Source organism: Apostichopus japonicus, chromosome 4 (genome assembly GCF_037975245.1).
Source record: "Apostichopus japonicus isolate 1M-3 chromosome 4, ASM3797524v1, whole genome shotgun sequence".
NCBI classification, from domain to species: Eukaryota; Metazoa; Echinodermata; class Holothuroidea; order Aspidochirotida; family Stichopodidae; genus Apostichopus; species Apostichopus japonicus.
Window position 1 is genome coordinate 24,132,295 of NC_092564.1, and position 72,089 is coordinate 24,204,383.

Genomic DNA, 72,089 nt, shown 5'->3' on the forward strand with positions numbered 1-72,089 from the left:
CTCATTGTCTATAATTTTAAGTTAGGAACTGCTTCTGAATTTGAATTTAACTTAATTTTACATGCTGTTTCCTCACCAATTTTGAAGTAAATATGTCTGCCAAATAGAAAAATGTACTTCCAAGCACGGAATATTCCAATTAGACCAACTGAAGGCTGATGTTCTTTACTGACATTCATCTAGGCTAACAATCTTCTATGATAATATATCGATCGCGAGGGGCACGGATTACTCATCACCATGGTGACCTATACACAATGTCGCTTATTGCTACGATACTGTGTAGACATACGGAACAATAAAAATAGTCACTACAACTAGACATGCGTCAAGCTTTTAGACAAAATGTGTACATGGGCTGCCATCGATAAATTCCCTCGTAGATGACAATGGTAAAAAGTAAAAAAAAAAACGTCATAGGTTCTTTCTTTGTCGAAACGAGGCCCAAGGTCGGAAAACGCAAATCCCGAATACTGCATAGGCCCACCAAAGGATCAAACAAGAGACGCTATACTAGTTCCATTATCTTTCTAGTTCTACTGTACCGACACAACGTTGGATGTAAACATACAAAGTCATTGATTTCCCAAATAATAGGAGGGTTTACAAGAGCAATTGGGCAAATCAAAATTTTGACAAATGGCTGACAATAGAAAAAAAAGAGCTGTATAGGCAACAAGAAACTTTGCGAAAACTAGAGGAGAGTAATGTTTTAATATTCGAACTGTCATTTTCGATGGCTTTAAGCAGAAAATGAAGCTTGATATCTTGTAGACATTAAAAACACACTACATGATAGATGTCCAGATTGTAACTCTATAACACGTTTATTTTTACCCTTATAACAAATGAGGTTCATGATTTAAAGCGACTGGAATATGTAGTCTAGTACACAATTTTCAGATGCATCATAAAACTCACAGGGAAATATTAGAGCTTACTTCGATAGCCTCAAATGGCATAGGCCTATTTACAACACTAAACGATTTTTCAAGGCCAAATGGTGTTCAATGTTACATAAGGATGCCCCACTGTTTCTATGAAGATAAAATAATATTGTTTGGGTTATTTAATTTATGAAATACCGTATTAACATCAGGTACAAAGGCCTGCACTAAAGAGTTGACGTCATCATCTCTTTAACCTTAAAGCAGCATTCCAGAGATTTAGCATACTTATCAAGTTGGATATATTGTAAAATTGAATAGCTATAGAAGCATTACTAGCATAATTCCAATTGTTCTATCTAATCTTGGACAATAAATATACCACAATAAGACTAAAATTTTGCCATAAGTCATTCCTTAATAATTGTCAGAGAGTTTTTTAAGTTACAGGCTGAATAGTTTGATTCTGACCTTCTTCGCAAACCTCTTTAAGAGATTTTATATAAATGAAAATCATTTTTCATTTTCATATCTCTATATCTCTATGTGTATATATATATATATATATATATATATATATATATATATATATAAAAGAGTTAAATCTTCTTATACTCCCTACAGTTTTTGTCCATCAAGTTTCGAAATATTTGCTGGCATATACTGATTGAAACATGTTTTTGATGATCAAAACAACTAGACTCTTGAAGGAATAATTTACAGATTTATGATCATCTGCTCTTGAGGTTCTGTTCTTCAAGAGAATCTCTACCATATACATGTCAGTAATGATGGTTCAGGTTGTTTTCTTTAAATGAGTGCCTGGTGACATAAATTGAAAAGAAACATATTTCACATTACTGGTTGAAAACTCCATCTCAATATCTTGTTCCCCCCCCCCCCCCCCCCGCAGACTCGAGATATGGTTGACTGAATGGTACCTATCTTGATTGCCCTTAATCTTCAACTTACAGTACTTCTACAAGTTGAATCACAGTAGGGGGTCTGTGATTTGAGGGGTGTTAGGGGAGGGGGGTGGAAATCTGGATAAACAATACTTCAAAAGCTTTATTAAGGCTATTACAATCTTGTCTTGATTTATCTTGAAAACCTGATACATGATTTGGAATGTTTACTTAGCTTTTAAAGTTCTCTGTAGTAGGAATTTCATCAAAATGTTTTTTGGTTTTGGTTTTTTTGTGTATAGAAATATTCTTTTCCTCTGGAGATAAATAATTGACAAATTATAAAGGAATAATACAAACAATTATTGCAATTATTGTTTCTGTAACTGTCCTGCCTTCAGATATTTTGAAACCCTCGAGGAAGTAACTTTTAGAAAAGAGGATAAAAGAATGATTGACGAGACAAAAATGAAAACAAAACCAACTTATATGAATTTAAAATATGTATTCCTTGGCAATTGACTTAGAAGGCACTTTGACAATATCGACGGACAACAGTATACAGCAATTTCAATGATTGTGCATAAAAATTACAAACACTTAACTTCACCAAAACTTTACACTTAATTTGCGATGCATGTAAGCTAAAAGCAGTAATTTTTTTGATGAATGAATAACATAATATACACATATGGTTTCATAAAAGTTACAACACACCGATATATAGTAACACGCTGGAAACGGGCTGAAATTTTGCCCTTATGTTTGGAGTTTTTGCTCCAAAGATTTCAGATCACATCTTGCATTATGTACAATTAAAATGCTTATATGAGACAGAACATTCTACTTTTATGAAAGTTATGATTTGCAATGTCAATAAAAACATAACTTGATTTACGCAGCTTCACCAATGTTACAATGCCGGTAGCACAATATAAATAAACATCAACTATACAAGGAATGATGACCTACAATATATCAACCAGAATGTTTACAATGACTTGTAATCCTTATTTTACACTCCTACAAAATATGCTGGACATTCTGCAAATGGTCACATGCTTCAAACACCTCTGATCAGTGGCGTAGGAAGGTACTTTTGAGTGGGGGGGCTGAAGACTGATGGCCGGCCTGGGGGAGGGGGTGTCCCCCTCCCCTTTGGAATTTTTTGCATTTCCAGGTGGCCTCAGATTCAATTTGGTGCAATATAGCACACTTCTACACCCACTCCATTTTGTAAACTTAATTTTGTATTTTCACCTGGCCTTAGATGCAATTTGGTGCTCCAAATGAGATTTTTTTTTCTCATTTGGAAATGAAAAAGGGGTTTTCTGACTTGCGAAGCGGGGGGGGGGCAGAATGATAGCCCCCCCCAGTTCCTACGCCCTTGCCTCTGATATATTTGCCCGGTGACTGTGTCCATTTGTGAGTATTTAACAAAAAATGGGCCTCAGTATTCATGTAGCTTATATTGATTGTGTAATGTACAAACTAGCATAGGCTGCCTACAGCGTAGGTACATAAATGGGTCAATCACGTACGCAATAAGACTCACTAAACATAATAAGGTTAGAGGAGTTTGACTATACAACAGCAATTGCCAAATTTGTACCATTTGTAATATACTAACTGTTAACCAAAGGGGAAGGGGGGAGAGAGGGAGTAATTTTTAATTTTGTCCAATTGCACAACTGCCCAAGTACTTACATCATTTGCCCAACCCCCCGCCCCCCCCAACACTACTCTACCCACCTTCTACACCTTCCGAAAAGACTACACTTACACTAATTTATTTGCATATTGTTATGTTCGAGTAAAGACCTGTCCTACTAAACAGTTGTTCGTCATACTTTGAAACAATTTTTTTAACTTAGTTTTTGCCTAAGTTGATGTATCATATCAGGAACTGAAATGTCTGCATAGCTAATTAAATTGTCGGAAACACTTTCATAAAAAAAATATAAAACTGAGTTGGTGGTATAGCAATGTCATAACAAAATGTTTGACTTGTGTCGTGAATATTTTACCATACTGATAAAAACCACAAAAGGATTATTAAAAAATTTACTGTTATAATTACACAAAACACTTAGTCACTATCACCAGGACATAACCACAAGATATTAGGCCTTTCACGTTTCCCCAAAAATTACAAATTTTTATATAGGTAAACCAATAAAAAGTGTACATGAACTTCCTTTTGTACCAGACAACATAATTATATGTAAGTATTGAATTGCATTGAAAAAGTGCAAGTTCAGATCACATGATCAAAGATGAGCAGATACTTCCTAATTAGTAAGATTTAGCCAAACTTTCATAGTGACGTTTTCTGCTAACTGAAAACTTTTTCTGGTCACCATAATTTGCCTTGAACTTTTCTTACATTTGTCACTAAAATTGCAACTGTGACAGCCTATCTCATCTCTTCTTGTTTAATGAATGAATTAATATCTCATAACTAATATCCGAGACTTATTTAAAAGGCAAGAAGCTACACAAGAGTACTTTAACAAACTTTTAACAATTAAAAATGAAAATGTTTTAAGTCAACAAAGATTATTTTAATCCAATTATGCATTATATGTATGCTGATGAATGCTAATGTTCACATATTATTAAAATATTACAAAATAAATTACATAACAGTCTCAAATTGCCCTCAATTGAATCTGTACCATATTTGGGGGTCAAACTTAACAAGTTCCATTCTGTCTTTCCTTTACCTTTACCTGAATCGTAATAAAATTGTGCCTCCTCCATTACTTTTTATCCCAAAAAACTTAACCCCAGATGCTGTTAAATCTGGCAACGTACAAGCATAGCCAATAAGGAGAGCAAATGCTGAAACCAACAGCCTCAGTATCACCCCCATGAGGAGAGCAACCCTTCCATCCTCTTTTCCTCTCTATTTTTTTATTTTTCATTCATCTGGAGAATCACATCCCTCACGAAACACTAAATATTCAAGAATACATCAGTACTTTGTGTCAGAAGAAAACACACACACAAAAAAAAACAAGGTTACCAAGAAATATTTCAAAATCTAGCTGACGATGACTTACTGTACCTTAACCATACTAAATCGTTATTGTTAACATCATTGATAACATTCATAAAAGTATCACGAAATGTTCACTGTGGTGCAGTGTAACTGAGATATTGTTAAAGGCACTTTCACAAAATGTTAAACCAATTTTTTCAAAATTTTCAACATGCAAAAATGTGTATGTAAAGCTTCAGAGAAACAGACCTTCCAGTGACTTAATGAAGATATATTTTGATAACATTGTATGTATTCCTTTAATGTGAAATTTTGTCATAAAAAAATTTCCAAGTAGATGGTTGAATTTTCCATCGATGTAAACTATTTTATGATCACACTAGTTCTCATGTTTGAACAAATTGAGGAACCCGACACACGTTTAATCTCTTGTATTTTTTGAAATTTTTGAGAGTTCTATTTATGGAATGTAGATACCGTCTTTAATAGAAAATATTTAGCCGGAAAGAAGAAGACACTATAAAGCAGCACTAAGTGTATTTGGCAGATCTAGATCTGAATGGCTTACTACTTACACGTCATAACGGGTGGCTATTCAATTAACAGTTGTAACTCATTTTGAATTTTGAAGACCATGTCAGATGGGGAAATTGTAGATTTCTCCTAGATGAAAATCCCACCTGACTTTGGCCAGCCAGGCATTGAATCGACAACCTCCCACCTTAACCCCACTTGCCCATAGCACTGTATGTTGCAGTAAATTCTACACATGCCTTTCTTCATCATTCTTAACCCCACTCACCCTTCACTGTATCATGCAAATAATGGTAAGTGCCCGTCAAGCCATTGATATTATTACAAACATAATAGATATAGGCCTTGCTGAACCTGACCACCAATAGTGTGTACAGTATATTGCAACAAAAACATCAATGATGTTGAACCAGTGACTCACCCACACACAAAATGTTATTGCATGCCAACTGTCACTACTGAGGACAACTTAGTACTTTTTGACTGTCTTTCAGCATTATACTCAACTGGGACAACATACAAGTTGTGGGAAAAAAGAAAAATTGTTTTAGCTCACCAAGATCAATTGTGGTATGAATCAACTGAACAAGCAAAAAATTCAAAATAACTATCTGACTAATGTAGAGCAAGCGAGTTAAACTTTGTCCAAGAATTAAGTGAGGATCAGAAAAGATTTGTAGCAATCTCTTATGGGCATCAACCATGTCATTTACTCATAAGGATTTTATAGAATTTTAAATGAAACCAGTCCACTGTTTGCTTTGGCTCTAAATAACGATACTCTGGAATGACAAGAAAGAATTATGAAAGAGCTGTTCTAGATTCATTAATCACTTCTTCTCTGAAACTATGATCATAAGTTTAAAAACATTACGTAAGAAAAAGCGATTGTGATGGGGAATGTTTGCAATTAAAATTAATCTATCATAAAATAATCTGTTTAACGTTCGATTTATGCTATCCATTACAAACATCAGTTTGCTTTCTTTCACCAAATTTAATATAAGTTTTCCTCAATGTTTATTTTGCAATGGTTTGGTTCATCTAGTGGCTATTCATTTCGGCATCCATGTTCTTCTGGTCTGCTAGCTTCCGTTCATGTGTCTACTATACCATTTGACCCTTCTCTCTTTATGTTTGTATAACTTACTGTATGTCTTTGTAACTTTGACAGTCTGTCCCCTAAAAATATCCTGTCAGGGTAACAATGTCAAACCCAGGCTTTAACTTAAAATAAGTTTGACCTATTTTGAGTAGATGAGCAAAAGGTTTTATAGCTTAAAAATCTTTCCCTTATATTAAAAATGACAGAGGAAATCATTACACCTAGAATAACATTAGGCTGATTCACCCAATTTTTCTTTCACCCAATTTTTTTTCTGCCCAATTTTACATATATTTCTTACAAATGTATAAACCAAGTCCAAAATAGTTGTTATAGCATTATTCTGAAGTTGTCATGGTTGGCTGTATGAAAACTAAGCCTATGCAGTCCTACCTAGCACATATAAGTTCTTTGCAAAAAGAATCATATTTCATAAAAAAAATCGCTCTTTCTGACAACGTCATCAGAGGATATAGGGAACAGGACTGAGAAAGATGATTTTGGTTGCTAGGATGAATTTTGTTCATTCTTCGTTAATAAATGAAATACGTAATTAGACTTGAAATGATTAATTGCTGAGTGAATAATTTGATATTCTCCAAAGGGAAACAAAAAGTCTATATCATAACCAAACTTCCGATTTAGTAGGATAAGTAAACTCACTTTTACTGTCGTTTCCTTCAAGCCTCCCCCTGGGCAAAAATTATGTTACCTATAAACTTATTAATGATAGTAGGAAGAGATAAGTATTTATATTGTTGGATATTAATGACTCTCTTGTCAATCAAAAGAAAACATTTCAACCGTGTGAGCCAAATAGAACCTGGAAATATTATGTGTAACTAAGGTTTCAAATACAAATGATCAAAAAAAAATTGTTTTTAATTATGTGTGGAATGAATTCTCTACATCTGATGTTGCAGGATCTGGATTTCAGGGCAGAGTTACTGTAGCTCAGTAAGGGGAAAATTTGACATCACTTAGCAGCAAATTTAAGACATTGTTTAATCAATGATATCTTTGAATAAAATGCCATGATGTAAACCAAAATATACACACCAAATAGAAACTTCCTCCATGGAAGTGTCTTATTAACCAAAAAAGAAAAGAAAAGAAAAAAATACTGACAAATATAATTTCTTGCATGTTGATGTCAATAAATAATCAAATAATCTTACAAATGAATACTATATAAACCAATCACATTTTAAGAGAATATTACTTCGAGTTGTTTCAGTTTAGTTCTCAAAATAATTAAAATAGTTGATAGCATGATAAATCATTATTTACATGTATTGATATAAAAACAAACTTATGCCTAGGTCATGTGAGATGGTGGGGGGGGGTGGGTGCACACCTAATGTGGGCCACACAGGGCAAGCAAACACATCCTCTCTGACTCGCATGAACTGAAGCTTATGAAGTCGGAAATTGATGGAAAATGTCTTTTTTTCTGAATTCTATAATTATGTGTTATTTCAAATGATCACTCCGACAGACCCAATGGTTTCACTTCAATTCCGATAGTTCTGAGTGTACAAAAGTACCATATTTGTTCTTTCAACACCGAATAGCTACACTACGTACCTATCCACTGCTACATGGTGAATGTCAGGTACGTTGGTTATGGATGCATTCCGCTAAACAGTTTGACTATAAAGTATGAACCTTGGGTCCAGAAGTGTTTGTTCCCCGGTGGTCTAGGATTTCATTATGGGCTACATCAGTTCTAGGCGACATCGGACGGCCCAGTATTCATCTCTGTTGGTGAATAGGATTGACCGGCTGACAAATAACCTGTTGGATGAATCAGCATACTTCCACAGCATGATGGCGAAACCTGTCAAATGTCCAAAAATTTCATAAATTAGGTAGCTCATATTAAGGGTACTACATTTGTTCATGAACTGTCATCCTCCTCCTCCCAACCAAACCATGTAGATCAGTTACTCATACTTTTACGGCAGCACAATGGTAAAAGCTGTCAAAAAAGAATGAGGTAACAAGCAGTTTGGCTATGTTTTAAACTAATGTAAGAAATTAACCTACTTGTCACAGCTATGTGAATCAATTATCTTACTTCCACGAGCATGATAGTGAAATCTGTCAATAATGATATGGTCATCTAGGGTGTTATGATACATTCTCATGTGACGTGAGATATAGCAGCCATCTTGCCTATTTATAGGCTAAACCACCATACTTCCATAGCCAGATAGTGTAGGCTGTCAAAGATGATGTGGTCAAACACAGGGCGTGTTCTCATATCCAGGAAGGAAGCTCTACCATCCCCGCCATCTCCCCACCCCCCAACCCCACTTTATTGTTACAACCTACTGGCTGAAGAACTGCACTGTAGTCTGTAGTCTAAGGGTCTTATCTGTCAAAGTGGAGAAGACCAAAATACATCATTTTCCATTTTGCAGAATCTTACAGATCGGAGATCGGAATTTGTACCATTTTGTTTTTGTTAAATACTTGAAAGAGTTTAACCAGATGGCTCTAACAGTAGTTGTATGGCTAGAGTTCTGTTGTTATGAGGAGATAGGTATATGGATAGCAAAGTGAATCCTATATCCTCTGAAAGACTGGATTTTATGAAACAATTTCTGTTTAAAGTCTGTACCTTCACAATTTCTTTCAAAAGCTCCGTTTCTGTTACCAATGTGAAACATCCCCGAGGCAAACGTTATCTGTTCCACGTTACGGACATTGAGTAAGGTATCGTCGGTTAGAGGTTTGTATAGAGTGTGGCCCTCCACCTTCACGTCCTCAGAATGAAATGTGTTTGAAGATGTCAAAATGGGAATGAATGAGCGGCCTGAAGGGCAGAGAAAAAGGAATCAGTTTAAGAATTAGCTTAATGATTTGTAGAAAGGAAGATGCCAAAGGGAGGGTACGAGAAAAAAATTAATTTTCATTTGTCAACTATTTTTTTTAAACTCTGTTTATTATCATCGACGTCGTCATGGCTGACATCACCATCATCATCATCCTCATCAAACAATTCAATCTTTTTTTTTCTACTTTTAGGCAGGTGAAGGGTTTTCAAAGCCTCTGGATGTTTCTAGCTGACAGGCGCGTAGCCAGGAATTTGCCAAGGGAGGGGCGAAACTGTAGATTCGGCATTGCAAACTATCTAAGTGTAGTGCCACCATGGTTGGCGCGAAGCGTACAAGAAAATTTTTGCTGAAAATGCCTCCCAGATCGCTGGAAATGGCACTTCCCAGGCCTTGTAAGTTGCATCTTAGCATTTTCTCTTTTGAAAATACTAGCAATATCATAAAAACATTAAAAAAAAAAAAAAATGCTCAAGGGGGGGAGGGCGGCTGCGCCCTTCGCCCCCCCCTCCTTGGCTATGGGCCTGCTAGCTGATACAAAAACAATTATATGTGTATGAGATAATGCCCAAAAAATGCCAGTTCTTGTCCCTCAAATAATCATTCCAGTTGTAAATATTCACAACATGTCCTAAAGCTGCAGACAATTGAGATCAGTTTTAACAGCCAAACTGGTTTATACCCACATAAACATTGACAAGAGACAGGCTATGGATCAGAATGTGTAATTGTGTGGAGAAGGGGGGGGGGTGGGGTGGTTCCCATAAATGTACTCAATGATAAATGGACAATTATCTGTTTTCTCACAATTTCTTTCCACAGTGTTGTACTCATAAATATACTCAGTATAAATCACACTGTTAAAATCTTTGATACAAAGGCTACTTTGACACATACCTGAATACTGGGCTGTCCCACTGTAGGTGGGACCATTCATCTGTAACATTCCATCGTCGCCTATTCGCTGTCTCTTTGAAGAATCAGAGAATTGTTTCTGGTCTGTATTTCTGTTGATACTTTCACACTCCATCTGCAGCTGACTAAAAGAAAGAAGGGAGTTTATTAGTTGCCAAGTTTTACCCAAAAACTTGTTACAAGATTACCAAGAAAGGGAAGAACCATTTTTGGTTTTGCTACACTACACAAATGAAAAGATGTATATACCAGATGTAGTAAAATGAACAGCATGATAAATCAACTTCTTTAAAGGAATATTCAAATGGCTGAAGTTGTTTGCTAAATAAGACCACATTGTGATAGCATTCGGTATAAGGTGGAGATACAGGCAAATTTTGGAGGCACTTTGTGATTGTATCTGGCAACAGCAAAGTGAACAATGACATCATGGGAGAGTCACTTAAATTCACGGGAAGAAAAATACTACGAAAAAAGTTGCATTAGGATGAAATTGTAAATGCAGATACTTTGACAGCTTAATAAACAAACATTCCAAATGTATCGCATAATTTGCATAATTAGCGTTCAACAAGAAGGTTATAATAAGAAAGTACAAAGCTATTGACATCACATTATTTTAGAGGCTCCCTACTGTGATTCACTCCCTGAAAGAATAGAGGGTCTAGCTAGTCAAAATCATCATATTCAATCAACCATGTTTGGAATAAGAAACGATATATTGAGATCAGGTTTTCAACTAACATTGTGGGAATGTTTTTCTCTCCATGTAAATGGTACATTGGTTGGCAGCTCGAACAACTTCCACACAAAATGTTAACACTATTACTAATAACTTTTGTAATACTGGTAAATCCAACATGTACTCATGGTCATTGGCACATTAAACAACTTCTACACAAAATGTAAACACTATTACAGTACCTTACCTATTATCACACTGGTAAATCCAACATGTACTCACGGTCATTGGCACTTTAAACAACTTCTACACAAAATGTAAACACTATTACCTTACCTATTATAACACTGGTAAATCCAACATGTACTCACTGTGATTGTTCACTAACATAAAAACTATTCCATTACACTTATCTCAACAAATATATAGCACCATATCTGTAGTTTCTCTACTTCTTTATGATAATCCATAACACATCTGGTTGTGCTTAGAATGTCTTGCTCATATTTTCTTCCTCTTTTGCCAAGTGCACTTGAGCAGAAAACATATGGTAAGCCAATATGTTAGTGTGTTATGTCAGACGTTTAATGCCTCAAGGGAAGTCTGGGACATTTTGATACACAACATTAATTCCGAGCAAATGCTTACGAGATATTTATATAGATATTTTTAAGGGTAATCATGATAATGTACGATACAGAACAATAGCCTGGCAATAAAAATTAAATAAATAAAGCCTGGCAAGCATATTTGAATAATTCTGAACCCTGTAATTCAACATTACCATTAGTCATCACAAGATTATATGCTTCAGTAGCTAACAGATGATGGCACCATCTTACATAAGAAAGAATACTTCAAAGTGACCGAAGGTAGCAACATGATTGTTACATGAATGACAGGGGTGGCAAGGCTAGGTGGCATGTGACCCCCTTCCCAGTTGTGTGAAAAACATAAAAAAAGTACATCTTTTGGAAATAAGAAGCATTCCTTTTTGTTAATTAAGATATTTTCCTCCATTTTTGTCATTAAAAAGTGCCCTATTTGCTGACAAATTAAAACAATATAGTAATTACAATGTGCTGTATTGTTTTAAAGCATTCCGCTACTGTAACTAATATTGTAAAAGTCACATCCGGCTGCCCTTAGAACCCTGTCCCCCCCCCCTTCCAAACTGAACCCTCTTTAACCACCTCTGGTGAATGAGGACTGAAATCTGATGGGAAGTTCACTATAGAGTTGTTACACTTAGAAAACATTAGACACTACACTAATTTGCATATTGTAAAATTTGGTAATAAAGATATGTAAATCATCCTTCAAATTTAGTAAATATACTCCCAAATTGTGAATTTATTATCAACCTTAGCCACATTTAATAATATCACACTCTGTAAGCCTACAGTGAAGGGTACCCCAGCAGTGGTTGGCATATTACTGTGCATGCATGCCTGTAGAAAAGGAAGCATTAATGTGAATCTTCAACATTCTCTGCATGATTAAGGAACCTGTGAACAAGAAATATGCAAATTTGATGATGAGGTTTCCAGTGAATGATTTATCCAGTATCATTGAATGCCTTGCAAACTGGTCAAATTGCTGTACAATAATGTAATGTACATGCAAGTATCATAATTAACACAGAAACCATAGTATTTAATAAGAGGCAACATTCATAGCATGAATTACTCCCTGAAGGAAACTTTCCTACCTATGCACACAGTCTAACTTCCTTGAAAGTCAATCTGTCTCAACACATTCACAACTAACTTGAATAGGAATGTACTTTCACTTGCACACAACATGCTATATTTCTTAATAATACTGTAAATCTTAATAATAATCACTTTGAATTAACTGTAGAACAGACAGAAATGTTATACACCCCACAGTGCACGTATTAACCATCTGACACAACAAAATTACATATACATATATATATATATATATATATATATATATATATATATACATAAAGTCTGTTCAAAGTATCTCTTTCGAGATCCGGCTTTAGGAATCACAAATGATTTTCGAGTTGGTTAGCATCATGTTTGATCTCTAGAGTAAGGCAAAATATGTCACCAAAAACAGAACTAGTATTGTTCGATACAGGTGACAAACGCCTACAGTGGAATTACGATCTCCCTTACCGGTTTCGAACCTCTGGACATACAATCAGCGTCCATAGCCTAGTGGTTGGGGTGTCCACGTACAGAGCGGGAGGCCCGTGGTTCGAATCCCGGTGGAGGCTGAAAGTTTTTTCACTGTTCTTGATTTTCCAACTCATTACGATTTTCATTTATATATATATATATATATATATATATATATAAATTGTGGGGGTTTACGTATTATTTTGCAAAAAATTATATATGTGGGGGATACAGTCAGATGAACAATAAATTAAAGTGACTCCTACAGATATTAATAGAAAACAAAAATTAATAACTGTAATAAGAAATACTTGAACTGAAAACAGCTACTCTATCGTTAAGTAAAATGCCTCGTTAATTAACTCTTCCTATATATTTAACGTAATTAAGCTCTGTGGCGAGATAAAAAACACAGTAATATATGATGCAAGGAGTTCTCTTAAGAGACTGTCCATCACACACAGACTATCTCAAGGCGATTACTTATCACGTCTGGGAATTGAATACTTAATTGACCTTGAAAAAGAAAAGCTCAACGGGTAGAATCTTCTGACATCAAACTTAAAGTAGCTACAGTTCTTAGTATTTAACTATTTGTTAAATATAGAGTATACATCTCTACTACACTGCCCAGATGCATCAGTTTCTGGTTTCAAGTCCTAAAGTAATAAGAACTGGCCACTTGCCAAGAAGATGCCTGAGTGGGGGGGGGGGGTTGGGAGGTGGGTTATTGTCAGCCATCCACGTCATGTGCAGCATGAAATGTAGCTTCAGTTAAAAGTTCTGGTCTGTTTGTATGTAAGTCTGTGCACAAGCAGATCTTGCATACTGCCATGGTCAGATTGTTAAAAACTATGTCTCTCGACCTGGGGTGAGCTGTGGGTGTGTGAAAACATTGGGATGTCCATGGGCGGTATAGCTTTTATTACGCAGGCGTAGGGAGGGCATGAATATTTCAAAAGTTTTCTGATCATTATTTATTTATTTATGTAACCACTTTATCTACAGTATGAATCTTGCAAATTATGTTCTCACGGACAAGAAGCAGTAGTAATTAAATCAGGGTTACCATTTACTGCTTTTAATTACCTATTAAGCAGGCTTCTAATACACCCACATGTTCAATGTAGAAAATAAAAAGGTATATCTGATGTGTATTTTGTGATAATATTTGGAGAGAAATATAACCACAACAAGAAAAAAACACTGTTGAACTGAATACAAAAGCAGAATGCTGTTGCCTCTTTAAAAATAAATGTAAAAAGAAAAGAAAAAAAGCTGATGCTTTGACCTGTATTCTCTAGGCCTATGATATGATACCACAGGAATAGCTTGTGTGGTCACTGAAGAGCATCTGAGTGTAACAAGGTATATGTCAGAGTGCATTAGAATTGCTAGACTGATGTGCTGTGAAGTATAGCTCTGCAAAAGTACATAATTTTTGAAAATAAGAATAAAACTGATCAAAGTCAGACACCTTACTAGTTTTTTTGGTTGTTGCTAGTATCAATTTTTACTTTTAATTTTGCACAAAGAAGAGTTGTCCCTTCTGCTTACTTGAGACCCTTGCTTTGACTTGAGTCCTTAACTTGAGTAAGTGACTTTCAGGTCCAAGTCAAGTCAGTTCTGTGGTGACTCATATAATTTGTTTTGGTCAAGTTATTTGGCTTGCTTATTTGAGTCAAGTCGAGTCACCAGAATACGTGACTCAAATTGACTTAAGTCCAAGTCAGTGACTTGACTGACTTGTTACTGGACTGTGTAGCAGGGCAGTACTGTATTGTAAACTAGGAGCTACTGGTAACAAGACTGAGTAAATGTGATAGCAGAAAAAGTATTTACCTCTTTGAAAGTACAACAAAGGAAGGCTTGATTGAACAAGAGGTCCTGTTACAGATTTTGTGCGGACAAAACGATGAGGTTCTTAGGGAAACCATAAGTCATGTTTCATAGGGCTGTGTAGTTGGGAATTCTACGTCACTGAGAGGGAACTTTTTAATTAAAATTGACATCGCTAAGTGAAAACTAACCCTGCAGAACCCTGCATGGCAACTATTTTACCCCTTGAAACACTTTTTACTATCATATTAGTTTGCTTACTTCCAAGTGATTGTATTCCATCTTTACATGAATATGGAAATCGAATGTTGAAACATGATATTTATTTCGTCATTTCTCCTTAATACAGATTATACTCATGTCTACTGTAAGGAAGTGTGCTAGTATAATTTGCAGAATTTTGCTTCAGAATTGCTAATGGCAAAAACTATTATGAAATTACATTGTCTGTGAGACTAAGGACACATATAAAGAGGCAAATAGACAATCAGCTTAAGTGGACAGATAGCTACATTGGACAAAACAATGAGCAAAATTAGTGAGCTTAAAGGGATGGGTGAAAAGACATGGGTCCTTAGTCTTTGTTTCAATTATCCTCTTAGGCCCAGGCAGGATCATAATATATCCGATCCTCTCACTAAGAATTATTAACTACTTTAGACATTGCAGACATTGGTTGAACATTAATTCATAACTTTTCTTGCTTTTAAGATTCCCTTCCCAAATTATTGAATAGTGAACCAAACTAGAATTCTAAGAGATGATTTGATCAGCTCACATACACCTGCAACTGAGAATTAGATGCTTCAACATATTCCAGCCAGGGCTATAGTTAAACCTTTCACATTGGAGCTAACTCTATCCTCACACTGCTTAGTAACACTTGGATAGTTTATGTTCAATTTCTTACTTAGCCCTTGGTGTGCAGGAAACCTGCATATGACTGGGGCATTGTAGGTCTATGGTGTTATTGTTAACTGTAAACACAGAAGGCGACAACCCTGCGCAATACAAAACTTAGGCTAACTTAGGCCTAACTAGCAATATTCGTTACACCGCTAATCATTACATTCGGGGCTGTTTACTACGTGTACTTTGATGTGTATAGCGCGAAGACTATTCCAAATGCATTGATTCTCACAATTAAAACTCTTCTTTCCAAGCTGTCGGCGACGTCAGCAGTACGCAATATAAATCCAGGCAACAGATAATCAACAAGCCACTCACAGATCTGGAACAAGTCACAAGCGGCAGTCAGGAAGTTGTTGACGAACGAACAGCTGGTGCAAGGGTGCAGTAAACTTTTATTTACATATTCAAGTGATAGCAAGATCTGTTGTCGATACAATTATTCATTCAGTAAAGCATTTTTTTATTATTCAATTTTGAAAATATTCAATACTAAAACAATTTATAAGATGTTCAAGCTATAAGACAAAGTATAAATCAAAAAATCAAAAGTGGTGCGTTCTGATAACAGCAGGCTGTTGATTCCCCACTGTGACAGTGATCTAGCCTATGTAACCTGACGTAGTATATTCGAAAAAAAAAATGTTCTAGGCAGTATTTTAATTGTTTGTGTGCCATTATGCAATAAAGTAGGATGTCTTTTAGTACAGGTTAAGTTTCTTTCATTGTTTGTTTTGAATTTTACTCTATATACCTCTTTACAGTAAAAGTCTGGAATGCTTATATAAGATTGATTTATTCAGTAACGTCTGACAGGGTGACCAACTTATTGGTTATACCAAGTTATAATTAGGCCTAATCTGTTTATTAGGTTAAACACAATATTATTTGACAAAATTCAATTGTCAATTGAATTCAAAGGAGGGAGGCCAAGTTTGGTCGAGAAGAAAGAATCTCGAAACTTGCTGTGTAGGGTATAAATTAGGCCTACATAGTAAATTCAGCGTCTACTTTCACTCGGCTAAGCACTGTCCAATAATGTTTCCTTTAAATCATTGTTAATAATTAATGAGTAATATGTTATTCCTTTCCAGATAAAAAAATAGTAATTCGTTGCGAATGAGCTTGAAAAAACGACTGACGAACTTTCCCTTCAACTTTCAATAGACTATAGTTGAACTGAAATTTGCCTAGTTATGCTGCCATTCAAATATATTCACAAATAGTTATCAATAATTATTTAAGAAATATCATCATATTTCCAAACCCGTCAAAGGATCTGTAGCGCATGCATTATGATGGAATGAAAAGGACTGCACTTTGAAGTTCTATAAAACTGAGGGCGCTCTGCACGTTATACTCAAAAGTGAAACACATCGCTTCATCTTTTTCTTATTGATTTAATTTTTTTCCAAATAGTTTACTATCCATTTTTTTGTGGTTGAATGATGTCAATATTGTAACGTTTGCAAAAGGCAATAATATTGGACAATTTGCGCCTAACTTATATATATCCTACCTCAAAATGGTGAAACTTGTAACATTATGTAACACTTCGACATTCATAAGTCCTGTCTTGGATCGAACACGGTCATCATACTTTAGTGTTGGGGACTTGGGGTAATATTCCATGAAGTTTGCACGGCGGAATGGTGTCGTAAACGGACTTGGGCAAGGAAGTTCGGTTGTATCGAGGGGAGGAAGTGCCTCTGATATGCGGGACAGATGTTAGTTTAGCCATCGGATGGTATAAACATAACAACAATAACAAGATAAATCAAAGCAAATTGTCTGTAACTTATGTCTTTAGACAGATAGGATTACATGGCACTTGCTGATGACGAGATGCAGGGAAAGAGGTGTTTTTTTTTCTCTGGGGGGTGGGGGAGTGGGGTAGCGGGGTCTCCTCTATTAAGTTGTAAATTTGAAGAGAACTTACACATGGTAATGAGTGGTGTGTGAATCTCTCATGCACGTGTATGCGCATCTATTTTTGTGTCCTTTTTTACTTCACGATTGTGACGAATGTTTTGTTTAACAGTGACCTTTCAACAAGCCTTCAGGGACCATAGCATGAGATTGAGATGGGGCACCGGGTGGAGGGGCAGTAGTCGGACCAGAGTTCAGTGAAGTTAAAATGGTTACATATCACGGCAACAGGCGAAAACTCATGATTACATCCCCTAACCCCCCCCCCTTCCCCCTCCTCATTCTCCATACGGTGTCGGGACAGTGCCTTAACAATTTAGGTAGACAACTGCATAACCTCACTTAATAAATAAATCAATGTTGTTCGTATACTGCTCAGACCATGCACTTTTCATTATTTCTATCAGAGTCTGGTATAATCTGGACCCATTAACTGGTTCGAAGTTAATGAGATTTCAATCGCTCATTAAAGCAAAGGTCATTTTTCTTTTCCCACCATAACACCACCGCCCCCACCCGCTCCCTATTGTTTGTCGGGATTAGTAATAAGTCCCAGCCATTCTTATAGACACTATATTGTTGCTGTATAATCGTGTGCAATGTCCATGAATCCGCATGTGCTGTTGTCCACTATACACGCATTTCTGCATACATGTGCTCTGTTTATTGACTGAAGACTGCATATTGTTGACGTCCTTCGCGTGTGGTCAAGTCAAACATGATTACGTAATCGAAGGCTATCGATTCCGTCCTCTTCAGTGCACACAAAGCAGTGTGATGGTAATGGTTAACAACGGTTGCGTATGCTAATGAGGATATCAGTAGGAATGACCACGGTTAGTATGTTGTATATAGTAAGGGTTGTCGTTTTTGAGGAAGCAAAGAAAAAATGACCGATCAGGAGGACAACATTTATGATTCTATCGACTCTCTGGAATGTCCTGGGACGAAAAATCGTCACCAAGGTATCCCGCCGATTAGTTCTTTTGCGAGGGCCGGAGATGTGACCGGTAAGTTGAGAAAATTTGGGACCAAAAGTTAACAATCTTTCTACAAGATTGTGGGTGAAAGACCATGTTTTGTCATTGGGTAGAGAAAAAAAAAACAGCGCTATATAAAAGTGGGAAAGTGTGCTTACCGTTACGTAAAATATATTGTTTTTAAACAGTGTCTCTTCCAGCGTTTGTTTGCAATATAACTCACCACATAAGTAAAGATGGCGCAAATAGTAGTCAATCAATTAATTTAGAGAGAAAAAGCATTGCGTAGAAAATCACACTGGCGTATATATGTAAATGATCCCAACACTTGGCCATATGTCTCTAGTCCCACATTTTTTAAGCATTACAAACTTTTTTGGCAAAGATTTACCACAACTTGTTAAGAACTTGTTCGCTTCCGACTTCGACTGCTCCGAATCTGAAAGTGATTGGGGAGGGATTGCGTGTCTTGATTCCGATGGTCACAATTACGTAATTGTTCGTAATTTCTGTCCTTCCATTCTTCGGTACAAGGCAACCCCACAAACACACAAGTCAATAACGATTACTATACGTAAGGTCGCGCCATCTTGCGTAATATTGCCTAACAATAGAAAACAACGTAAAAAGGTTATGCATTGGATTTAAACAGTAGATTAGAAATGACTCAGCCTTATTCTCGACATATATAATGTGGATGTAACGATTAATAGAAAGTTTATTTAGATAAACATGATATCAGGCATGAGATGAGGCATTTAATGTTATGTTTAACCAGGGAGTTGCCATACAGAATTGCAACTCCGCGGTTAAACATGGATTCCATTTATCTTTAGCAGTTGAAAATGAATAGCGACACACTGCTTGTCGAGCCTAGAATATATAGATCTGTGCGCAATATGCTATATCGTCATAGCTTAGAAATCAGGGGAGGTGGGGTGTTGCGAGTTGCGGTACGTTCCCCACTCCGATTTGTGGAAGGCCACCCCTCCCCAGAAGTACTCCTTTTCGTAAATACGAAGTGCCCCAATTTGATAAAACAGTACCCCATTTCCATATTTTATATTTAAAATTGCCTCTTGTGGGGGAAATAATAAAAGTGCACTTTTGATGAAAGTTGTTGAGAAAATGTTAGTAAAAAGTCTACATTTGTTAAAAAAAAATTCTGAATTTTGTCGACGAATACACAGGGGATACTTTGTTGTTTTGAGGAAACTTTGTAGTGTGACCTCTGAAATCAATGTCACATATAATATACCTCACTTCCAATTGAAGTTTGATCACCCGCCCCCCCCCCTCCTCCAATGTTTTAATCATGTCCCGTCATCCCTGTGCAGTGCGCAGTTTTTTTTATCGGTGAGATGTTGGTGAATTATCTGGTGTACCCTTATATACAAACAATACATTCTATGTCCGAGAAAAAAAACCCTGTCGAAACAGATTCATCGTAGTGATATGGATGGTTGCTGGTGTAAGTGCACCAGAACTGACATGGGGGTCAACTTGGCAATGATGACGTCATACTGTTATTCATCCGTGTTTAGGTTTCAAAGGAAGTTGTGTTTGGTGTTTATATGTAGTGATAAAACATCATAAAATAGAATTCAGAATAAATTTACATCGCCCCAACATCAGCTTTTGCATGAAAAACAATACATATATAATCTAACATTATCGCACAGAGAAGATATCATCGAATTTTTGAATTTGGTATTTTATTGGAAATTGTCTCGAATTACAAAATAGGCCTGCATGCATGCATGCACACTATTTGGCTATCGTTTTGTACACTAAAATATTGTATTAACATTTGTGTAATGTTCACCCATTTATGTGATATTATTCTATAAGTATTAGTAAAGTGGACTTGCTCTAAACTGTCTTCTAGTTAGACCAGACATCCGGCCCTGTGAGAATCACAAAATTAACATAAAGATACTATGCGAATGAAAAAATTGTGACTATATATCGTTAATTGACAAATTTAAGATATTGTTCCTGATCACTTTTTGCAAGGGAAAACGTCACTGTGTTAACAACACATATATATCTTGCTGCACTGTTAGACTTTACTGATTTATGGATATTTACCTCAACCGAACGTTTTATAATATTATATAATGACGCAAGTAAGCACCAGTTCTAGATTGGTTCACTTAAAGATCACAAACCATCGATCATAATTTTTTTCTTATCAGATTTATTGCAGATTTCTCTCCAATTTGTTTTTCATGTAAATCACAGAAAACGTCAATTAGTCGACACTGATTCCAATGCTAAACAATTTTTCAAATGAAACGTGTTAGCTGAATTGTTGCAATGTAATTATGGCATGATAAGAATAAAGCAGGTATATCAGTTCAAGACGTTGTTTTGAGTAAATCCATCTGTGCGTCTGTATTTTTCCTGACTGGTATGTTTACCTGCACAAATCAAAGCCAGGAAATGAGCTTGGTATTGGTAGGAATCCAGGAAGTCGTATGCACCCTCTGATGATAAAGACCCTTCAGTGTCAAACAAGCTATAAGGAAAGTTCCAAAGACTAGCAAGAGCCGTCATTTCTGCTAGACTTCAGTTGAAAAGAACATCCCAACTGAACTTTTATTTCTTAACAAAACTTTTCTGCACCTTTATGTCAAAACCACATGCTAATAACACTGTGTGTGATGAAGATATGAATTTATCAAATTTGGTGATATTCTTGCATCTGACAACAGCTGAGTGACCGATGTCAACACTGCAACTGAGTTGCAAATGTTCTGTTTTTTTTACATTTCAAATAATTTGAAGAATGTAGTTTGTTGTAATAGAAGCCTGCAGGTTTTTTACTTTTTTATTACTATTTGAATAATCAGTATGTGGGACTGTATGAACAAAGTCTGTATTGAAATGTGGTTCAATGCAGTTGTGTTCGTGTTCGTCCCATATAGCCTCATAAAAGTCATCATATAGTGCACCGAAATCATTATGCTACACACACCAAGGGTTTCAACTCTTTCCTATATGCTTATCCATTCAGAACTTGACAAAATCATCGATCTAATTTAACCATTCTCTGGAAATTGTTTGGAGGAAAAGGTCCCAGCCATCTCGTATGGGATGACTTTGAAAGCCATATCAAACGATAACATGTTTGGAGGCTTGAACTTGTTTTTATGTAAATATTTTGTATACATGTTCACTCACCTGAACCAAACAGTTTAGCGAAGGGCGCCCTCTGTTACAGGCGCTCGTTTACAATACTATTCAGAAGTTGCGTTGTATTTGTATTGTTTTTCACCGAACATAACACCGCCCCTTCCGCCTAATTCCTTGAAGAGTAGGCTGGCTCCGCAATTGCCCACACATTAAAGATTAAATTAAGCCGGAAAATCAGTCAAAGTGTGTTACCCCTGTTCAGCATTGGACTTAAGACTTTTCTTCTTTTTCTATTTTGTTTCTATATGGCATTTTAAGACTTAAATTTAACGAAAATGAAGGGAAATCAAATATTGTTATATATAATGCCTCAGAGTGTGTTATTTCTCAATTGTTTATTTCACACTTATCATGCAGATGACGACTTTGGGTCATCGGGATCGAATCTATATGAAACTAACAGAAACAGAAATGACACGGGCAGTTCACTGGACTCCAGTAATGAAGCTTTCACTGGTAACCAAGGCAACCACACACCGAACGTTATCACCGTCGCGCAGCAGCTTCTCGGTAGCGTTGCCAACTTTGTCTCATCATCGTCGGAGTCGCTCGTCAATTCTCTGACGACAACCGTTCCTGGTTCGACGGCACAAAATAATTGGTCATTTTCGTCCGCCCCGATGACGTCAGTCCAAAATACGGCTATGGCGGTACAGTCACCACAGTTACACGCAGCTCTCACCATGAGCAGCCTACCTTCACCAAACGTCAGCTTACATGATGCTTACACAAGCTTAATCCATCAGCAAGGGATAACCAACTCAGACCAACAGCATAACCAGCAAACTAACTTCATACCGTTTTCAACAACTGCTATACCAATAGGCATCCACACGAGTAACCTAACTATGAACGGCCAGCAGAACCAGATCGAAGTTAGCAACGTAAGAGGTGAGGCCAATCAGATTCAAAACGATCATACGTTGGGTATTAAAGATAACCCACGATCGCATATCATGATGAAAGTTAATGTTTGAGGTTTCAAACCCATTAAGTGGTGTTGCTAATTTCACATGTATTACGTATATTTTTGTTATAGCTCCCTTGGAATGCATGTTCTAACGCTGGAAATCACTTGCATGTGCGCATGCGTCCCTAAAACAGCTGCATGATAGCTGCTTCTCCCAGCTGCACTAACCATTTTGTCCTGCTACCGGGTCTTCGAACATTTCTGATTTACCGCCCCCAATTTTATTCAGCTATAATTGAGGCATTTCTTGATAATTTATCATCACGGATGTGGCATTCTGTGACTCAAATGTTTGGAATAATAGGAGACCCTGAATAATGATTGGTTGACTTTATCAAAATTAACACTGTACCTCTTGTCAGTATAACCTAGGAGGCTTCAGTGGTTTCATGAATTACTTTTCTAGTTTTAATCAGCAGCTCTTTAATGACGTTTGCCGACCGGTCATCAATTAGGCATCGAAAATCGGCTTGTTTACATTTCATAAAAATTCTCTAAATGTAGATAAACCATGATACAATAGTATCCGTTATGGACTATTGCACACTGCATGTAACTTTAGGTAGATTACCCCTCTTATGTTAATCTCAGACAAATGTTCAGTCTCAAGTCAGTGGCACAAGAGATATACACTCGCTAAATTACATTAGTAAGAGTTTAGAGTATAAAGGGATCATGTAACAGAAAATATTAACATATTTATTTGTAATGGGCATTGTGGAATATTTATGTAAGTATAGCAATCATGTGCCACCGGAAAATCCCCATAATGGTTATTTTTTGTTTTGTTTCTGTTGAAGGGTCACAAAGTACTGGGAAAGTCATTGTCGAAATGAATAAACAACCGAATGTCGTGAATGACATCAACATTACTCAACATCATCCCATGTCGTTGTCATTAGGTACCAATCAGGGCAACTTTATGAACTCGTCACTACCCACCGCTGCCACTGTAGCACCGCCAAATACACAGCTACTGCCAACCTCATCCACGCACCCACATGAGGAGGGTGATGTTGGGATGGCAATTCGAACCAGCGGTAACAGCGTTTCACCATCGGAGCAAGAAATTCATATCGGTATCACCGCAGATGGCAGTGACCAAGACGAAACGGACGACCCCGGTGAGAACAGAACATTTCATGATTCGGAACTGCACTTGGGCAATGGTGTTTCTTCTGTGAGACCGATAATCCCAAACAATAATTTGCCTTAGTTAACAACAGACTATATTCCTATAGGCTAACATGCATGCAATATAAAATTTCATTGTACAGAATATTTTCCCTGCCCCAATACTTTATTGCCTAGTCCCCTTCGCCCCTTCCTCATCTTCTTCCCCTCCCTTTCTCCCCACCCCTCCCTTTCTCCCTTTCTCCCTTTCCCGTCCCTTTCTTCCTTCCCCTCCCTCTTCTCCAGTCCCCCTTTCTCTTTCCCTTCCCTAAAGCGGTAAGCGTTTTCAGATGGCAAGTTCAGATAACGTCAGTAATGAGAAGCCTACTTGTTGTTATATCAAATAGAATCTATATCATGTGATTAAGAGTATATCAGAGAAATCATTGCTCTGTCATTGAGAGGCTCGCTTTCTGATTGTTTTTTTTCTTAATTAGGAAACGAAAACTCAAACCGTCGACAGAGTAAGAAGGGCAAGAGAAGAACAGTTCCGGTCGATGAGAAAGACGACCGATACTTCGAACGGAGGAAGAGAAACAACCAAGCTGCTAAGAGATCACGTGACGCAAGAAAGGTTAGGGAAGAGCACGTATCTCGGCGCGCTGACTTTTTAGAAAGAGAGAATGCGATATTGAAAGCACAGTTATCTACGCTAAGAGAAGAGGCGAACTCTCTCCGGCAATTGTTATCTCAAAGACCGGTCATGCCTGCGATGATAGCCAACCACGGACATCAGATGACATGAGGGATAATAAAAATCAGGGACTCTAATATTACCCCTCTCCCTCCCTCCCCCGCCAGCCTCCCTCCCATCTCCCTGATGAGAGTAAGGCTGTGCAAGTGGCATACATCTCGAGTGGTGACATACTGCCATGTGGGGGACTATACGGAGGAAGTCAGTGACATGTTGATGCCAAGCAGCTATATATAGATCATAGAGATCTTGATGTTTCCAAATGATGTCACGTGATTTGTTTCAGTTTTCGAAGGACGCAATATGTGTATGTTGGCTACGTTGCATCGTCTGGCGAGATGCATATCAAAGTTTTTGCACCTGGACAAAGTTCATTTTGAAAGTCTCATTTATAAAAACCAACATGCATGAAAACAAATTTGTGTCTGAAAGAGATACAATGAAGACGATTCATGAATACCGAGTGCGCAAGCGCAAACCAGAATCTTACCGGTGAGATTAACAAGAAGCCCACCTACAATTTTATTAAGAAATAAAGGAAGAAATAATTTGAAAATTCGCTTTGCAAGACTAACTATGATATTCTCGAAGAAAAAATTATTCTTCAGTTTACTTCCACTAGAAAGAGGTATATTGACCTAGTACGGTATGCATGTTTTGCGGTTCGACCAATCAGATAACAGAAATTTGTGGCGTAGACACTTCCGGCATAGAAATTGTTTAAAAACCGTCAAGAGTGCAGTGGAAATGAAACATATCAAATGTGTGAATTTTGTTGTTAAATCGAATGCCAAAGTTGGTAAATTGATGTACAATTTTCTGTTTCATCGACACACATTGTAACAACGGGTGCGTGTATAATGAGCTATGGGTTAATAAAATTTATTGAACGTAAGTTTAACAAAAATTATTCAGTTCTTGGTAAGATTACTCTACTCAGTGCCATCATATGAACATGGTCATATTAGTAGGAAGCCAGGTTACCATGGCAATCAAAACATTTCGGAGAGAATAATTAATGAATAATGGTTCATTACCACCCACGAATATATCCGTTTGTTATGTTATTGGAGGCTTTCATTAATCAAACGTCGGCAACAATTTTGTGTGTTAATAAGGTCACTTCCTCAATACATCGTTTGCAATACACATTGTAGGAAAACAAGGAACACGCAAAGTTTCCTGTGTTTACAGAAAAGCTCAAAGAATCGTTATTTTTGGTCCTGTTTGCAACCACTTTGTTGTTTTAAGTTTCGACGCTTTTCGTTATACTACAGTTCCATAAAGTGCAGTCTTCACGTCCGATTTTATTCCAAGTACCGATGTTCTGTTTGCATGTGATTAACCTTTCAGTGTAAACAGTATACGAATGACCAAATATAAGAATGACATGGAAATACTCATTAACGCCCTAAAATTATCCAAAGAACCCAAGGAATTTAATATGCATGGAATGCTCAATCCAAATGTAATATTATGTACTAGATGAAATAATGTGTTTGAGGTTTTTGGTACAATTTCTCTCCCAAGCGTACACAGTTATTTTATAAACAGAACGACGGTGATTTTTTTGTTATATCCCTGAAATTGCTGGACCAGAGTCAAATCGCTTAGACTGTGATGTTAAAGCCGACAATGCTGAAAGATATTTGCATTGCCCTTGAATACTTTACATGGTCCATTAGGGGTCCATGGGAGTACGGATAGTACGTGAAATAAAATGTGCTCGAAGAGAGAAGAGAACGAATAAGGCTGGGTACACGTCTGTGGGTTAACGTTACTAACACATTGAGTACGTAAGACCTTGTTATAAACCTATGAGCTGTTGTTCACAACTGTTATCAAGTGCTGCTCGATACTGTCACTATCTTATTCTTTCGATTCTGGCAAATAAATGGATATATTCTGATCGATTAAGATAATATTGGTTGATTGATTGATTCTACTAATAAATTGATAGCGATTACGTTAATTGAAGATTTATTGGTTCTAACATGCATTGAATCGATAAATATCACATTATTTGCATTTAATACTGACTCAATGAAGATCACGCTGTTTGGTTGATTGATTGAGTCTTATATTGAATTGATAAAGATTATATTGATTGATTAATTTATTCTAAATAATAAATCCATACAATTCACGTTAGCTGATTTTAATATCGAATCTATAAAGATCACGTTAGTGACTTTACATAAATGATTGACTCTAATATTATATCGATAAATATCACATTAATGACTCATAATACTTAATCGAAGTAAGATTATATGTTGATGGATTGATTCCAATATAGAATCAATCAAGATAAAGTTGATTGGTTGTAATGTCGATTTTCGAAGTAAGAATCTGGGCCTTCACCTTCTTACCGGAATATATCGTTCAATTGTGTTCTCGAAGAACTGGCAGAATTGCTGTTCCTAACTTTAAGGTCAAAGTTCATATGGTTATAACATAGGGGCGATGATGTAGTGTTACATGGCGACACGCTTTACATGCACAATAGATCTTTGCAATTATATAGTGGGGTACCTTGAAATACTATTTTCCATCTAACAAAAATAAAATAAAATTTTCAGTGTAAAAAAGAACAATGGATAAGTTTGCAAGGACGGAATCCACACGTCAAGTTCTCTGCTTTCAGTTTTCGTATTGCTATCATGTTGTTATTTCAAATGATTATTTTCATTTAAATTGGTGCATATTTCTTCTCATTTGAATTTTGTTTTGCCTTATAAGACAAAAGAATTCGCTTTTTTTATTGTTATTTTTTTAATTATTATCCAACAGCCTGAAGTCAATAACATTTTGTTTCATTGATATACGTAACTTCCTGTAATGTGTGTGAGAATTTACCAAAGATAGCTTCTTTTATTCATTGTACAAATTCATCAATTGCAGCTATAAAACTTTCTGTTATACATTCACATCGATATATCTATATTTATTTTCCTTCTCCTTTTTCATTGTCTTGCAATTGTTATTTATATGCCAAATTGAAAGATCTGCTTTATTGGCTCCAATTATAGCACGCTATAGCTAGGAAAGTTTTTTTGATTACGTAATCGACCTGCTGAGAGATTGTAATCACTGGATTACATTGGGATTGTAAACACTAGATTACATTGGGTTTGTAATTACTAGATTACATTGAGGAATTGTCAACACTAGGTTGCATTGGGGGGTTGCAATCACTAGATTGCATTGAGAGATATCACTAGATTACATTGAGGGACTGTAATCACTTGATTACATTGATGGACTGCGTTTACTAGATTACATTGGGGGACTGTATTTACTAGATTACATTGGGGGACTGGAATCACCAGATTACACTGAAGCACTGTAATCACTTGATTACATTGGGATAATAATCAGTAGATTACATTGCGGGATTGTAATCGCTAGAATACATTGAGGGACTGTAATCACTAGATTACACTGGTCCACTGTAATCACTTGATTGCATTGATGAAGTGTATCACTAGATTACACTGGGGGGTAGTAATCACTAGATTACTTTGAGGGATTGTAATCACTAGATTACATTGAGGGACTGTTATCACCTGATTATATCGAAGGACTGTAATCACTAGATTATATTGAGGATCTGTATTCATTAGAGTTTATTGAGGGACTAATAATTCAATTACCATTATCATTATTGAGTAATGATATAGTAATATTTCATGACTTGGACAGAGTGACACCAATGCGGTAAAGGGTAACATGCATGATGGACTGTTCCCCCAAATATTGTTGCCTTAGAAACTCTCTAGCCACGGGAGTTACTAAACTTGGGCCATTTTCACACTCTCTGCAATGAACCCAGTTTACGAACTCAAGCATGTCACAGGTATAGAATAGTAAAATTGTAACAAAGCGCTAAATATAGATTACAAGTTGCAAAGCACACAAAGTTCGAAGAGCATTATTACTGAATGAACTCGTCGCCTGTTTATGCAATGACGTAAAGTGATTAGCAATGACGTCATCAGATAGCGTTTGTTCACAGGGGGTCATCTATATAGGGAAGTTTGCTATTCATTTGGGACAACAGGTGAACCGATTATTTAGCACCCTATTCTATAGACCAAATTATGCTCGTGTGACTGGTAATGGGCTTACCTAGATATGTACCCCCAATGCCCTATCGTATGGGTGAACTGCACTTTGGTAAAATATATGATCGTTCAAAGGAGTGTGTGGACACCCTCCGAAGTCGTCATCGGAAATCCCCTATTAACATACTATTAGTCTGTGGCAATCCAGCCCCTCCCCATATAATATGGTTTACAACTGGGCAATCATGTCCATTTTGTGGGGGAAATGAGTGCTATATATATATATATATATATATATATATATCGTTCATCTGTGGTGTAGGACTAACACAAAGGCCAAATGTTCTAACCAAACCACCTGACACTTTTATGTTTCCTCCAAATGAATTAAAGAGCTATTCCAGAGAACTATAGATTCAACGACAAATACAAATCAATGAACTTGTTACTATGTCTGAAAGTGTTAGCCAAATTTTGAAGGGAAAAAAAAGTCTGTTAGTGATGATTCTTGGACTTCTTTAGCCCTTTTTTCACTATACTACCTCGGGTTGTTTTCTGCCTTAGAAAAACAAACAAACAATAAGAACATCCCGAAAATGGAACCTGATGATAATGTTACTATCAACATGTAAATCGGGATTAAGAATTCATCAGGCAATGTACATTGTGTTTCGTCTTGTCTATACCTTTGCAGCTTACTTTGGCACGCTATAACTTATATAAGAGTGGTAAAGTGGTGGTAAAGTTTAAGCAAACTTTGGTACCCTTACGTAAACGAAACTCATATCGAGTAGAAGTAACCATGGAGATTTGTAATGACGTCAGCACTTTAGTTGATACAAAGGATCGGAACGCTGAACTTCTATTTGTAAAATGAACCGCTCTTGTTTAAATAGTTCACTAAAGTATACACGACAAATAACGCTCTTAGATTTTCACGTATTTAATTGTGAGCAAAACTATATACTGTCAAAACAGCGTAAATTCTTGTATACCAGTTGACGTGTGCAATTATGGCTGTATTGTTGTGATTGAACCAATTAGTTCTACCACAGAAGAACTATGAACACGCATTGCCACGTCAAGGGACCGATAGAAGGGCAATGAGAGGGGGGGGGGGGTGTCAGGATAGATAGTCCTGTGGAGTAGTCAAGAAGTAGGCCTACATGACTACTAAAGGAACCAACATTAACACTCCCCGTGGGCTTACCATCATACCGTACTATACAAAACAATAAAATATAATACAAATTGTCTATATATAAATGCCTTGTGGTGTAGAATGAACGCAAGATTCGATGGTAAAAGTGCCGTGCATGGTATGGTTCGGTGAACCGGGATGTTTTTGTGTATGGAGGGGATCCAGGGCAGTTTTGGAGTGGAATGTGTGTCCATAAGGTTTCCCAACTTCCCGTAACAAGGCACATTTGATATACCCACTATTTTGAGTTTTTTAGTCTTTGTCTTTCTTCTTCTAAGTTCTTCTTCTCTCTCTCTCTCTTTTATCCCTCTATTTTTTCTTTATTTTTTTTGTCTAAACGTTAGATAAAAATACAACTCATTCGGTATTAAAGTATCTAAATAGTATGTGCCTCTCCTCCGTCCCAACACCCTTCAAGAACACCAACAAAATAAGAAAAATGCCGATCGGACAGTTTTTCAGCGAATGCGAGTCTGTGGTGCATGTTAGTGACTGCAGCTAACAGCGAGAAGGGGAAAAAACATATTCTGTTCTAGCAAGGTAGTGAAGTTTGTGTCGACTCGTGTGCTCAGTATATTCTGCAACTCTTGCTATTAAAAGGATATTTTCAGAGGAAAATGATTTTTCACTAACTGAAAGAGATGTTTATTCTTATCATGTTCTTCAGCTAGCAATTCTTATGAATGCCGTTATCGAGATAATTATAATTAAAATTGTCACAAATTGTACTATAAGTGAACTTGAAGCAATCAGACACGGACAACAAAATCTGTTCTGTTTTTCTTTATTTATCATTTTATTGTTTGATGTAGGAATCTTCACTAGGATACTTAGCATACGTTCAACTCTTCCATATGTCAAAAGAAAATTTCCTCTGAATTATCCTTTTAAGTAGATGAAAATGCCCTTGAGCTAATAACCGAAGCGTCTTATATCCGAATGAGCCTGCTACCCACTTCCTCCCCCAATCCACCCACCCACATATCACACTCACGTGTAGGCGTTTCCAAAAAAAAAAACTGGGAAAAAGGAAATAAATGCCATATAAACATATGTTTGACGCCGTGAAAGGTACAAGAAAGAATAAAACTCAGACAAAAAAATTCATGTAGGGCCTTGCTTAGTCTAGTCTATATTCGGGGCATGGTCTAACAGGCTTTCATGTTAGGAACTGGACATTTGATGATATTTTGAGAGCTTTGTTGTGTTACTATCGTTATTTCTCAAAGTAGTGTGTTTTATGCACGTAGTCTTCTGCTGAAATATGCGCATAGACTATAAGTACGAGAACATTAGTAAGCGCGCTTTGTCTATATCATTGCGCGCCGCCTCATATAGGTTCGAAAAGCAGGCTGTTTTGAGCGCTGTCATGACGTCACACTTTCAAGCCGGTAATTACGTAGCCGCTTATTGACTTTTTGCAGTACTATTCGGCGGCCTAGGCTGATGACTACAATCAGCTGTACATATACATTCACATAGAGATACATGCTGTGGAAACTAGTGATCTATTACCTGCCTACGCACTGTGTGATTGGACCAACACGATCCTTCCCAAGCGCAAAATTCATCGAGATTGAGGAAAGATGTAACATTGACGACGGTGATCGGTTAAAGCTGTTGAAGAAAAACGTAAGAATGGTTTAGGGTGACGATTTATACATTTATTCGTTAGTACTGGCAAAGAATTGAAGGGTTGAAAAACATAATTCAATGGAACAAGGCTAGGTTCCTCATTTACCAACGTTAGGATAGGGAAAATCCCTAACGTTATGCGATAGACACAATCCTGGTAAGTTACGTTTGTAACACTATGTTAGTGTGAAAGTCGCTTTAGCCTAGGCCTAAGATGCATTGACACTCAGTCATATAATAGGTTCCATTATTTGGTATAGTCAGCTGATCCATGATGAATCATTATGGATCTTGTTGGCCAAGTGGGCCCGAGTTTGTACACAATCTAGCCTAGGCCTAAGGGCCACAACACTTTCAGGATGTACTGTACCCAAACTCATGTGAAGTGGAATATTGTTTTAATATATGGTAGGCCTAAGCTTAGTTTAAGTTCTGCTGTGAATTGCCTGTCTGGTCATGTTGAAACATCCTATTACTAGAAGACAATGAACCTCTTTATACATGCATAGTACTAAGATTAAAAGCACAAATGTTCTTAGTTTTAGCTGGTTATGACCCTCACTCTGATTTTGATTTATGATTCCGTTTGATCCCGTAGCTTCTTGATTTCATTGAATTTTGATCCAGATACATGTATGCCAGAATTACGTAGCTCTGTACTTGTAAAGGTCTCCAGTCACAACCTGCACTAAGCAAGTTAAAATTTCCTTACTTCACGCATGCGCTAAAGTCTGCAATATCATTCCAAGATAGTGGCCTCAATATTCCACAGAATGCAAAAAAAAGTTTCCTGGTTAGGCCCTACTGTTAACAAGATAGACTATAGTAGAATTATATGTTTTCATGGAAAAAAGTACCTACCTACTGTACCGTTAGTATGAACACAATGCTTCTAATGTTTATCATTAGGTTACTGCAAAAGGTCCAAGTAGTAGGAATGTACAAAGAAATACAACTTGTTTATAGTTTCATTTTTAAGGTAACCCAGCTGGTTTCTGGTTAAGATTGCAATTATTTGCAATAAGTACTTCTCTAATTTTATTTTGGGGGAGAAATTTCTTCATTGCAAGGTCACAAGTATACATAGGGTTGCAGATGCATTTAAACTAGTTCTGAAGAGTACGCCCATCAATATTTCTTCGGTTCACTTCATCCAGCTGAGGATAGATGATCAGCCAAATATTCAATAAGATCTTTGAAGTCATATTGTATGTGACAGAAACATTGGTAATCTGTAATCTCTTTTAGGGAAAATGTGGTGACCAACTCAATTAGGTAGCAAATTTATAGTCTGTATATCCTAGCTTCACTTCCAAGAAAGTGGAGTTACAAATGGAAAACAGTCATTTCTAAGTACCCCTACAACCAATTCAAATGTCTGTGGGCTGTATCATTAGGACTTCCTTAATGGTGGTAGTCTTCACTGTGGTGCTGTCCAATATGATGAAATGTTTTTACAAAAGAATGACCATATTGGAAAGCAGCTGGTCGCATTCATTTCACAATTTGCACAGTACAATGAATAATTAAATCAGGTATCGCATCACAAAATGCTATGCAAAATGGACAAATTACTACACAAGTGCGAAGATGTATATATATATATATATATATATAGCAGTTTCTTGTACACAAGAACCATAGTATTTATATGGGAACACTAAGAGCCTTCAAAACTATACAAACTTTAAGCACTAAATTTTTCCTGCAAAATGCTTGATTTTTATTTCTAATCAACTTCTGAGACAGTTTGCAATGATATATATCATTCGTTCTCCACGCACCTGTCTGCACACAACCATCGCACTCCCTTATCGTGCCTAGAGCTGCTGATCATGATTCTGAAAGCGAACCTGGATCCATTGTACCCTATACCATTAATACCAATTAAAGTTGTTGCAATGATACCGGTGACTTTTTGGTCGTACAATGTCCCGTGAAATCATCACAAAATAAACGAAATGTTTATTGCATTTCTGATTTCTCTTTCTTTTTTTCTCAGATGGATTGACCTCAGTTCCTTTTTACCATAGTTAAGTCACTATGGAAGAACTGGAGTCTGTTCCAGAGAAGAGAGATAAACTAGTTCATTCTTCACACGTGATTTCTGGCGAGGAAGCACCGAAAGATGTATCATCGGACGAAAGCAGGACACTCCCTCTACCGAAAGATAAGACGGCAGAGTCCAAGAAACAGGACTCGGGAAGGTTTCCAAAGTCGTCTAAGAGAAGAGAGAAGGAACCATCGACAACAGCAATGACAACGACTCAATCTACTGGACATGATTTTGTAACAAAAACTCACACTAACGTCGAATCTGCCGCTGCCAAGGGAGACATCAATAAAGATTCACAGGGCAAGCATGGTGCCGTCACAAAACCAAAGAAGAAACCGCCATTATTTAGAACTAAAGTCTCAGAAGAGAATTTAGAATCAAGTATACCAAGGTTAACGAGGCAAGCCAGCCAAGAGGAGCCCTTACCCCTGGAGAATGTAGTTACCAGAAGGAGGTCAAATGGTAGAAACAAGTTTTTACCTAGAAGCCAGCCAGTTTCTGATGACACTTCTCCACCTCCCACCCCTGACATTGCCATCCATATTCAACAGGTATGTGTGTATTTGATGATGGTAAGTAAGGTAGAGTGTGAATAGTCAGTTCGTTTACCTGAAATGGTGATCAAAGAGTCAAAGTCACAGATGCATCTAGGTGAACCCTGGCAAGTGAGCCCTCAGTTGACCCTCTCCATGCAATACCTGTTGGGTTTCTTTTTGGAATTAGCTCTTTGTTATTATGATGAAACACAAACATGACATGGTCAAAGGAAACCTCTTTGAGAGAGATAAAAATATTTCATTTTCTTGGTTAATTTCTGTTTGTAAGCTCTGTACCCCGATATTTTGAAAATTTGGTGTATTCAATTGCAGCTTTTATGTTATGCTGTAATGTTTCGCTCTGTTACGATGTTTAAGACTTTTCTTACACAGGGGTTGCTAACCTTTGTTTTTTGCATAGATGGTCATAACTTATGTATCATTGTATTTGCAGACCATGTAGTAAAGTTTAACATAACCCACCATGGTTAAAGGTTAACCCACCTTGGTTAACCCACCTTGGTTAGAGGTTAACCCACTATGGTTCTAGCCTGTAGCTCTCAATATAGTTATATGTAATCTTTAATTAGTGTTGAATTATATATGCTATTATACACACTAAGAATTGAGTACACAGTTCTAAGTGGGCATTGGGTAATCACATATTGAATGATCCTATGTCTTTGTGGGCACTTCTGGTGGCCCACAGGTTGGCCCACCACTGGTCTAAAGCATTCATGGATAATTGGACAGAACGAGACAGGTTGGACCAATTAGGTATTAATAATGATGTACGACCACTCCATTTTCTTGCAGTCTGATCCACCAACTGTTTGTAGATTTCCGCACCAGCACAGTGGGGATGGACCTTCTCTCAACCCGCTCTTTAAACAGTCCAGTTTGGAAGCCAGAAGTGAGCCGGCATTATCTAGAGGTGTGTCATATTTACAATTTTTGGAGAATATTGAAAGGACGTTGGTTGATTCTGTTGTATTTTGGTGTAGCTTGTGATACGTTGTTTGTATTCATTACTGGATCAGTCCAAGCATCGTTAATCAAGGGAGGTGCCCAAGGGGAGGTATGTGATGTGTTGTTGTAACCTTATAAAACGAGTGATTAACACATAGGCTATATAGCTAAATCATTCCCCATGTATGGAGATGTACCCTCACAGAGAATCACTGGCCTCTATTCTTAAGACTTCAGTCGTCATTAAAATCGAGTGATTCGCCACATTTGGTGGCTTATTGCAACATTGTTGACGTTAACAAATTTGAACAATTACTAAGAAAGAAAAATGGATACAGTGACGACTGAAATATTGCAAGGAAACTAGTCAAGTTAATTAGTGGCTCAGAATCAATGCCTTCATATTAAGCTGAAGAGTAGCCTGCTCAATATAAAACAAAACAGTGACACAATCTTTATGTCCACTGTAAGAAAGAAACTTTTAATGTGTTAATAGCCAGAAATTTACTCATCTGTAGTGATAGTAATTTTGTTCTTATTATTCAGAGGTTCAATATGTACATAAACCTTGCAAATTTTCTGATGTTGTTAGAATTTGAAGATGTTGTCAAAGGGTTGAAATCTGATATTTGCATCCATTTTATCAGTCTGAGAGCTATGCATTCATCATCAGTTTAACTCTCTATCGTAAAACAACGAAATGACCAAATATTGCATTCAATTTGTCATATTTTGTATCGTTACTAAAAGCATGTTTGTTTTAATTTGTTTTTAGAACCTAGTCAAGAAAAAGAGTTCACCGACTCTAAAGGTGTCAACCTGCATCAGTTTATAGTGGATACTTTACGCAAGCCTCAAGACAGGACAATGTTATTACACCTAGAGAAGGAGTTGGCTGATTTAGTTCATTCAAAGTAAGTCTCAGAACCTCCCATTGTGTTCATTTTGTCTCACAGCATGTATTAAGAATTAATCTAGTCTTCCTGACTTTTGATAATTAAACGTTCTGGGTGAAGTGAGTTTTCTTGTTAATTCTGGTCAGAATGAGAGACTCCTTACAACAAAGTCAGGTTATGCATTCCAATTATCAACAAGGCGATGTACCAGCGCTGTTTGTCTAAATTTATCACACTTACATCAGTTGTCTGCTGCCCTCTAATTCTGGTTTTTTTTTAAAGAGAGTGAAATTAAAACCAAATTTCCCAAACAATGACTGGTGAAGTGAGACCACATTGGCAGTGTCTGTCTAAATTTATCACACTCACATAACCTCAGTTATCTGCTGCCCTCTAATTCTGGTTCTTTGTAAAGAGAGTGACATTATAACCAAATTTCCCAAACAATGACTGGTGTAGTGAGACCACAATGGCAAAGAAGACTTGAACAGTCATAGTTTCAGCCTTGAATTGCTCAAGTTTGATAGAAAAGTAATAAAGAAAATTTAAGAGAATTTCCTGCATTGTTGTTAAAATGGCTATCGGTGTGGAATACTGGAAATGGAAGAGATAACATAGGTAGATAGAAATGATATCATTAGATTAGTATTAATAAGTGGGATACATAACTAATCCAATTCCAGTAACTATACTAATATATAACCTGTTTATTTGGAAGACACCTTAACTACTCAACTTACTGTGTAGATTCAGGGATTGATCATATTTTTGTGACAATTGAAAGCTCTTGGTGTTATTACTTTGTGTGTTTGTTGAGTTAATTGTCTTATATGTGTAAATTTATGCTTCCACTGTATTATAACAACGTGCTCTGTGCTCTGTGAAAAAAAAATCCAGTCGTTTATGTAAGAATATTTTCCTCCTTGGATAGCGCTGCGTAGATGATTTTTGGGCATTTGGCTGTTGTTCTGTTATTCTCAAGCTTTTAATGATAAGACAATGCAGATCCCTTTGTTTCTTTTGTTTGCAGTGCATCTGAGAAAAAATTTGCCCCGATGTCATCGTACCACCGAATGATTGTGCATAGGGTGGCAGCTTATTTTGGTCTGGATCATAACGTTGATCAGACCGGAAAAGCGGTCATCGTCAACAAAACTGCGAACACTAGAATGTAAGTAATAAAAGAAAGATGCTTTCTATTATCAACAGAGAAAAACCACAGTAAGAAAATACCACATTGAGTAGAAGAAGTCTCTTGTTTTTGGGGAGGTAAAATGTCATTTGGGGTCACCAGGGGTCCAATTACATGATATCTCAAGAAGGGAAGCTCGGACCAATCTCATATTTGGTCATTATATTTAATTTGTTGCCAATATTTAATAAAAAACAGGAAGTTCCTTAAAAATGAAATATCTACAAAATGTATGTATAATATGCTCAACCTGATAAGATGGGTATTTATTTATTTATTTTTGTCTAGGAAGCATCGTGGCTGACATGTTGGTTTCTGCACAGTATGTGGTTGTAGTTGTACTTGCCAAGCCTTGCAGTTCGGCACTAGTCATTTTAGCACAACTACATTTAACCTGAAACCAGATTACCTAGAAAGATGTAAACCATTCATATCTTTATTATTATTGCTGTATTTATTAGCTCATCATTGACAATTTAAAGTTTATCTTCATGTATTAATGATAGGGAGGAGTAGTGATAATCCCACTCATTTGTTTTATAGGTTTTGCTGGGTTTTATGTATTTTTTATTATATTTATATATTTGTAATATTATATATTTTTTGATATATATTTTTTATGTATTAATGACAGCAAAGTAGGGGAGGAGTAGTGATAATCCCACTCATTCATTTTATAGGTTTTGCTGGGTTTTATATATATTTTGTTATCAATTGTAATATGAGCTTACATATATGCAATGAACTTCTGTAGGTACCATTTTATTTGAAAGTATCTGTCATTCTTGAACTGATATAAACTGCATATGACTTTTTCTATTGCCTTTGACTCAAGAACCGGAAATGTAGACTTCTTCGACTTCCTTCTGTTCAGATATCAGGAAGTTTTATTTGATTTCTTTTTCAAATCTTTTTGTTTTCCTATTGTATTTTGACCCAAAAGACCTGAAAAGAAGTTTAAAGATCACATACATGAAGACAGATTAGACGGCCCTGCTCGACGTATTCTAAAGAGAGACACAGCCAGTTATGAAGACAAGGATTATTATGTGAGTAGAGAATTAACCCCCCCCCCCCTAAAAAAACAAAGATATTGTATCTGAAATATTGAAGCTTGGTTTTCATTCGTGGAATAGGACAAGTTGTGGTGCGTAGGCCATCACCACTTTTTTATTATCGAAAGTAAAAGAAACTGTTCTGCCTCGAGTTTCTCTCTACACTAAGGTATTTCTGTCACAAACTTGTTTCTTGTGCGAGTGTTGATGTTTGCTTTAGAACAGTAGATTCTTAATATTAGATATTAATATATTTATGAGCTATTAACAATATCACTTTGTGACACTGAAACAATTTGCTTGACTATCTACCAACATTTCCTTTTGCAAGAGAAACCAATTATGTAGTTTAGGTATGAATTCTGACACAAGCATCTTGGGAGTCGTGGGTGGGGTGGGGGAGGGGGATGGGGTGGGGTTGGAGGGAAAATTAAAAAAATATGCTGTATGTAGTATAAATCACATAGATGTTGCATAGATATCATTTTTATTTTTATCCAAGTGAAAGGTGGCTTGTGTTAAGAAATTTAAATTTCCCTCGGATAATTCAAAATAAGGAGAAAATCAAGAGAGTTTTGTGACTCAGGCTGCGATTTCTTGATTTGTATTTACCCTAAAATCTTTAAGAAATGCCTAAATATTTGATAAAGTGGGTCATTTCCTTCATTTAATCCTTTTATTTGGAAACGAAATTTACAACAAAATCGAAAGGTTCACTTTCGTTCTGTTTAGAAGATGATAGCGTAGTTGTATGTTTGCTGCCCTCTCTGAGTTTGTTATTATGTGAATGTATTTTGGCCGCAGGACCAGTCGGAAAAATCTGACATGTTCGCTAAAGATGACAAGAAAAGTAAATCGTTTGAGGAGCGCCAGGAGAGGTACGACCGGGTCAGAGCTAGGATATTCAACCAATCGGTGAGAGTCTTTGTTTTATTTAATGATATCGTGTAACATGTCAGAGGATTCAGGGTTTTGTGACTTTGGAGTAATGGTTTAAGTGAAAGATGATTTTCGAGGCTGATGTTTTTGAAACAGAGATTCATATTCCTGTAGGATGAAAGTGGTTAGTTTAGGTTAGTTTAGTTTAGTAGAAAAATAGGATCAGGAGGGACACTCAAGTCCCCATCAAGGACCCTATAGGAGAAAAAAAAACTGAAGACACAAACACTCAGACCCGATTACAATGCTTAAAGTTCTTGTCCAAAGCTTTTTTAAACCCATTTACACTACTTGCAAGTACAACTTTCTTACAATTGTCAAAACCATACACAATCTTGAAAACATGAATCAAGTCACCACGTAACCTCCTAAGCTCCAGTGTGGTGAGATTCATCAGTTGTAACCGCCTATAATAAGGAGCACCCTTTAAGGAACTAATCATCCTAGTAGCCTTCCTCTGGACCTTCTCGAGTACTTCCTTGTCCTTAGCTAAATATGGGTTCCAAGCCTGCACAGCATACTCCAGATGAGGCCTAACCAACAGCTTATAATACCTAACAACTATGTCCTCTTTCAGAAAACTGAAGTTCCTCTTGATCATACTTAAAACCCTATTACCTCTTTTAGCAACTTCAAGACAATGTTAAGAAGGTTGCAGAGATGAGTCAATGTAGATACCTAGGTCTCTTTCAACAAAGACCTCCTGTAACTCCACACCATTAAGATCTATACTAGGCATACTATTACTCAAGTGTACACATAAGTACGAAAATACATAATAGGACATACTATTACTCAAGTACATAAGTACTAAAGTATATACTAGGGCATGCTAGTACTTCAGTTTGCACATAAGTACTAACATACATACTTGGACATACTACTACTCAAGTGTACACATAAGTACTAAAGTACATACTATTGTGTACACAATAAGTACTAAAGTATATACTAGGGCATACTATCACTCCAGTGTACACATAAGCAATAAAGTATATACTAGGGCATACTATTACTCCAGTGTACACATAAGTACTAAAGTATCTACTAAGGCATACTATTACTCCAGTGTACACATAAGTACTAAAGTATTTACTAGGGCATACTATTACTCCAGTGTACACATAAGTACTAAAGTATATACTAGGGCATACTATTACTCCAGTGTACACATAAGTACTAAGTTCATACATATTGTGCTTACTTGGCCTCCGCACATCCACTGTAAAAGGCAATATGGGCTTAGTCCTTACCTATATTTTGAAAAGTAAAGAAAATACCTCAAAAATATGAGATCTGGTAACATTAATGCATCAAAGTAACAATGTGGTAATTATGTATTTGCAAGCAGATTATGTCAAATTACACTTCACCCTTCTTTTTCATTTTTTTTTGCAGCAGCAATCGGCAACTTCACAAGAGGCTCTTACTGTGGATTCTCCTACAAGGTAGAATTACATTATTGATTGATTGATTGATGGATCATTTCTTCCTTGGTTGGTTTTATTCATTTAGCTGCTTTGTGTTTAGCTTTATCTTCATATTGCGTAGAGGGAGTAGATATTTCCTTCCAGGTAGGTATACGATATTGATTGATTAATAGTTTGTTTGGATGAGTCATTGGATCATTTCTTCCTTGGTTGGTTTTATTCATTTAGCTGCTTTGTGTTTAGCTTTATCTTCATATTGCGTAGAGGGAGTAGATATTTCCTTCCAGGTAGGTATACGATATTGATTGATTGATGGTTTGTTTGGTTGAGTCATTGGATCATTTCTTCCTTAGTTTGTTTTATACATTTAATTGCTTTGTGTTTATCTATATCTTCATATTCAGTGTTCGATTTTTCCTGTATCGCATCGCAAAATGCGATCCAAAACGACAAACTTGCGAGACGTTTCCAAATCAGCATCGCACATTGTGCCGATTGGTGCGATACAAATTCCTAGTGAGATTTGGGAGCAAACACTCAAACCTTAACTTACGAACTGTCGATCACAATGTAGAACTTATAATTTATTGAGTTTATACTCAATGTACAACTTATTCACTTGACCGTATAGCGAAAAAAAAACCTGAAAAAATATTATCCTACCATAGTTAAGTGTAAAGCAAATAGCCTAACCACCTCAGCGGTTACGGATCTCACGTAACTAAACTCCCTGGCAACGTGCCAAAAAACTTTAACAAACAGGTGTTACACAGGGGATGAGCTCACAGTTGTTGGGAAGGTACCTGGGAAAATTCGCAGCACATGTACCGTGGTACAGTAGTTGGGTATAGGGTTAAACACTGCAGTTGTAAAAATGTACGCATAGTGCACGCTATTCATTGTTAGGCAGTCTAGAAACGGGGCTTTGCTAAACGTTGTTTGTTTCATAATATCGGAAGTTGTGTAAGTTGCACTTTTTAAAGATTGAAAGACAGATTAAATCTTTTTTTCATTTTATAACATAATATAGCTACTTTAACTTGTCAGTTTCGTGACAATTTAAATAAAAAAAGAAATTGATATGAATGGTTAGTACAGTGTATATATGCTGCACTAATGCTGTGTGTAGGCCAAGGTTCACGAAAGTCATTGGTTATATTCGCGCGCCGTAGACGTGTTTTTAGATGTTACGGAGAGTCAGGTTTCCATGGATATTAATCGAAAATGAATCTGAGTTTAACTGACGCTAAAGAAATGGATCGTCTTGGGCAGATTAACAAATCATTGCAAGTATAAATAAGTACAGGTAGCTCTGCTGTTAAAAAGAAAAGTTCAATATCGGTTTGCTGTTATCGGCAATTAGGCAAAATTTTACCGATACCGATATGCTGCCGATATTGCAAATATCGGCGGATACCGATATTGAAAACGATTATCGTAGCAACACTAGTATAAATAATAATAATAAACAAACATTTTCTAGTTAATACATTGATCGCCAACATTTGGTCCGTTTTGTGGTAATTTCAAAACTGCTATTCAATATTGGGGAACTGCTATGCAACAAAAATATTGTATAGCAATTGTCGAAATTTGTTGCTATGCAATTTTTTGGCCATAAGTCGAACACTGTTCATATTGCATAGAGGGAATAGAGATCTCCTTCCAGGTCACATTGAATGTGACTTTCTTAGTTTTGAGACCTGGAAAAATCATGGAAAAATCATGGAAATAAAAGTCATGTGTTAGAATGTCAAAAGTGGTATCAGCATCACTTGCAAGTGACAGTTGTGGAAATGTCATGTCTTTTACATTCATAATGCATATTTTACCTGCGTTAGTATTTGAGAGTATCTGGGATGTAATGTTATATATACAACTATGTAGCATGATTATGCTTGTAGTGTACTGGTAAATAATAATGAATAATTTTCTCCTCCATCCCAGGCCGAAAGCAATTCTTCAGTTTAATAGTCGTCAAAGCAGTGGCACCTCAGATGACTCTAGCTACCACTGGAAACAGGACCGGCCCTGGAGTAGTGTAGACAGCAGTGGTTCAGATAAACCTCACATACCGGTGATCACTAAAGCCAGCAGCTTTGCTGGTACCTCCATATCGAGTAACATACTCATGAGAGATGAAAGTGGAGGCAGTAGCCGCAGTAGTTGCAGCGTAGCTTCGTCGAGTAGTAACACAAAGCTGCAAATACAGGGTATGTAAATGTTGTGCATTGAGCAACTGTTTGTGTCTGGAGTGTACCGTCTGGGGGCCAACACAATGCCTGGGGGGCCCCACACGGTACTGACTACATTTCTAGTTTGGTGAGCAACAGAACGGCATTTCACAATCTTGCAAAATTTGGTACTCTTACAAAAAGATATACAGTCTAAGCTTTCGAAAAATCAGAGCAGATCTACCTAGCCTTCAAGTGGGACATTTTTGGTTTCGATGATAATCTTAACCTTTGCAGTCATGCAGGCTGATGAGTATGTGTAATTTGTGTTTGTTTTGTATTCTGACTGAGGACTTGAACAAAAGAAAATCCAGGTCCTTGGATGTGATTTCTAAAGAATCACCAGGTCCTTGCAAGAATTCTATTGTTAAGGGGTATTATTAAGGTTAGGGTATGTGAATTTGAACAATGGAAAAATCAATGGGGTCCTCAGTGTCAAAAAGTATAACACAGCTGTTTGTTGTGTGATGCCTCGCTTGTAAACACGATATCTCAAGAAGGGAAGCTTGAACCAGTCTCACATTTGGTGTGTAGGAGTACCACATTGAGTAGAAGGTTTTGGAGGTCAAAGGTCATTTGGGGTCACCAGGGGTCAAATTGTGAAAACCTTGTACACTATGTCAAGGAGGGTAGCTTGGACCAATCTCATATTTAGTATGTAGTTGTGACATGTTAAGTGCAAGAAACCTATTGGTTTTGGTGGAGGTCAAAGGTCATTTGGGGTCACCAGGGGTCAGCTAAATTTGCATATTAACCTCCAAGCTGAAACTGATGCCCTGGGAGAGTGAGAAGCTGATTGCACCATTCTGGGTAATAGTAGATACTTGGTGGTGTTTACACACTACACAGAGTGATAGTCTAAATAATGGGAATCAGTTAGAATAATTGGGAGACAGTACACTCAGTCTTGTGTTACATATAACACTAATGCTCCTATATATAAAGCAAGAAATGCACATCAGTTATTTGAATGGGTAGAAGAGTACTTGTGGTTAACCTTACACAATAGTTTTGGACTGATTAAATGATTATTGTTAGCTGGTTGGTACCTCTTTTCATCACATGTACTTTTTAATATTCTGATGTAGACATTAGTAACACCCTTATGTTAAGCATATCACTGAGAACTTGACAGCCGGTCAACAACAGCTTATTGGCCTTTTTGGTAGTGGTGCATTAGGTTCATCGCTGAGAGATTGGATTGAATTTGATAAATTTTCCAATGCTTCACTGCTATGTATTACTAGTTTCCCATGTCACAGGGGTCATAGTTGGTAACCCATCAATGCTTTAATTGATTTTGCATCGCACTTTGAATAGTCCGCACACCTCTTTGTTATAGATATAGATATATATCTTTAAGAAGGTAGTGCATGCTTAAGTCATAATTTGCTCCATTACTCTTCTCTTTTATACAGAGAACCCAGATGGTGGTAGCCCACACAGTACTATACCACACTGCTATCACAAAGTGGCTTCACCATCCAGCTCCAGTTATAGCCAGCCAAGCCAGCAGCCACTCATAAATACCGACAGTACACCTTGTGGCCAGAGTGTGAACGTATCTTGGTCTGGTACCATCCCATCAACAGCTCCCCCTGCCGGACAGTTCTGTATGGCGCCCGTCATTCCCGGGAACCAGAGTGGTCTACCGGCGCAGCAGCAGCCCGTCCTCTTCATAGCACCAAATATTGAGAGTGTTCCTCCGGGCTGTATCATTGTAAACCCTCAAAGCGGTAAGCATCCCTCACATTCAAATTTATTTTCTCGTAATCGACAAATCCTCTCAGAAGGCTCCTATCTGTGAACGTCACAGCGACTGACCTTGTAAGAAAGAAAAAAAGAAAAACTAGTAATATCAGTCACAGTTTCCATTGTCAACAGATCAACCCATATGGTATGCAGTTTGTATTTGATGGGAATTGTTTCTTTTAACTTGAACTTTATTTTAATCAAAATGGTTTCTTTTTTTCCCGTGGTGTGAAGAGTTTTTACCAGTTTCTTATTATAATTGTTAACATAACTAGATAATCAACATTACTAATGATGGTCTGTAGAATAACCAGATCCATGTGATATATTCTTCTGTTTTCTTTGCTCCTTTAGGACAACCGTATCTTAATAAAGATGGAACAGCGATGGTTTACCAGCCAATGGCAGCTATCCAACAACATCAACCGACCCACCTTACACAAGGAGGAATCAGCCAGCAACAACAACAACAACAACAGCAGATGGTGACCCAGTCTTGCCAGCATTCCAGCATACCCCAGTACCCTCAACCAATCACAGATAACCAACTCAGCAACACTCAGATGATGTCATATGCACCCCAGCAGGGTCAACCACCCCTACAAATGGCCCCTCCTATCGCCTCTGGGGTTTGTCTTTCATTTCCTCTGTTTTTGTAATATTATTATAATTATTATTATTACTAAGTATTTGATAGAGCTCTCTACAAAAGATCTAATAACTTTCCACCTGAGTGTGACCCAAAAAGGTGTGTCACATCTCAAGAAAATGTGTTATTTTTCAAAACCATTCTTGTGAACACAAAAGTGTAGGTCGAAAGCGGTGGTAATAGTAGGTGAAGAGTCATGTGTGCAGAATTTTGTAATGCTAGTACCACTCTGTACTGTCCTCTTATGTCATGCTTTAAAGCATGTATATTGACAGTATGAACAGTTCTTAACCTTAAAATCCAATTGAGATAAATGGGATATTCACACATGTCATACGTCCAATATGAGTACTTTGAAAGGGGACATTAGAGTACAGTAAATAAAACATTTGTCCCAACCGAGGTGAGGTGTACACTAGTCTGAATTATATGTGAAACTCTGTGCTGAATAAGAGCAAGTGGATAGGGTCAATTGTCAGCTGATTGTACCATCTTGGGTTACTTCTGCCAGTTTTGGTTAGTTCACTTTGAGTCATGTCTGTGTCACAACTCTTAAGAAATTAAAAGCTTCAAAAGCATTAAAAGCTTAAACCAATGATCTTTTTTCAATAGAGAATTGTGCTTTACCCTCTTTGGGAGAATAACATTATACCAACAAGGAAATGTGTTCTCTTTCTCTCTCTATCGCAGGATTTTCAAGAACTTCAGGGTCAGTTTGTAAACCTGACTATGCTGAGTCAAGAGGGTGAGGGCGCTTCACATATTCAAGTGCAACAGATGAGTTCCCCGCAGCCCCAACCGGGAAATCAGCAGGTCGGCATGCTGGCTATGAAAGCCCAGGTCCCAGCAGTCATGAAAGGGTCCACACATGACCTATCACAGCCATACCAAACCGTGCAACAAAACCAACAGGTTGGTTTCATTCCCGAAATTTAGATGTAATTGTATATGAGGTTTCAAAGCAGCTATGTTAGTGTGCCTGTGACATGTATAATTGTGCTAGGGATTATGATAGTGACTATAATGTGATTAATAGGGTATAAGGATCCTGGTAAGTAGTTATTGGGGTATTTATGCCAAAGTCAAACACAAAACAGAGTTGGTGGGGTGAGGGGGGCAGATGGGGACAGAAGCTCCATTGTAGATTGTAAGTCTGTTAACTTCCATTCATTTTGTTGAGTGTAAACCCATTCTTCTGCTTCTTAATTGCATTCTGTATTTACTTAACACAAAACATTAATATGAAATAGCTTACATGGTTTACCAATCTAATTTACGGACTGACTATCTTAATGTGCTTCCAGACAACTTTGAGATAACAAAAATTACAAGTGCTGGGGTGTTTCAAAGAAGATTTTCTTTTTGAAGATTTTTGATTGGGTCATTGGTACATGACTGACACACCAAGGTTGACCTGTTAAGATTACATTTGAGAGAAAGCAGACCTATTTGGCTTGACTGAGCCTGCCGATTAATGTGTTTCCGAAATTCTCTTGTAACAGTTTAATGCTCCGTGTTACCATTGTCAAGGGGAACTATACTTAACTGAATGATAACTGTAAAGAAGTAGATAGTTTAGATCTCAAAAATGTCAAGAGAGATAAGTTATATAGTGTGATTCAGTAGGTGGTGAATATATCAAACTATTGGCTTATGGTCATCTGTCACAAACATATAAAGACCATTAAGCTATTCACAGGAAATGGTTCTACAATACGTTTAAACGTTGAAATTAAATATCTTGCTGAAGTAGATTAAAATATCAGAGACTTTAACAAAGTTGAATCTGTTATATCATCACAAGAACTAGTTTATAGTGATGATGATCGGTATATTGATCTGCGTTTTCATTTGATAGTGATTATGATCTGTATTACTGTGATAGTGATTAATATCTGTATAACTGTGATAGTGATTATGATCTGTATTACTGTGATAGTGATTATGATCTGTATTACTGTGTGTTGATTATGATCTGTATTACTGTGATAGTGATTATGATCTATATTACTGTGATAGTGATTATGATCTTATTACTGTGATATTGATTATGATCTGTATTACTGTGGTAGTGATTATGATCTATATTACTGTGATATTGATTATGATCTGTATTACTGTGATAGTGATTCTGATCTGTATTACTGTGAAAGTGATTAATATCTGTATAACTGTGATAGTGATTATGATCTATATTACTGTGATAGTGATTATGATCTGTATTACTGTGATAGTGATTATGATCTGTATTATTGTGATAGTGATTATGATCTGTATTACTGTGATAGTGCATGGGTTACTGTGATAGTGATTATGATCTGTGATATTATGATTGTAATTAAAGTATATTGATCTGCATTTTCATTTGATAGTGATTATGATCTGTATTACTGTGATAGTGATTATGATCTGTATTACTGTGATAGTGATTATGATCTATATTACTGTGATAGTGATTATGGTCTGTATTACTGTGATAGTGATTATGATCTATGATATTATGATTGTAATTATAGTATATTGATCTGCATTTTCATTTGATAGTGAGTATGATCTGTATTACTGTTATAGTGATTATGATCTGTATATACAGTAATAGTGATTATGATCTGTGATATTATGATAGTGATCATAGTATATTGATCTGCATTTCCGTTGTCAGATATCAGGCCATTACAGCCCTCATATACCAATGATGGACACAGGACAACAGCCTCATTTCCATCAAGCAGCCAGCCCCCAGTCCTCAATGCAACAGCTCTGCCAACCTAGTGTGCAATCACAGCAGATGGCCCTCCACCCGTCGCAAGGGATCACCCCCATCTATTTTTCGGCGGCCCAGGAGGGCCAGGTGGCTGATAGCCAAGCCAAATCACAGACAATGTTCACGCAGGGGTATCCAGGGGCTGCGGCTACACCCTCGGGCTCTCAGTCTCAAATTGTTTATATATCGGAACCACAACAGTATATGGAGCAGCCGGTTCCAGTCTTTATGTCAAATTCTCAGTCACAGCTGACAAGTGGCCAAATATCATCTTCATCAAGAGATGCCATCCGTCCTGCTTCCCCTAATGCACAAACAATGCCTGCAAATTACGGTCTGCCGCCCCCACCTTCTCAGCAGGTGGTCGGTCAGACCTTTCCTCCCATGGTGCAGATACAGAGGTCGTTATCCGGAACGCACCTTCCCCCGCGATCACTATCGGGAACCCACGTAGCGCCCCGGGTGGGAACGAACTATCAGATCATACAGGCTCCTATGCCAGGGAGCGTTCCTCAAGGAAGCCTCGGGAGGCCCTCGACTCTCTTACACGGTACGAACTTGCCCAGTCAAATCCCGACAGCAGAAGCTGCAAGCAGAAAGGAGTTGTGGAGAATCCCACAGGCTTATCCAGCTAGCATGGTACAGCCGTTTAGAAACGTCTTTGCAGAGAAAGGTACATTTATAGATCTTTGAGCATTCTTGGTTGCATTTGCTTAGATCAGGTTTAGCCTGTCACTTTTCAGTGTTTCTTGTTTTGTGTGTGCGCATGGTTTTCTCCTAGTCTGTTCGTATATTTCCATTCTTTGTGAAATGTATTTTGTAGCAATTGTTTGAGGAATGAGCCTATCAGCAACAGCTGAGGTTCATCAGTTGAAATGCCTGGACCTTGCAGTCTAATTCACAGTCCCTTAGATCAGAACCCTCAGATGCAACACAACACACTCAACGTAACACTTTTTATGGACTCGAATGATACGTTTACAATGTGTTACAAATTTGTCCAAGACTTACGGTGTTAAATGTCATCCAAGTATGTTCTGTCGTTTTTAAGAGGTTACTTGAGCATGTTTTGCTTGACTCAATTGCATATCTAGAACAATGGATTAACATATATGATAAGATTTGCACTGAGGAACCAACTTATTTGATCAGTTTAGCCTAAAAGGTGCATTCCACAAATTAAACATATTTTAAAGTCTCAATACGTGTTTGCTGATGAATCTCAGAAAACAAACGATTCAATGTTTCTTATTCTAAATGCACTCTGACCAGATGGATTTAATGGAGAAAAGCTGTCGCAATCGAAAGAATTTTTTTTATTTCTGTTGCCCTTACGGCGCGAACCATTTACTGCAAAATCACTGCAACTGCCCATATCAGCATGTTCATTACACAAATGTAACCTATATATATTTGTATCGTCCACTTTTTCACCCAATCTCACTGAGGAAATATCTGAAAATACCTGTTTATTCTTTGCAATGGAAGGAAATGACACAATTTCGAAAGCTACATCGGTAAGACCGAAAGAAAGATAGTATTCAAGAGAAGGGACCTAACACAGGCTAGACACGAAAGTGAAAGTAGTCCTAGGCCTAACGGTCGTAAAAAAAACAGAGAGATTTGATTGGCGCATGATCTGTTGGGCGGGACTTGCAAATTTTGATTGAAGTTTGAAGAATCTACGGACTTGTTAATATATCTGGCGAATTTGATTCAACTAAAAATTTTTAGTGACAGATAACTCAATAAAACTAATGAAAATTAATATTGAAATTTCATTGAACGGTGTCATTTTTACTGAACTTTTAGGGCAGTACGCCGGAGTGGTCGAAGTTTAAATTTGGCAAACACATGCTGAGACTTTAAAGGTGAAAATCTTGAAAACCAGAAAAGCTACAGAAATATTACAAGTACTCAAATTATTGTTTGTTATTTAACATATCAAGACTAAACATCTGCCTAAATGTGTTCCTTTCTTGCATGACTCCTGCTATAAATTTCAAAAGCCCTACTCTAATCTGAATCAGTAGATCACAATGTGAAATTGAGTGGATTCCTCATATCACAAAATTCATTTCTTCTTACTTTGAATGCAACAGTTTATGTTTGGTATGTTTGTCTAGTTTATCAATTTGCCTCTGATGAAAATCACCATTATTTTATTATATTTAAAAAAAAATTTGCTGCTGAGTTGTTATGCACTTGTGTGAAACTTGTATGCTTGTGTATCAGCTGGTTTTGCTTAATTAGTATGTTGCCCTACCAAGCAACTACATTTCATGATTTTCATATCACAGAATATATTGTTAAATACTTGTATTAGTGTTTGGTACTGAGTGGTTGATACTTCAAGGTGTGTTGTTGTACAAACCAATATAGGGCAGGATTTGTTAACATTAAACAGTAACAGCAAGGAGAATGGAGAACCGTTTAACAGCAAAATGAATGTTTTGAGGCTAGAAATCATTCCTCATCGCATCCGTTCAGGAATTTTGCACCTTTGCAAACTTTGGTTTTTGTAATTTTACTTTTATTTAAATGCAAACATCTGTTGAACCTGAATTCAGTGAATCTGTAATTATCTCAGTTTTTCTGTTAGATTTTTCTCTGACCTTTTCTTCTTACCAAAAGTGTTCACTTTTTGAAGTAGACAAAAGAAAAGATGGGTAATGTTAATACTGCATTTGGTATGAGCAAGAAGATAACCATTCATCAACAGCTTTTAGAATTATTTACGTCTATTTCATCGTCAGTTTCTCCATCTCTCTTAAGGTAATGAGGAAGTGTTAGAGGTCAGCCAGTTGCCAAGGGATTTGACCTGCCAAGCGGTATTTCCATTACTGGAGGATATCTTGCAGTTTGGTGCCAAGATATACTTGATACCAAAGAGTAACTTACCGACCGCTCAGACACCGCCATCGCAAGTACCTAGTACGAAGCCGGTCTCGGAATTCACAGTCCTAGCGAGTTTCCCAAACCCGGAACTGGCCCAGAAAGCGGTATTTAATTCGGCCAATGCAACGTACTCCTTGCAACAGCCGGGAAAGAACTACGCGCCGAGTTTAGCCGGAGATTAAATTCAGCTGCTGTCCTACCGTCGTCACGCCTTGAAGTTTCGCCGTTTCAGTTTTTTACCGTTTCCTCGTTATTTTTCGAGATCGACGCTTCAGAGATATGAAAAGCTATTGCAGTATTTTTTACCCCTCGTTATAGATGGAACGCGACGTTTCTTAGAGATGTAATAATTGTAGAAGTTTTGATATCCTGTACTAGTAAAAGGGTATACTCCTTCAGATAATCATCCTTAAGCTCCCATCTCCCATTGTGTGGGGTTAAAGTTCCTTGCCACAACTTCAGGTCCTATTTTTCGGTTTCATGCAAACTTTCTGCTTGGGTAATTCCATTATATTGAGGGTGTATCCTTAAGTCATTTTCAACTCACTAGAAAAACCGAAACTCTAATCAACACATTCATGTAAAATAGAAGGGTTAATAATAAAAATATGATGAAAATAGTTTAAAAAGTCAATTCTGGTAATATGCTGTTCTTCCGACTTACTCATATCTTAGGACAGGCATAGGTGTGGGGGAGGAGGGTGGTGAGACATGCCTTGTAGGGAATTTATTTTGCTTCAAAATTTATCCATTTTAAACTCTATTCTTACTATTAAAATGTGATAGCTTTGTAGCAATGTTTGAAAGCAAACTTATATTTAACTAAAATGTTGTGGTCAATTTGCATATGAAAATGAGAGATAAGAGTTGATATTACATAGACCCTGATGGATGCAACTGTAAATGAGATTCTGGATGTCCAAACAACAGGGTCGTCATATTGGTAGGTTAGTGGAGGTGAGTTTTTAGACAAACATTGTGTGCAATAATGATTTAACAGATGGTATAAGAGAGAATGTTATAGTCAAAGAGAAGAACCTCACCGCTTGAATAAACTCTATCAGTAATTTTTTCATTTCAGTAGCAAGAGATAAAACTTAACAGTGTTTTCATTTCCCACCTGCATTTCAAAGAGGTCTTTTAGCTAGCTGCATGTCCAGGTTGACTTGTTTTCATGTGGACCATGGTGCCGGTTTTAACCGGATAAAAACCATTCAGTCTTTGAGGCTCAATGGTCAACTTAGACCAAGACTAAGAAAGTGTCCACCCTTACAATGCTTAAAATTACTGGGCCTTGTTTTGGAGTTTATGAAATGCCAATAATGATCCATGTATATTTTGAATAAATTAGTGTTTTTCGGCTTGGCTTTCGTTTATTCGTCTTTGCCAAGAATTGATTTTTCTGTATCCATTATATGCTATTTTTCTTTTTTTCGTTTTTCATTAATAAGGTCTCTGCCTCAGTTTCATAGGGTTTTCCTCGTCACGCTTAAATTTATGCCAGTTGTGTGTTAACCACGCCCCTCACATACCATTACCTACCTCCCTTTGTAATGTGTTAAGCCTGGAGTAGGTCTCCGTGTAACATCTGTCACTTAGAGCGATGTTGAATGAGTTGTTAACGTTGATAATACAAAACCAATGTATTCCAATGTGTATCGGTCTGTAATTATTTCCAGTGCTACCTACGTTAATGTTTTCTGAAATCATTTGATGGCTCCATGTATTCAGTACAGGAGGTGTCACCCAACTATTATGCACATTGTTAACTTGGGCCAAAGTCCCATCTGTCAAATGTTTTATTCTTCATCATCAACTCACTGCAATGCACTTAGCTTTATCTTCTCAAGTGCTCTTCAATATTGTGTTTCAAACTACTTTGTAACACTTTGATATAAAATGGAGATTGTCTTTGCTTTCCTAAGTAACTTCTTTGTATTTAAGAGTGAAAATTAACCCATGAAAGGTTAATATGCTGCCATAAATCTGTTATCTGTCTCAAGTTCTTCAGTTTTAATAGCAGTCTTCCCTGTATATCATTTTCCTTTGTACGTGTCTGAGAACAGATTGTGGAAGTCCGTACTCAGACAACAACCGACTTCTACATTACAACCAACATTACAAGAGTCACTGTTATGGACTGTTACTAATGCTTGTACTTCACATGTAACAACCAACATCCTTGTACTTGACATGTTACAACCAACATCCTTGTACTTCACATGTTACAACAGTCACTGTTATGTACTGTTACTAATGCTTGTACTTCACATGTTACAACCAACATTACAAGAGTCACTGTTATGTACTGTTACTAATGCTTGTACTTGACATGTTACAACCAACATCCTTGTACTTCACATGTTACAACAGTCACTGTTATGTACTGTAACTAATGCTTGTGCTTCACATGTTACAACCAACATTACAATAGCCACTGTTATGTGCTGTTACTAAATGCTTGTACTTCACATGTTACAACCAACATTACAAGAGTCACTGTTATGTACTGTTACTAATGCTTGTACTTGACATGTTACAACCAACATCCTTGTACTTCACATGTTACAACAGTCACTGGTATGTACTGTTACTAATGCTTGTGCTTCACATGTTACAACCAACATTACAATAGCCACTGTTATGTGCTGTTACTAAATGCTTGTACTTCACATGTTACAACCAACATTACAATATTCACTGTTATGTACTGTTACTAATGCTTGTACTTCACATGTTGATATGAGATTGGATTCCCTTTCAATACCTTAAACCAAATCTAGTCTATTTCAGCTGGCTTCCAATAGGGGGAGTGGTTTGTACTCTTATTAAACATGGAGCTGTACAAAAATAAATCCCATACTGATTCCTTTGAATGTTTAACGTTAGAGTAGACCAAAGCTAGTTCTCGATTGAGACATGAGTCAATGCTCTATTCTTTCAAGAGTTATACTCTAAAGTTTAATTTGTAAGTGAAGCAGGCAGACTGCCCCTCACACTAGACTAGCCTGCAGGGCAACAAGAGTCTCCATTCTGTGTTTCTTCCTGTGAAGGTACAACACTATGCTCTGGCTATGTAGAGGACTCTTCCATAACAGAAAACTATGTAACACTCCAAATATTCAGGTGGTATGAAAAGGAACTTGCAGAGTGGGTTTTTAAATTGATCTTTAGTTTGGTTCATAAATAACAAATATTCTCTCATTGAGAGGTATGGCACCCATATTTTGTTTGTTTTTTCATGTAGATACAGTAAGACCATCTCACTGGCAAAGTTTAATGCAAACTATGGAGTCCTATTTAGCACTGAAGGAAAAACGTCACATTTTACTTATGATCTCACAAATAGGTGGTTGAAAAATGTATTCCTGTCAAGTTCCTAAAGGGAAACGGTGGTGGAATTAATGAAAAGATAAGTGGCAGCTGAGTGTTATTAGTGTGGAAGGAATGTTATCCATATTGTAGTAGTAAGAGAACCTAACCATATTACCTGTGTATGACATCACAGCGTAAGCAGATAACAGCTATGGTCTTGGTACAGTTTCAGTGCTATTTGATTCGACAATCGCATAACATTTATTATATATTTCAGTCTTATTAGCTTATTATATTAAAAAAAATTAAGCAAAAGAGGCAACAATTTTTGGGGAAAAAAATGTCCATTTGGTTGTATGTAAATATGAATATAAACCTAATATGAAAGAGTGTCATGGCAACGAAAAATTGAAGGATGCAATGAAAACATTGTTTATCAGTAAAAGGTTTTCACCGATGAAGATAAAACTATAATGGTGTGTGAAATTTTATCGTTTACCACCTTGTTTTGAGTAGCACCTAGTAAAATCGCCGAGCGGGGGTCTGCGGCGAGCCTTCTAGAGTTGCATAATTTTATTTAATGACAATACAACCAGCTATGTATAGCTATGTTTATCTATGCATTTTGAGGATGTATTCAGTCGCTGCAAGAGACACAGAGGTTCGTAGTAAACATTTGATACAGCAGTTTTGTTTATCGCAAAGTAAAGCAAAAAAAGGCAGAAATCCTGTTTACTAAATCTGCCAGACATCTCTGCAGTCGTACCAGCAATTTTGTCATGTGTTACCAGATGAAGTATTGTCTGATACAGTGTGTGTTGATCAAGCTGCATTTGTCTTTGTTGATATGCAAAGAAGTGAACGACCCATATGCAACTTAATTTTGTTCAGAGATGGAGTGCTTTCATTGTAGGCAAGTGCGTTTTGCTGTTTTATTCTCCCCTTGTGAGGAAGGAAGGCTTGTATTCCTGCATCTCCAATGGCCTGCAGTTTTCAGAGGAGGTTTAATAGTGGTGTGTCATAACGTGTTATACCGCACGTTGTACAGCTGCATAGCAACTGTAGTCGAGGTATTTTTAAGTCATTTTCTTACAATTGGAAGGTTCCAATCCCAGAGGAGGGATTTGATGACTTCTGTTCTGTATTTGTTTTTCCTTTTTTTTTCTTTCTGTCAGAGATAATCTAAGGAAGAATATATAAATGACATGTTTTTATTGTGGGCTACCCTATCTCCTATTAACAGTGAGAATGTCCCATTTAAGTCCAGTATAATGTTGTTTGTTATTTGCAAAACTCTTAAGCAGACAGTATTCTTGAGGATGATCCTGTCACATTATGCAGTAGTGCTGGCAGAGGTGTTTCTTGTTAAGGAGAATATGTTGATAGGTACAACCAATGGATATAACCTTCCTCAGAAGCATTACCCTTTACTCTAAGTGTAAGAAAAGAAAAGATTTTGTCCTTTTAAACTTCACCAAAGATTTTAACAGACTCTGTGTAATATTTAGAATATACCAGTGTTAACTGGCTGATCGTGCATGTAAAGGAATTGTAAGAATTTTTTTTTAAAATTACATCGCTCCCTGTGTTACTCATGGAAGTTGTTTCATATTCCACAGACGACTTACGTAAGATGTGGGGAGATGGATCATTTTGGTCCATAACAATTGTGACTCACCTAGACTGCAGTGTTGCCAGATAGCATTACAATTTTGGTGGTTTCTTACTTGTTGGATATTTTAAAATATTGATTGCAACTCATTTATTACAATGTAAAACTAGTCAATTAACTTGAGCAGTTGTGGAATGATTGTATAATTTTTCTACTCCCTCCCCCCTCCCCCAACATACATTTTTATGTTAATGTGTATTTTCTTGTTTTATGCTATTTCTCTCAATTTCATACAGTGGTGATAATTCAGTTAGATTAGCAATGACATCTAAACAATTCAACGTTATTGTTACCATGGCTGCATGGTCCACGTGTCATATGGCAAATTAATGTTAAATTTAACTTGTGGTAAAGTTTTCCTCAGCAAACCTCTCTATTTGGTAGATCAGAGTTTGACTGAATATTTCTGTCAATGAAGTAAAAAAACAGAAGGCAAAAGATCCCCATAGTGTTTGCTCTTGACCCATTCCATGTACGTCATAGATTTCAGAGTACATGCAGAAATTGAGTAAATATAAACAATATGCCACATTTTTATGATCAATATATTTTCTATTTTGTAATAATAATGAAAATCTTTTGTAGAATGTAAAAGGAATATTTTCTCCCGATTTACACGAGGATCCAAAACGTCTGCGATGCTCTCTCCTACTGCTCGTTCATAAAGAAAATGTTTATTCATGAGCTGACTGGATCAGCCCATTGTTTGAGTTCTAGTAATGAAGTCATCGTTGCGGACAGTTCCGGAGGAGTTAAGTAGAGAGGTCCCATTCAATTATTTTGTCGTCGGGATTTGATTTGACGAGGGTTGCTGCAGCTTTTGAGGGGTGGGTTTCATCCAAAGTGTATCGTTAATTCTTGCTATGGGACCACAAACCCACGATGTGCCTTATATCCACAGATGTGTCGTACCCTCATTGATGATGAATTTGCATACAACAGCTTTTTGTAAGGGTCATATTTATAGGGCCGTTCTAAGTCGACAGTTTTGAAGAAAAAAACAGAGATAGAGAAAAAAACGTATAAAAAAAACGAGAAAAGTGAGAAACAATTGAGGGAAGTCAATGTAAGGAAGTTTGTTATGTCTTTTAGTATAGCCAATATCTATTTGTCACGAGATAACCAAAAAAAAAAAACACATTTATTATACCAATTTTGAAAAAAAACGTTTTGAATGTCATTTTAGAGTATGATTAAGTGTAAGAGAAGTGAAGATTTTGCTAATAATTCTATTAAAATGCCAATTTTTATGTCTATAGATTTATAGCATCGCTGCTAAATAACCCTGGGCAGAAGAGATTCCATCAATCCTGGTGCTCTCACAAAGTAACTCGTTATCCATGTATGCATTTTTAAGTACACAGAGCTTCCCAAATATGTAGTCATGAAAACAGTGTATTTATTATCATCGTCGTCATATTATTTGTTAACACATAACCAATTCTTATTCTGTATGCATCTACTCTCTCTCTCATCACTAGTCCAGCCTCTTCTTTGGAATGTGTTACTCAGTTTTGGGTCATTTTTTTTGGTAAAACAACTCTTAAGTGTACTCTGTCATGGTCAGGTTTCAAGCAGGCCTGTTGGAAAGGAACAGCTCATCATCCCTGGACAAAAGCATCTTGATAGTAGATTAAAAGTCTTCTCTCTGTACTTCAAATATGCTAGAAAGTAGCCAGATTGGTCATTTGCAACTTCAAATAGTCATTGAAGCAATTAAACCACATTGCATTGACCTTATCTGAAAAAAACATTTAATTAACAAATTTGACAATTCAAAGTCTTTTTTGGTTGTGTATTTTTGAGAACAGCTTAGAAAAACTTTTAATTAACTTGTTAAGATATTAACAACTGTAGGGGATACTGATGAAATTTATAACCTCGAGGACACATCAGGGTTAAAGCTGACCCTTCAGGTGACTAATTATCGTGAGCTGTGAATAGCTGGTCTGGTCACCTTCCCAAACCACACCGTGGATTTGTTACTGACCTGTGTGTTGTAATTTACATAGAATAAAATATAACAAACCTGCCCAATAAGGGGCATTGCAGATAAGGACAAGTCCTCAAGAAGGGAATAAATGTTTTAACAGAGATGATAGAATTGCTGTTAAGTTTGTACAATCTTTGTACAACAAACAAGTTGCTATTATCTCAAGTACTACACCGTGTCGTAATGTTTCTCATGAACAGTAGTACACTGGTGGTTGTCGTTGGGTATGACTTGACACAGAAATAGTGGTGGTTCCTTGAATTGGTTCCTGTTACCCAGAGAGAGTGGAAAGAAGAAAGGTGTGGGGGGGGGGTGGGCTTGAATTTGAAGCTTGAAATATTCAATCTATGAGGTGATACTGTGATAGGATGTGGTTGTTATTTATTTTATTTTATGCATTGCAATTGTTTTGCCAGGCTTAAAATATCATATTTTATACTTTGGTGTATTGTATTGACAGTAACATTGGCAAGGGCGGCGGAAGCACTTTTAATCTGGGGGGGCACCGACATCAAAGGGCACTTTGCAGAAATTCGATTGGACTGATGCAGCCTGATATTTTGTACCCTAGTATAACTCTTATTGTATTATCTTATTTGCGTATACACATCACTCCATCAACGCCCCCCCCCCCCCCCTCAAAGCAAAATGCATACCAGCACTGCAATATGCAATGTGCAAATTGGGATACAAGGAACAAGTTTTCTTTTGAGACAAAATGAGGTGAAATCATGCTAGTTGCTAATGTAGGAATCTTCCGAATTAGGGTTTATTTCTTGTTTCTATCTTAACAAATTTTTTCCATTCGAAATAGCTTGAGTTTGACCCACAGAAAATCATTAAAAGTCAGGGGCATAGCCAGGATTTGAAAAGTCGTATGCATGACTATCTGAGCGGAGCGCCACCATTGGTTGGCGCGGAGCGTACAAGAAAATTTTTGGTTTACAAACCCCTCAGATGGCCGGAAACGGCCCTTCCCGAGTGTTCATTCTGGTTCCCTGGCCTCTTGCTAACTTAAGACACCTCAATTTTTATGTAGAAAATGGGCACATTTTTAACCTGAGGAAAAGTGGGGGGGCACGTGCCCCCTGTGCCCCCCCGGTTCCGCCGCCCTTGAACATTGGCTCATTTCAGAGAACCATTGGCTCAAATTCAGGGACCCATTACTACAACCTGGGACCTATTGGGTCAAACTACGGGACTGATTGGCTCATGTGAATTCCCATTCGTACTGAAACAGTCTATTGTGCAAATTTAGGTGACCAAATTGAAAGTCTAAAAGGAGCTAAATCTGTCATGCTACCACTCTCTGCAGAGCAGTAGCAAGAGATAAGCCATGTTAAACATAAATGGATAATCTCCTCATCACACCTGCACAACACCATTCCCCCTCCCTCGCCCATGCACACACATTCCTCCAAACTGTTTTTTTTTTTAAAAAGAGATATGGTTATTTCATCACTCATATGTTTAACAGCCTTTCACATTACAAATGCTTATTAAGCACACCAGTCTTACTACGGTGTAGCATTGATGGCTGGTGTTACAGATCTCTGCATAACCTCAATAGTGAGTTACACCCCTCTAGCACCCCATTTTGTCCAGTATGTGTTCAAACTATTCTTTTCTTTGTTGTGCACTACCCATCCGCTGGTCACAATTCAGGGCTCAATTGCACAACTTAGGAGAGCAAAACCAGATTATTTAAATAAATCTTACATAACTTCCTGTTTGGTATTTAACAGTGTGCTACTAATCACACTATAAACCAGATGGACTTGTATTGTTTTTCCTTTTTTCTTTCTTGGTTTTATTTATGCCATGTTTTTTTTTATTTTATTCAAGTGTATTTTTTCACCTTTTGGTGTGCAATGTGTACATTGAAGAAGTATTATTGTCTACATGTATATGAAGTGTAGTTAGTGTACTAGTGAAACATTGAAATTTGTGAAAGTGTACAAAAAATAAAGTGTCTCGTGTACCTTATTTATTATTCAGCTATTTACTTTCAATTTTACCTGGATACATAATTTTTTGATTTTAATATTATTAATATATATTAAAATCCCACAACAATGGAACTCAATAGCTTGAGTTCTCAAAAATCCTTACAAATTAATGGAAGAAACCTTTCTCATATAGGGCCTACATATATATACATATATTGTATATTTGTTTTTCATTTTACAACCACTTTGAACAAATGTGAAGGAGTAAAAAAAAATATAATAGGATGGAATCATTAATCATTATTAGTTTCCAAAACTTGTTAGGGTATATATGAACTTTAGTCAAACTCTTGAATGGTTAAAGCGATACTGTGGTTAAAGGGATACTGTGGAGGAATATCTATATTTTGACTAACCTAACCCTTCCCTTACTCCAGGAAGTGGGTCATATTAGTGGTCTGTGATGTCATCATATTTCATGTTCTTTCAAATCTTTCGTTTTGGTTTGATAAAACCTGAGTTGTTTCATCATTGAAACCTGATATTTTAATGATTCCTTGTTGCTATCAATGGTCCATGTTGTGCGAATTTCATTAGGAAACGTCCATTTTGAAAGAATAATATTTTGTTCCCTGTGGATAAATCAATCTTACAAAACACTCAATTGTCCCGATGACATCATTCATTCATATTGTTGCCAGATGCAATTTACACTGAGATATTACCAAATATATAAAAGTAAAGATCACATATCCGCAATACAAAATACTGTGAGGAAGATTTAACTACCTCAAGATGCCAAAATATCATCAATTTCTGCTAAGCATTCAGCTTCGTTTACCAGAAGATCTCTGAAACATTTCATAGAAATGCAAAATGTCACTGTAAGCGGAATATTAGGTTTGCTTATAATTTAGGCTCTAGGTTTTTTTTCTACATGTTTATTTTCGTCTTCAAATATTCACCTTTCAGATACCGATATGCTAAATCTCTGAAACGCACCTTTAAGGTCAAAGTGATGTTAGTGATAATGAGTCGGGTCCTCGGTGCAGTCCTAAATGTATGTATTAATCCATTGTTCTGTAAATGGTATTCACATATAAACAACAACAGAGCACATTGCGTGACATTTAGCAACCATTTGTCCTTGAAACATTGTAATGCATCACAAATATAAGATTTTCATATACAACAACTTATTAGGTTTCCTTGGTTTACACAGTCATTTACCCCTCCCCCCCCAACACTCCTCAACTCTACACTCACCGCTTCTCTTACATCCTAATGTAGGAGATAGTTTCAGCATATTCTAAAGTTCTCCTACGAGAAGAGCTACAGTAAATACAACACAGAAATTATGTAAATAAAAAGTACCCTGAACTCCGCTTCCAAACCTCATTCTTCTCCTGTCATCCACATAGCTTGGCCCACTTCCCCCTCCCGTCTGCTACAAGGAATATCTTCTTGATTAGTGACACTTATTCTAACAATTAATCAGCAAGAACTGGCAGTAATGATAATTACCTTACAATGTTTTTTAAAAACCTCATATAGAACGAGTTACCAGGTCCACCTTTTCACACCAATTTACCCCCACCCCACGCTCCCATCCATCCTCAACCCCCACAGTCACCGCTTCTCTTACATCCTAATGCAGGAGATATCTTCGTAAAATGCAATGATCTATGTCCCTCATTAATCGAATGCATGCAGGAGTTCTCAACTTTATGCTTTCAGCATATTCCAAAGTTTTTCCACAAAAAGAGCTACAGTTACTAAAACACAGAAGTTATGTAAATCAAAAATCGGCCTCACTCCCCCGCACTCCGCTTCCAAACCTCATTCTTCCCCGTCAATCCACTTAGTTTGGCCCACTTCCCCCTTCTGTCTGCTAAAAGAATTATCTTTTGATCCCTTACAGACGTTCACCCAAACCGTTCAGAAATACCCCTCCTCCACCTCTCTCTCACCTCTCTCTCTCCACGCGCTGCGCTTCCCATCTTCGTTCTTCCCCCTCAATCCATGTAGTTTGCCTCCCGCACCCCACGTTGCTTAAAGGAATATCTTCTGATTTGTGACACTTATTCTAACAATAAATCAGCGAGAGCAGGCAGTAATGATATTCCTTACAAGATTTGTTTCAACCTCATATAGAACGACTGATCAGGTCCCCCTTGTTACACCTCACCCCCACCCCCGCTCCCGCCCATCCTTTACTCCACCCTCGCCGCTTGTCTTACATCATAATGCAGGTTATGTCCTCGTAAAAATGCAATGATCTATGTCCCTCATTAATCTAATGCATGGAGGAACTCTCAACTTTAAGCATATTCCAAAGTTTTCCACGAAAGAGCTACAATAACTACTACACACAAGTTATGTCAATGTCACTTAACGACATCCGTAGTGACATCGTTTTTGGGGTAAAGTTTGAGTTTCTATCATATCTTTAATCTGCTTTTCATACATATCTTTCAATATGGTTGTAATAATGACAATGTCTGAAGACTTTTGAGTCGTATTTCTGTATCCGGTGGAATCGTCTCCCTGAGATATTAAAAGTTGAAATTCCCGTACATTTTAACGGTAGGCCCCTCTGTTCAAGGTCAATGCACGACTATAACATTAGGTCCAATTAGTCCGGATTTTGGGCTTCAGATGTGTCTTTACAGGAAACCAACCAGCGCAACTTATCTACGGTGACTCTTAATGAACATCATTATTAACAACGTCGACAAAAAGTTTTTTTTCTTTGGTGTCTTTTTTAAAGTCATTTCTGATTACCTTAGGTACAGATTCGCCTTCCTGTATTTCTATGATAAAAGGACATGTGGGAAATAGGACAATGACCGTGATTAAGTCAAGCCTCAATATTACTAGAGATCAATTCTCTGAATTTGTTTAAAAAGTGGTTGAAAAGTGACCTGATTTCCGCCGCATTCATTCAATTTATCTGAACACGTTTAACGCTCACGATAACATGTCATCACGATTCCTTACAGACGTTCACCAAACCGATCAGAAATATCCCCCCCCCCCTCTCTCTCTCTCCCCACATTGCGCTTCCTATCCTTATTCTTCACCCCTTCCCCATACCCTCGTTGTTAAAGGGAATATCTTCTGATTAGTTACACTTATTCTTATATAAATCAGCGAGAGCAGGCAGTAATCATATTATGACCTAGAATGTTTTATGAATTGTTTAGTTACACCGTCATTTAACCATCTTTCAATCCCCCCCCCCCCACTCCCCGATACCCTTCCATCCTTATGTAGGAAATTTCCTCGTGACACGCAGCACGCAACGATCGTTGTTCTATTTAATTGATCCTTACTTAGTATCCCAACTTTAAGCATATTTTTCCAAATGGAATTGTTAAAATTACATAGCTTAAAGTATGAAATAAGAAGAATCTTTTTGTTAAAGGATTGTATTTGTGGTATCTGTCTCTTACGGAATGCGTAACTTAGGGTTAAAAAGAAATCAGCGAGAGCAGGTAGTTATGATATTAATTTATAAGATTTTTTGGAAATCTCAAATAGAACGACTTCTTAGGTCCCCTTGGTTACAAAGTAATTTACCCCCCCCCCCCGAAAACTCCTCAAACGCACGCTCGCCGTTTCTCTTACATCCTAATGTAGGAGATATCCTCGAAAATTGCGATGATCTATGTCCCTCATTAATATAATGCATGGAGGAACTCTCAACTTTCTGCTTTAAGCATATTCCAAAGTTTTCCACAAAAAGAGCTACAGTATCTACAACACAGGAGTTATGTAAATAAAAATACCCCGCATTCCGCTTCCAAACCTCATTCTTCCCCGTCAATCTTCTCAGGTTGGCCCACTTCCCCCTCCCTGTCTGCTGAAAAGAATATCTTCTGATTAGCGACATTATTTTAACAACAAATCAGCGAGAGCAGGCAGTATGACATTACCTTACGATTTTTTTTTATTCCTCATATAGAACGACTTACCAGGTCCCCCTTGTTACACTCATTTACCCCAACCCACCCCCGCCCCGCTCCCACCCATCCTCAACCCACATTCGCCGATACTCTTACATCACAATGCAGGTAATATCCTCATAAAAACGCGATGATCTATGTACCTCATTAATCTAATGCATGGAGGAACTCTCAACTATAAGCATATTCCAAAGTTTTTCCACGAAAGAGCTACAGTAACTTCTACACACAAGTTATGTCAATGTCACTAAACGGCATCCGTAGTGACATCGTTTTCTTGGCCAAATTTGAGTTTCTATCATATCTTTAACCTGCTTTTCATACATATCTTCTAACATGGTTGTAATAATGACAACATATAAAGGCTTCTGAGTCATATTTCTGTGTCCAGAAGAATCGTCTCGCTGAGATATTAATAGATGAAATTCCCGTACATTTTCACGATAGGCCCCTCTGTTCAAGTTCAATGTACGACTATAACATTAGGTCCAATTAGTTCGGATTTTGGGCTTCAGTTGCGACTCTTAGCGACTCTTTACAGGAAGCTACCCGAGCAACTTATCTACGGTGACTCTTAATGAACATCATTGTTTAACAACGTCGACAAGAATTTTTGTTTTCGTTGGTGTCTTATTTAAAGTCTTTTCTGATTACCTTACCTACAGATTCGCTTTCCTGTATTTCTATGATAAAGGGACATATGGGAAATAGGACAATGACCGTGATTAAATCAAGCCTCAAGGTTACCAGCAATTAATTCGCTCAATTTGTTTAAAAAGAGGTTGAAAAGTGACATGATTTTCGCCGCATTCATTCATTTTATGTGAACGCTCACGATAACATGTAATCACGTTTCCTTACAGACGCTCACCCAAACCGTTTAGAAAGAAATACCCCTTCCTCTCTCTCCCCGCGCTGCGCTTCCAAACTTCGTTCTTCCCCCTCAATCCACTTAGTTCCCCCACCCCACCCCTCGTTGTTTAAAGGTATATCTTCTGATTAGTGACACTTATTCTAATATAAATCAGCTAGAGCAGGCAGTAATCATATTATGACTTAGAATTTTGTATGAATTTTTTAGTTACACCGTCATTTATCCGTCTTTCAATCCCCCCACACTCCCCAATTCCCTTCCATCCTAATGTAGGAAATTTCCCCGTGACACGCAGCACGCAACGATCTTTGTTCTATTTAATTGATCCTTACTGAGTCTCCCAAGCATAATTTTCCAAATGGAATATTATTAATGTTACACAGTTTAAAGTAAGAAATTATAAGAATCTCTTTGTTAAAGCATTGTAATGTCTGTCTCTTACGGTAAGCGTATCATTTAGCCCCCCCTCCCCACCCAACACTCCTCAAACGCCACACTTACCGCTTGTCTATACATCCTATGGCAGGAGATATCCTCGTAAAATGCGATGATCTATGCCCCTTATTAATCTAATGCATGGAGGAACTCTCAACTTTAAGCATATTCCAAAGTTTTTACACGAAAGAGCTACAGTAACTACTACACACAAGTTATGTAAGGAACCTCATATAGAAGGACTTATCAGGTCCCCCTTGTTACACAGGTTAGATCAACAGTTCGATCATAAGTCCGATAGCAAAATTCTTCGTTACGAACTGCGAATAACACATGTGCTTACCGTTATATATATATTTACCAACAGAGGTATATTTGTTACACTCCGAAACGTCATCCTTTCTTTGACAGGAGTGTGTGTGTGTGGGGGGGGGGGGGTGGGCGGGGAAGTTGTCGTTTTCAGCACTAAAAGATATTACTGAGATTTCGTTAGAGTTTACATTTGTTACTGTGTTGATGCCCGATTAAACAAATGTCTCCCGAGTTATAATAATGATGTACATCATATTCCGCTTAGTAAATGACCACCTAATATCAAGGGTAAATACATGATTGTAATTGTTCGCTTACATAGCCTGTCACTTCTACAGTTTGTCAGGAAGATTTGGTTTTGAATTTTTTAGGAACGTTGTCTTGTGTTTGAGATCGACTTCATTCACTCGTAATATTGGAACTCTGCCTGTGGAGTTTTCAGCCGTGAACTATAGCAACCTGAAACACAGTGACGAAAGCGACTAGACTATACACAAAACAAACAAAAACCACCTGGATAATTCAAATCCAATATATACACAAACAAATTCATCATTTGCTGATGTTACAGTGATGAGCGGACATCCTTTCATAACAGAAATTTGTTTACCCCTCGAAGGGAATTGAATTAAGGCGAGATTTTGTCCAGTTTCCCGGAAGAGCAATTTCACAAGAGTTCCCGAAGTAGTCATAGCTGCAGAAAGGAACACAGTCTGTTAATGAGCTGCAGCCTGTATACTGAGTTGACACATGTTCAATGTAAAAGACACACTATAATATGTATAATGCATACTGTACTGTTTATGATATACTGCAGTTTAACTGGGCACAAACGATTCATGAATTTCACAAGGAATAAACAAATATGAATAACAAAGGGGTGACTGCAAACTCTCCGAAATCAAGGAGAAGAGACCGGGATGCCTTAAGGTGCTTTGATATATTACTAAAGTTTTTACTGATTGGAGATTCTGGCAGCGGCAAAACGTCGGTTATTTGGAGGTTCGCCGAGAATTCTTTTACGAAGAGTTTCATTCATACGATTGGTAAGTTTTAGGTCATGACAACTTTATGAGGTGTCATATAAATATATTTGTTTCGTAATCTACTGATGGAGGGAAGGAGCCGTTGGACCGGGGTGGAGTGGGGGTGAGTCTGCGATTGTAGTCAGTTCACGTTGCCGGTAAGGCATTTCTTAATACAAGTTATCGTATATAGATGCGGTCATGAACTCTTCTTCTTATGCAACATGTGGGAGAGAATATACTTATAGTGTGTTATATTGTACGTACAGAGGCGATCGCGTTCAAAATATGCACCATGATGCAGGCAGGGACCCACAAGTTGTTAAGAGTCACTGAGAAGCAGGTGAAATGTCACGGGCGTTGATTTACTATATACGGATTGGTTGGGGAGGATGATGGTGGACATCATGGACTTACAGCCCGATCGATTCGCTCTGCTTTAAGAATGATCGGTTTCGTCAGCGGTTTCGGTATTTGTCTTATAGTAGTCCTTTAGGGATAAGGGGCGGAGTGGCGGGTGGAGGGGTGCCAGTTGAAAGATTGTTTGGGTGATTATGTAACATATTTGGATGCGTGTGGTTACCCAATAGATATTAACCACCCATTTGTCACCATGTCTTTTAAAAATGGGATTTTTAAAAAGGATTTTATGACCTCTTCATCTGCTTCTTCCCTCCTATTTTTGTTTGGGGGGGGGGGGGGGTACTTACAAGAATGAAGTGCAGTATACATTTAAGAGCTAAATTTATAGGAGGTTTAACACGATTGACATATGTCTTTATGAAAGAACGAGATATCATCACTCAAAGTTGTCTTCCTTTTCTGTTCATTAGTAAATGTACCTCTGAACTACCATTTGTTAAATTAGCTGATAATAGCTGGCAATGTAGGCAAGGGCGGCGGCGGAAGCACTTTTAATCTGGGGGGGGGGGGCACCGACGTCGAAGGGCACTTTGCAGAAATTTGATTGGACTGATGCAGCCTGATATTTAGTACCCTTTATAACTCTTATTGTATTATCTTATTTGCGTATACACATCACTCCATCAACGCCCGCCCCCCCCCCCCCACCCTCAAGGAAAATATATCCAATGTGCAAATGGGAAACAATGAACAAGTTTTCTTTTGAGACAGAATGAGTTGAAATCATGCTAGTTGCTAATGCATTAGAACTTCCGAATTAGAGTTTATATCTTGTTAATATCTTAACAAATTTTTTCCATTCGAAATAACTTTGAGTTTGACCCACAGAAATTCATTAAAAGTCAGGGACGTAGCCAGGATTTGTAAAGTTGTATGCACGACTATCTGAGCGGAGCGCCACCATCGGTTGGCGCGGAGCGTACCAGAAGAATTTTTGGGTTTACAATGCCCTCAGATGGCCGGAAACGGCCCTTCCCGAGTGTTCATTCTGGTTCCCTGGCCTCTTGCTAACTTGAGACACCTCAATTTTTATGTAGAAAAGGGCACATTTTTAACCTGAGGAAAAGTGGGGGGGGGGGGGCACGTGCCCCCTGTGCCCCCCGGTTCCGCCGCCCTTGAATGTAGGTCTGATGTTTAACAGCGATCGGTTTTGTAACCGTTCTTTTCGTTGTTTAAATGTTGTGAAAGGGCGCCACTACTTACAGTAGAACATGGTAAGTCATTAGTGTATTGGACCCAATATTAGAACACATAGTTGATAAACATGACTGAAATGCATTCATGGTGGCTCTTCACATTACCATTATGTACCAGGTAAACATAGATAGAGGCGGCCAGGTGTCATTGTCAGAGTCCGTTTGTATCGAAGAAGGTTTCATTAGATAAGTAAATTGCCTTAAAGAGGGGCGTGATTGGTTTCAGGATGCATGGCTGTTAAAATGTTTGTTCCAGCCTATCAAACTGCGTCACCATTCTTTAATATTTCTGACATATCTGAGATGGGGGCCTTCTTGCATTACTGGAGAAGGTGGAGAAGGGGTGGGCTACATATGATCTTTAAAACCCGATTCATTAATTTAATAGAGGCTGAAGATGGTTGTAAAAAGTATAGTTAGCTACAAAGGACTCTAATGATTAATTAATAGACATGTACTATAATACATAGGGATATTTAGTCGCTAGATGCCCACATAAAATATTCGAATTGACTTTACACATACCTTCCATTGAATGCCGGCGTACAGATACAACCGTGTGTATGTAGACATTAAATGAAACTACTTCCGTCAACAATTTCGTCACATCCGCCAGCAAATCGACCATTGTCCAATCACACCGACTGTCTTGGCTGGACAGATACCTTTGGGAAATCCAACCGGAACTCGCAAAATTACAGGACTAGATTAAAGCAGACAGGGAGCATGTACGGAACCATTTTTTTGTTGGATCAGGCGTCAGTAGGAATTCGTCTCTCCCGCCATTCTGCAGCTCAACTCTTTGTAAGGTACATCTGATCACGGTACCATGCGTTGGGTGTAGCCCCTTGGTCTGAAAAATATTACATGTTCATTTTAAATTACTACTGGCAGCCACGGAATTGTTGTCGGAAGCTATTTAAATTGTCCAGATGTAGAACCATTTTGTTTGCTGCAGAAAGAGGAACATATTTCTTTTAGAATCCTGGTCAAAATATATATGCAATTCTTACGAAGCGTTTACAAGATATTAATTGTTGAATTTTTAAACAGCTTGTCAGACAAACGATCATCTTGAAGCCGAAACAGGTGTGACGTCATAAGTCCTCAAAAACTTGCTTCATTAATTTCAATTTACTGTTTTGACAACGGATTGGATAAATGATTTCCAAATTACCTTAAGGATATATGTGAAGCTGATATAGATATGACATCACATCTGTTTCCTTCAAATTCACGGCACTGCAACACGACGCAAGTTTAAAGAGTGAATTTAAGCAGAATTGCATATCTTTGATACGTCATATTCCAAGAAATAAAAAGAAATAAATGAATAGATAAAACGCAAAAAAAAAGGAGTCGGTTAGAAATGTTCCTTTGTATACGCCAATCTGGGTTACAAGTGAAGACTCAACAAATGCTTATTTTTTTCCTCTTGAGTCATGTATTTCATTTGAGGAACTGACCTAATAATGTGTGGATTAAACTAAGTAGTCCAGCCACTTTAATTGATGGGCCTCAAATTTGTAAAGTGCTATTTCTCTAACTTTAAGCGGTATATAGACTGAATCCAACCTGGATTGAAAGCAGTGTTTTGAAAGGGTCTATATCAAAATTAACTTAATAATAAAAAATAAAAAAAATAAAATAAAAATTCCTCCTTCTTCATTTTAAATTCTCGAAAATGGCAAGTACAAATCATGCTCGTACCATCTTGTAGGTGTATGTTTGTAAGAGGAGGGGGAGGGGTTCGATTTGGTCTAATGAGAGGAGGCTCAGCCTAATGGTAGACATGTTGAAGCAGAACTTAAGTAAGTTACACACAAACCAGGTTAAGGCTAAGTTTTATTTGTGAATTTTGCAGCTGACTTTTCCGTTCCAGATTCGCCGACTTACAAAGATTGGTATTAGTTTAATGTGACCATATTTGCCTGACTGGAATCAGGGACATTTATTGAGTGACTGATATGGGGGAGGGGTCTATTGGAAAATTTTCAAATGCCTAAGGTGCTTAGATGTAAAATGGTGATACTAAGCACTTTTTAAATCAATTTTATTTTCAAAAATGTAGCTTTTTCTAAGATGAAATTTACTTACTTTACGAAAGAGTGCTAGGCTAGATCGATCTAGCATATTCTACTTTACACTGGCCCACCTGAAATACTGGTTAGTTCCTTCTGCGACTGCACACTTGACTAAATTTTGTTTTTACAATTATTTTACTAATAATGTGGGATATTTTCGAAATTCCTGAACATTTTGACGAATCGGGGACATTTTCGGGGACACTTGTTCATCGGGGACAGCACACTGGCGGGGACTGTCCCCGAAAATCGGGGACGTCTGGTCACCTTATATTAGTTACATATTATTTATATTGGGTGCCTTCTGTAGTATGTAACATCTACCGCAATTTCGATGACGCATTCATGTATTTCAAATTCACTTAAGTATTTCAAAAACAATTGTAGACTTATAGTACAGTGTTTACCATAGGGCAAATTGTGTTACTTATTATTGTAAAATTCAATGTAAGCAACTTTCGGTGTAACCGTGATGAAATATGCAACAACATCAGAATATAGCTGGGAAGTACTACGCGTATGTAACCTTAATATGGCTTTCCTATAATGAGTGCAACCCAACCGGAGCTAATCTATTGCTCCATAAAAAAACTTATGATTGGCGGTGACTATCTGGTGTTGGAAAGACTTGCTGGTTATTAAGGTTTTCAGAGGATGCTTTCACTGTTACCTTTATGTCGACAATAGGAACCTACGTCGACTAACTTTTCAATGTGTGCATATAAAGCCATAGTCACGGTTGTCATGGACTGCAATTCGACTTCATTCTAACATGTGTGGGCAAAGATTCTAACATACCTAATGAGGGCTAAATCAATTTAATGATAGGCTTTAGTCCTGATTGAGTAGCATATATAGGGCTATAGATCGAAATTACTATACCCACAAAATATATATGTCGACATACATTCTTCAATCATAATTAAACAGGTAGGCCCTATGTCAATCAATTGTGTTAGAAAACACTAGTGGTTAATACAGGTCCATTTATGTCGTCTCTTCCACTTGGTTCTAATTCCTCAAACCAACACAAGTGTGCCTCACTATAGTATCGTGTCAATTCGGCTCTCCGTCTCCACGTGAGCAAGCAGAGGGCTCACACCCTCCCCTCCCCCTCCCCCTGTATAGCGCGTAATGTTGGGCAAAGGGTGGTATACACTTGATCTATACCATCAAGTTCATCAAACAAAGAATGAATAAAAATAAACAGATAAGAGGGACATTTTAGAACAAAACGTTATGGAATATTGCATCAATGTTTCATGCTTCGGCCAATGTCGCACATACTTGGCTTGAACCCTTTTCGTAACTTCAATTTATTACCACAATCATTGACTCATTTTGTACTACTTTCCGTTCAGACTCTGAATAGGAAATTAAGGTGTTCCCTGACGAGATTGACGTCTGTAAATTCAACACAGCGTATAGACCGAAACAAGAACAGTAATGTATTACCAAATTTTGAAGAAGTTAGAAACGCGAATCTAAATTTCTTGATTATTTCCACCCAAGAAAAGTTCTGTGCTTTAAGGTTGTGGTCAAAATCTAAACATAAGAGAAACTTTTTCTCCTAGATCAGTTTGGAACCTTATCACCTGTCCCGTGATGTGATAGTGACCTTGTTATTCAACGACTCTGTTATGTGTGTGTGTGTGGCATATATCAACCCACGAAAGTAGGTGGCGGCTAACCACAATACAGACTCAAGTGTGACCGTCCATCAGAACTCTGCAGATCTGTAGTTGTGTCCACTTCCTGTGCACTATAAACGGGCTAGCAGAAATGATTAACCTACCAGAAAATACGATTTGATGATGGCGAAAACTTATGATTTTCTGTTTAAATTGTTACTG

At 37.3% G+C, this 72,089-nt stretch overlaps 5 protein-coding genes across 9 annotated transcripts in view; 3 read left to right on the top strand and 2 right to left on the bottom strand.

Moving 5' to 3' along the window:
• Positions 1 to 250, bottom strand: part of LOC139966874 (uncharacterized) — a 12,902-nt gene extending 12,652 nt beyond the window's left edge. The window contains exon 1 of one of the 2 annotated variants that reach the window (XM_071970324.1): positions 77 to 250. The gene's annotated coding sequence lies outside the window, so the exon portion shown is untranslated. The remainder of the gene's footprint in view (positions 1 to 76) is intronic. The other variant, XM_071970323.1, reaches the window with a different exon arrangement.
• Positions 251 to 3,172: 2,922 nt separating this feature from the next.
• Positions 3,173 to 19,113, bottom strand: LOC139966877 (uncharacterized). Of its 2 annotated transcripts, none has more exons than XM_071970326.1 (4): positions 18,906 to 19,113; positions 10,173 to 10,315; positions 9,062 to 9,256; positions 3,173 to 8,275 (listed from the first exon to the last, which is right to left on the bottom strand). In XM_071970326.1, exons 1-4 carry the CDS (start codon positions 18,908 to 18,910, stop codon positions 8,154 to 8,156), a joined length of 465 nt encoding a protein of 154 aa, XP_071826427.1. In that variant the 5' UTR covers positions 18,911 to 19,113; the 3' UTR covers positions 3,173 to 8,153. The 2 variants fall into 2 exon arrangements, with proteins under 2 accessions (XP_071826427.1, XP_071826428.1); XM_071970327.1 differs by lacking the exon at positions 18,906 to 19,113 and adding an exon at positions 16,006 to 16,162.
• On the top strand, positions 18,250 to 27,661 carry LOC139966875 (uncharacterized). Its single transcript, XM_071970325.1, has 4 exons — positions 18,250 to 18,712; positions 22,238 to 22,771; positions 23,651 to 23,974; positions 24,461 to 27,661. The coding sequence occupies exons 1-4, from the start codon at positions 18,592 to 18,594 to the stop codon at positions 24,766 to 24,768; spliced, it is 1,287 nt and encodes a 428-aa protein (XP_071826426.1). The 5' UTR covers positions 18,250 to 18,591; the 3' UTR covers positions 24,769 to 27,661.
• A 3,737-nt stretch (positions 27,662 to 31,398) lies between these two features.
• On the top strand, positions 31,399 to 52,351 carry LOC139966878 (uncharacterized). Of its 3 annotated transcripts, none has more exons than XM_071970331.1 (14): positions 31,399 to 31,617; positions 33,623 to 34,227; positions 35,029 to 35,146; positions 35,957 to 36,095; positions 37,108 to 37,248; positions 38,213 to 38,318; positions 39,129 to 39,239; positions 40,665 to 40,711; positions 42,641 to 42,906; positions 44,346 to 44,663; positions 45,034 to 45,308; positions 46,019 to 46,240; positions 47,991 to 48,765; positions 50,868 to 52,351. In XM_071970331.1, exons 2-14 carry the CDS (start codon positions 33,664 to 33,666, stop codon positions 51,170 to 51,172), a joined length of 3,387 nt encoding a protein of 1,128 aa, XP_071826432.1. In that variant the 5' UTR covers positions 31,399 to 31,617; positions 33,623 to 33,663; the 3' UTR covers positions 51,173 to 52,351. The 3 variants fall into 3 exon arrangements, with proteins under 3 accessions (XP_071826432.1, XP_071826429.1, XP_071826430.1); XM_071970328.1 differs by having other exon boundaries at positions 31,400 to 31,617; positions 40,662 to 40,711; XM_071970329.1 differs by lacking the exon at positions 31,399 to 31,617 and adding an exon at positions 31,624 to 31,777 and having other exon boundaries at positions 40,662 to 40,711.
• Positions 52,352 to 71,939: 19,588 nt separating this feature from the next.
• The window catches only part of LOC139966882 (ras-related protein Rab-8A-like), a 15,264-nt gene continuing 15,114 nt past the window's right edge, over positions 71,940 to 72,089 (top strand). The window contains exon 1 of the mRNA XM_071970336.1: positions 71,940 to 72,089. This exon is cut by the window's right edge and continues 85 nt beyond it. Coding sequence (XP_071826437.1) covers positions 72,048 to 72,089 — 42 coding nt within the window. The 5' untranslated portion in view covers positions 71,940 to 72,047.

What these genes read in the sequence shown, in the direction of transcription:
- LOC139966878 (XM_071970328.1), top strand. Translation starts at nt 33,664, where the DNA reads ATGGAAGAACTGGAGTCTGTTCCAGAGAAGAGAGATAAACTAGTTCAT. An exon ending in TGAGCCGGCATTATCTAGAG is followed by an intron (nt 35,147 to 35,956) that starts GTGTGTCATATT and finishes ATTTGTTTTTAG; the next exon opens with AACCTAGTCAAGAAAAAGAG. An exon ending in AAAACTGCGAACACTAGAAT is followed by an intron (nt 37,249 to 38,212) that starts GTAAGTAATAAA and finishes TTGACCCAAAAG; the next exon opens with ACCTGAAAAGAAGTTTAAAG.
- LOC139966875 (XM_071970325.1), top strand. Translation starts at nt 18,592, where the DNA reads ATGACCGATCAGGAGGACAACATTTATGATTCTATCGACTCTCTGGAA. An exon ending in GAGGGCCGGAGATGTGACCG is followed by an intron (nt 18,713 to 22,237) that starts GTAAGTTGAGAA and finishes CTTATCATGCAG; the next exon opens with ATGACGACTTTGGGTCATCG. An exon ending in AGACGAAACGGACGACCCCG is followed by an intron (nt 23,975 to 24,460) that starts GTGAGAACAGAA and finishes TTTCTTAATTAG; the next exon opens with GAAACGAAAACTCAAACCGT.
- LOC139966877 (XM_071970326.1), bottom strand. An exon ending in TGGGACAGCCCAGTATTCAG is followed by an intron (nt 9,257 to 10,172) that starts GTATGTGTCAAA and finishes TCTGCCCTTCAG; the next exon opens with GCCGCTCATTCATTCCCATT. An exon ending in TTTTGAAAGAAATTGTGAAG is followed by an intron (nt 8,276 to 9,061) that starts GTACAGACTTTA and finishes GACATTTGACAG; the next exon opens with GTTTCGCCATCATGCTGTGG.